Here is a 72089-nt window from a genome sequence, read left to right on the forward strand (position 1 = left end):
CCACCTGGAATTATGGAATCACGTATTTCCAGGTCATGCCAGGGATTTCAGATACACCTGTTTAATTCTGGTTTACTGCTAGACATTTCAGCATATCTCATGCTCAGATATATTTCTAGCAGAGATTATGAAAACATTCCATTTCAAAATATGATATTTCTGCATTTTGAATATGACTTGGTAACCTGAACCACATTGAAGTAGAACATACATTTTATACAGAATTTGGTTGTCATGTTTGTCTCAAGAAGAGTGAATACCCACACATCTTCTGAAATCTTTTCATGGACAATGAAGGAAATGGTTTTTCCAAACTGCAGGATGAAAAATGAGAAAAAAATATTAAATAAAAATAATAGAAAGGTCAAATTCAAGTGAATCTAAAAAGAAGTCAAAAGGAACTTTTAGCCATACATGGTTACTGAATGTAAGTGATAAAGATGGCAAAGCATAAGATACATTGGTAGATGCTAGAGAATAATTTCACTCTGTAACTACTCAGCTGTATGCAACAGGAATTACAATCTTTTCCTTATACAGCATCCTAAGCATCATCCTGAGTAGACAGCAAATACCTTCTAATGTTTTATCAAAACCATGCTATGTATTACCAAGGATTAAACATCTGGAAACATCTGCTGTCTCCCATATGCTAGATCACAAATTTTATTCCAGGAGCCTACAAAGCCCTGGAGAGGTCACCTGAGAGCTGAGCCAACATTTGCTGCAGGCAGATAAAGTATTTCAATGGACCTTAGTGGAGATCACATCTGCTTTCAAAGGAGCTACATTGCTCAGAAACCTGGTGGCTGAGGCATTCTGGAGATGGGAGCGGGGGCAAAGAAATACTGTTTGTAGCTTTATCTATAAATTGGAGCTAATGAGACATACTGAGACTCCCTATGAAGGATCTTGAAGACACATTGGCTGACAGTAGTAAAACAGTTGAAAAGGAAGGTGGTAACTAAAGTACAAGGCATTACTATATTGCCCAACTTCCAGAAAGTTTTACCGAGCTTCTGCAGTGGTTAAAAAACCCCTATTGTAGACCCAGGCAAAGGACTCCATTAGTGTTTGGAAAGAATATCTGTCCTTTGAATATGTTTTCATTTTGTTTGACAGATGTAATCCTCCTGCACTGTTTTGTTGTAATGCAAAAATGAAACTGGTGAAGCAGAAGGAGGCTCTTTTCATTAGGAAACATGGAAAAAATTTCAACTGAAAAAAATAGTCTTTCAGACAGTGTAGTCAAAACCCATATTCTAAGGACAAATAAAACGAAGAAACAGAAAAGGTTAAAAAGGAGTTAAAACCTAGCAGAAAAATTCAGCACCTCTACCTTTAGGGCATGTATTCAATACATACGATATTAAAATGTTTGGTTTGGTTTTTAACAGATAATACTATTTAACTGTATGTGGGAAAACATTTAGTATTTTTTTAGAGTGGAAGCATTTGTAAACAAAATCCCAGACTCAGCAAAAACATCCATCTGGATCCCATGCTGCACAAGGAAGAAGCTGGATGCCCGTGGTTCTGTAGGTTTACACAGAACAGAAGACAGTCCCAGACAGCAACTGCATTCCTGAACTGGCCTTCTCAAATTAGACATTTGCTTCTAATCACAATTGTCAAGCTGTAATAAAAGGAGAAAAATCAGAGCTTTTAAGCAATGCAGTATGGCCATGTAAAAATTTTCTTTTGCTTATAGAATCTTGCCCTCAAATTCTCCCAGGTAAGCAAAAGGAGCCAGGACACCTGGAGGTTTTAGCTGCCTCTCAGAGTAACCAACTCTGTAATTTTGCTGTCATGCAAGTCAGTTTTTAAATTGTGCCTCTGTTCCCCAAGCTGTAACATTCTCACATAACATTTGTGACAGATCTGATGAGTTTTGTTAGCTTTGTGTTCTCGTGTGCTGAAAAGTTTAGAGAGTTCGACTTGAACAGAGAAAAGTCACAAGAGCAACAAGTTCTATCCATGCTCAGCCAGAACAGGATGCAGCAGTAAATGGAGCTCTCTCACGGCCATGAAGAAGTACAGACCAATTAAAAAGAAATTATAACTTCAAGCTGAACTACAATTTTCTTTGCACATCTCTTGCAATGAAAAGAATGAGTGTAGTTTGGTGGATTCTTTCCGCCAGACACACGTCCTAGTACACGCAGCTTCTTACACTATCCTCACTGCAGCCATCTGGGGAATAAATAACAACTTACTTGAACATGGAACAATTGTAAATTAACATATAGTAGCCAAGCACAGCAGTAAGACTCATAGCTATCTGTTTCCCCGTGCCAGTTACTGAATTCCTGAGGGCAAGCAAAATAGCTTACAGCTGATGGAGGTCTGAAGGCTTCATGTGAATCATTCCCTGTCCCTTGAGCATCCTGAGTCATCTTCATTGTGAACAAAACAATGTTATTTATTTATTGCCCATCACTGTAGCATCTGGGTGCCATGCAGAGTTTAAAATCAGTATACTGGCAGGCAGAGCAGTACAGCGCAGGCTTTAGACTACATCAGAAGGTTGTTAGATGTCATGGTTGTTAGTACCAGCTTTTTGCTTTGCTTTGTCTTTTCCCTCTGCTGCTCTCCCTCTAGCAGTTGCATAAGTTGCTCAATTTGTCTTTGCTTTCCCATTGTCTGAGTTTCTGGATGAAGTCAGTGACTAGGCAGAGTTGAGAGGTCAGCCTTGAAAATAAGCAGAGAGCAAGAGTTGGAGAAAATTATATGGGATTTTTTGGCAACATAGCTCCAAATGCTGTTATGTTATCAGCTTCCATTTTTATGTCATCAAAGCCCATTTCTAGCTTCCTTTGTTTCTAGGTGTATCATTCACATGTATTTTAATGGTAACTGAGTTTTCAGACAGTTATTTCCATGCATTTACTTCTCACCAGATAATCCCGTTATGTATTTAGTCATTCACATGATTATGTGAGTAGTTAGAGAGCTGGTTTTTCTCTAAACAAATCCTTCTGCATTCCTTTTGGCAATGCTCCTCTGCTACGTAAACAAAGAAAACCAGGTAGACAATATTTTACTTACAAAAAAAGTCAACAAACCATACCAAGAATTGGTTTTGGGAATTTTTCCAAATTTGACATCTTAATTCTTATTTGTTGAATTTAAACTTCTCAGCCTTAAGCTTCTCTCAGACAGTTAAGATATATACTTGAAGGCAGAGATATATCTTAAAAAATGCACTATCTGCAAAAAAAAAACCAGGCAGCAAAAACAATAGGACAGTAACCTTTACAACATTTCTAACAGTTCTCGCTTCTAGCAAGTCTGAAACTTAATCTCACCAACTTTCAGTAGCTCACATACTTGGGGTATCTGAATTTTGGAGTGCTCTGCAGGAGTATTTATGATTTGTTTCCAGAACTGCTCGATCCTGCTGAGTTTAATGGAAATCTGTAAGTATTACATTCAAACATGTCAACAGATATCCCAGTTAATCACACATACACATATTAAAAAACACAATACACTCCAGACCGGAGGATAGTAAAAAAATTTGGATGTAAAGTCATCCAGTCCTCAGAAGAGCCACTGACAACCCACAAATATGAGGCCACTGGAAATGCTGTATACGCAAGTAATGATTTCCCACATAGAAAACGCAAGAAATCTTATGGACTATTCACTGTGATTTTGAAGCCTGGAAAGCAAGCAACTATTTAAAACCATTGAGCAAAACCAAAATTTCAGCAACAAAAGAAAGAATCCTGTGAAATTCACAACGTGGATTTTTTTGCATTTTTTCTTTTAATTTTCTTTTCTCCTTACCTCTTTGCATTAAAGAACATGGTCCCCACCCTCATGATTTATTGCAAAATCCTAAAAGCCAAAGTACTATCTTGGTTAAGAGCTTGGAAAGCGCACCCAGAAAAATCACAGCTGGAGAAGCCATGAGACTCCTGCAGAGGAATGGCAGCAACTGGGAAAGGGACTGCGATGGCAGATAGCTCCATTAAATCTCTAATTTCTGTTCCCCCATGAATACATCATTGTTTAACTTCTGTCACAGAGGGGACTACAGGACCCCAGTTGTGCAATTTTTTTCTAACAATGGCTTCTGTCTGCATTTAATTATGTCAGCATACAAAATATACTTTCACCTGAAGCAATTGTCATTCTATCTACTGATCCTAAAGACAACGTAGGGATAACTGGTTAGAAACAAATTTTTCTGTAACACGCTATTAGGCAAGGACATGAGAAATAAAGATTTCTCAAGAATACAGTTACATTATACAGTCTTTTCCATTCTTTCATCAGCGCATCTCACATGAAGGTAGAACAATACGTAGAGAGCACATCAAATGAATAGAATTTCAGAAGACCCTTCTGGTTTTTAACCACCTGTTTTGCACATCAAGTTCTCAGGCATCAAAGCAAGGGATATCACTGTGGCCTTAATGCCAGGTGTATGGGAATATACCGGAAGATTGGTGAGGAGGTTGGTTAAGAGTAAATACACTCAAGTGACTTGCAGCTGTCTGTAGAAAAAGCACATACATCACACTAATTGTTTTACTGACCTTGTGTGCTTGATGAGCAGAACCTCAGTGTTAGGTGACATAGGCCTGTGAGAAACTCCAGCCACCTTATCACTATGTCTGAGATTCCTGCTTTGTTGTGAGAAAGATCAGGAGGCTGCGCCTGCCTGAAGCCTTGAAATACAGTCAAGCTCAGCAGGCCCGGTGATCTTCTAACCAAGGCTGAATTTACCAGCGCCTGCGTCCTCATTTGTGTTACCTTATCCATGGGAGCTTAGGTGCTACTTTGGAGATTCCCCAGTAGAGAGGTAACTAAAATAAAACTTGCTATTTGCAATGCATTCATGGCCTCTGGTTCTTCTTGTAACATGTCTGCGTATGTGTTCACATCAGGTGAGTACTGTCAGCAAGGAAAGCTTTGCCCATATGTCAAAAATTAAGCCATTTGAACTTCCATTGGGGATGGGGGTGGAAAAATTCTCAGATCTCTTTGCTTCAGATGCAACCACTCCACATTTGTGCATTCCAAAGGTTGTCTAAGGAACTGCAGGAAATGGAAGAAGTTAGAAAGTATGGTAAAAGAGTATGTATGCAAAGAAAGAATAAACTACATTTTCCTTAATGATTCCCACCAAGTCTATCAGCATTCGCTTTCTAGACACAAAGAAGTTACCTGGTTTCAGAGATTTGTTCCTCTGCACATCTTCATCCATAAGCTACCTCCTTGCTATCCAGGTACTTGCAGCTGGGATCAGCAGTGTCCAACACAGTTCAAGGGCTTCTCTGCAGCTGGAGATCCAGTTTGCAGGAGGCTTCATGCATTGGTGCTTCCACACCATCCAGTTTCGCAGTTCGTTTAATGAGCTGTGCAGATGCAAAATCTCTAGGATATTCTCATTTATACTGCTGTCTGAAGTGGGTCTAAACCAATCCCCTGGTCAAAAAAAAAAAAAAAAAAAAAAAAGGAATCAAGCGTGCTTGGAGCCCCTCTGCAAAATAGCCACTTCACCTCCTTCAGCCTCTGTAGTGCTCCAGGGAAACATTATCCTTCAAATTAAAGCACATTACAGGACCCCACCAGGGGACTGTGCCCAGGCATGCACAGCTCCCCATGGCTATGCCTTGCTGCCCACCATACACACCAGTAGCACATACAACGCAGCTGTCGTAAGGTTTAGGGTCAGTCCTTTAAACCTGCCATGGAGACAGGATCCAAAAAGAGCCAGCAATCCTGGGCAAAATTCAGTGTCTCGCTGGTGGATCAACAGAGACGGTGGAAAAGCTCAGGATGAACACCCGGTATCTGAGAAGCATTAATTCCTAGATGACTTCTCATCCAGACCTCACTCTGCAAGGGCTGCCCTCTGTGCTCCTACAAAGCCAACCATCACCCAAAGTTCAAGCCAGAGGCAAGAATTTACACAGCCAAGTTCTTTGCAGCCTCTCAGCTATGATTCAATGCCTCCTAACTGAGGCAAATGCCCGATTTATGCCTTCTGCGTTGAACAAAAGAACAGGTGGCCAGGAAGTTTTGTTACCATAATTCATGGCCATCTTGTGATGGAAGTTTAAACTATAGCTGTGCTTGGCCCTCTTCAATAGGAAGAAGACTGAATTATCTCCCATTGAAGTCACTAGGAAAATTCAGATGAAATTTGACAGATTATGTATTACTTGCTGGAGTGTCACTTTTCTTCTCTTTAATACACCTTGATTTTTTTATTTACTGTTTCTACATAATATTTTGAGCATAAACCACCTACCACAGTACACAGAAAATAAGTTACAGGTATTGCAATTTACATTTATCTATGAAGTTACTACAGTTTCACAATTATTTCACTTTCTATTATGTACAAACAGTAGCAGACAAAAATTGAACCCAGTGATTCTCTGTAGTCTTCAACCACCAGTTCAAATTCAGCTCAATATAACTTACTATTAGAGATATCACAAAGTAAATGTTATTCTTTCTGAGAGAAGAACTTCCTGCACTCATTAATAATATGCCAAACCTCTGCTAACTCATATATCCTGTTCCTGCAGTTTGGGGAAATTGTTCCTTATAACCATTTAGTAATGTGTTTTATTTCAATTGTTGAATTATACTCGGAGGAATTGCATTTTGGTAATTTCAGTTCCCTGGTTTCTGGAGTAACTTCTTCTATGCCATTCCAAAGGAGAGGAAAAAATACTAATTTAAAAACAAACAAAAAACTCAAAACACACCATTACCTGACAGAAGTTAATGCATAGAAACAGGAAAAAATTGCTGCTGTGCACAAGTATAAGCGAACAAAACCAAAGGCACAGATGGTGAATTAAATGTAATGAGGCACTATTAAAAAGTCAGATCATCCTCAAGAGCTTAAAGACAGTGGGTGGCTGTTACTGATCTGAGGTGAAACTTCAAATGGAGGTTTATGGGGCAGTTTCTTGGTGAAAAACATCCAAGGGCCAGAGAAGGTAAAGCTTTTATGCTAAAGTATCCTACAAAGAGACAGAGAGGCAAAACAATTGTATTATTTTGCAGAAAAATATTTTAATGTTTTGGGTTGATCTAAAAGTTTCAGTTTCATTTTCATGTCTTTATACTTGGTAATAAATTCTACTCCTCTTAACTGACAAAAACAAATCTAAAATTTCCATTTCAATAATGTTTAAAAGGTAACAAGGGGCCACATTTCAAACTGTGAGCAGCACTGGATGTATAATTGACTGTAAATAAATGCAAAAATACCTCATTATCTGCATCTCTGAATAGAGTGTGCAGTTTCTGGAACTGCTAAACAGCTCTACAGTAGGATGCTCAATTACTCACTGGAAAAGTGTGATGTAAATTGGGCTGCATGAGCCACATGTACCAAGAGCTTGGCTCAGACCACATGTCCTGTTCAGGCACTGTTTGTACTGAAACATAATTAGTTCGTTATATTGTTCATCTTCTAAACACTGTGTCCGTGACAGTTATGCCCTCTACCTTCAATGTTCTTTTATCTGTTGTGCTCTTGTTCTTTATTACTGAGTCCTGAGCACTCTATTCCATCTGTCAACACCAAATATTATTTCTGTTATGTAAACCATAAAAGCAGGTTCAGTCCTTTCTGCATTCACTGTCTGTATTCATCTCACGACCTACTGATCCACTCAAAAGTGAATTACTACTGAATAGCTTAGTGGTTTGTGCTATAGCACCTGTGCTACCTTTCAGGGTCTCTGGATGGATATCTCAGTATGTAATTTGCAAACACACATTATAATAAATTACAGAAGATAAACACTTTTTTTGAAAAGGAAATTAAAGAAAGGGTATTCAAATTTTTAAGGAACTGAATATAAACCAGCTATTTATATTTTAGCCATTAGCAGACAAATTTAAAAAGTTAACATATGGTGCTGGAAGTGTTTTATACATAGAATTTTAGTATTTTACATAAAAAATCGTGTTATTATAGGGTATCACTTTAAATTGCTTAGCAAGTTTAAATATCTATTTTTTCAAAAAATCACTGAGTAATTTCAAAATTATTGTCCTTTGCTTTATTTTTCTATGAAACAGACAAGAAATTTGACATAGTAACACTTTAAAAACTTGATGGACAGCTTAGTAATGTGAAGGAAAGCATGTTTAGGAGTTTGTAATCCTTTATCTTCATTGGTATAGATCTGAAGGTGCCAGATCACCTAAAACAAAAGGTCAGGAAACAAAATAGAGTAGCAAGTATAGCAAAAAAAGCAATACGCCACATTTCCACTTGATTTATTCAGACCATCTTCAAGGTCACTTGACTTCCAGTTAACAATAATAGGCAGTATATGGTCACTTAATTGCATAGAAACTAAATAGATTAGCATTGGCAGTATTCAATTGTGAAAACAAGTCATGAAATAGAATTAGCCCTTGTTACGTGTTCTTAAAGAAGAACAGTGGAAAAACAGGTAGTTTAGCAACAATACAAATGCTGCCAGACAGAACCCAGAAAAGAATTTCCAGAGTGCATCATCAGCCTTTATAACACAAGGACTGTACTATCTGAGAAGAGTAGCTAGTAAGAACCAGTAAGTAAAGGTCTATATTCCTATAGCAGAGTGTTCTACAGCATCTGTTTATACATCTGCAAATAAAAGGCAAATAGTCTTGAAAAGCTGCTGCAAGGGTATTTATGAAGTTTGCCTGGAACTGGTTCCTCAGTAATTGAGGTGACAAAGGCAACTAAGAAAGCAATCGAAAAGGCAATGAATGCATTTAGAAAGTGTATCAAAATTAAAATGATTAAACACCTGAGGCTTCTCTTACATTTCCTAATTCAGAAGAATTCATAATAAAGGACAATTTCTATATTACCATTCCCTGGCAGTTAAAGGTTGCAAAAAACACTGTGATACAGTTGTCCATCCTCTGCTTCATCGTTTATTATCTTTCCAGTTTAATCACACAAGCCATTACTGTATGCATTTTAGAGACATAAATATTGAATCTGAATTTTAAGATAAATCTCTCTTTAATAGAAAAAAATCCATCTTCAGCTCTAGCAAACCACACTACGAAGGCCAGCTGTGCCACAGCACCCCCTCCAGCACTTCTTGGTCTTGCTTAAGACTGGGGGTTATCGGTTAAGCTTGGTTTTTCAATCTGATGAAAAGACTGCTCCAGCACTCAGCAGGCATCCCCCCAAACACCTTGCTGTTAAAAGAAAGGGACCGAGGTTTGCTTTTTGTGCTAATCTTCTTCCAGTGCTGTGTCACAGTGTCTGGGTTGCTCTAAGACCAGTGTGCACCAGTTTTCCCACTGACAGAGGCTGCTACACTGCACCACAACCCCTTCCTCAGGGCTGGTTCCACAAATCCTGACACTACCTTGGCACAAGTGAGTACAGCAAACGAGTGCTGACTACTGCTGTGGCCAGAGAATTAAACACCGCTGAGATGACTACACCTGATATGCCCGCAAAGGTAGCCAGATGCAGAAAATAATAAACTTACAGCTGAGAATCCATAGGAGGACCTGTACTAGCAGTGTTCTGTGACTCCCAGCACTACTGGGACCAGAACGGTGTATCTGACAGGATGCCTGCAGTATTATACTGCACTACCAACCACTCCCAAGCTATGCGGACTTCTTCCTCACAGGTACCAGCTCATGGCCAAACACTTCAATTTGGACAGACCTTAGAAAGAAATTAAATCCAGACACTATGCAGGATGAACAATTACAGATTCCTTGGCTGTTCACACTATTCTGTATCCAGGAATTCTCTGCAGGAATGGGTGATTTAAAAGAGTGTCTTCATGAGTAACACTGAACACAACAAGGAAGTGAAAACAAAACCACAAGATGGAGAGAAATCCTTTGCTAGCTTAAAAATGCATATGTTTCAGATTATTTACTTAAAGCTTCTTTTTCTTAGCTTCCGGTATATTTTTTTGTGTGTTATAAGTGGGACTGTCAGCAGGAGAAGCCAACCTCAGGTTCATTCTTTAATCAGTTTTGGGCAGAGTACATCTCTGTAGGAAGTTCTAACAGCTTAGAGTACAACTGGGTAAATGACAGGATGCTTGCTAATGAAAATTAATTTCATACTGGGTTCTATACTTAGAGCATCATTTTACTTGGAGAAGCTATTTTCAATTAGGATATCAACTTGTACAGAACCTATTTGAATACAACTTCAGAGGCTGCATTTCGGTGGTTTGTTATGGGCTTGAGTTTGAGGAGATATGAACTTTCCTAACTTTCAGTGCTGAACTATGGGACCTGCAATATTTCTCCAAGCGCTCAGGCCGCTTTTTCCAGAAAGGCATAACTTCAACCCAAATTGGCTAAGCCTAGTTTGGACACAACTTCACTCCAGAGGAGAAGCAGTGCAAATGCAGAGAACTGAGCAGTATAGTTGGGACTGCACCAAACCATTATAGAATCAGCCCAATGAAGAAGCTAAAGGTGGGATTATACTCTGTTTCAGATCCAGCCTGGCCAGTACGTGAAATAACTGCCCCAGCTGCCTGTTGGGGCATTGGGCTCTGCCGTGGGAGAGAAGCTTGTCTCCAGATGCTCCATGATGAGCATCAAGCAAAATCAGTAGCAGTTAAGAGTTATCTTGGCACGTTTACTTTAATAAGACAAGACAGCAACTACATTACCTGCTCAACTGGCAGAGAAGTTGAATGAAGAATGAAGAGTTAGGGGCCAGAAAGTTCTTTTATTGGCACAGCTGGACTGAGACAATCGGCTTATGGAAGAGCAGAGACACCCTTGATCCCTTCAGCGTTTGTTCCTGTTGAGTTAGATCATAAATCTCCTTTAAACTTAACATTTACAACTTTCCCACTATTCAAACTAAGTCTTAAACCCACTGCCTGAAGACAAGTAGTGTGCTGCACATCTATCACAAGGGGAACTGAGATTCAATAAGCAGGTGATGCTGTGTCAGCCCTGGAAATTGTATTTGTTCTACCTGTTGCAAATATGGAACTAGTGAAGTAGCAATGGACAACCCAACTATGCACAAATGTATTTATAATATATGTAAACATATTAGAAATAGTTATGTGTGCACAGATATTATTTTAATAACACATTTTATGACCATAAAGATCCTTTTATGAAAAAGCCTTTTTGGCCAACTTTCAAATTAAGTTGTATGGTAAATAATACATTGTTTATTCTTATCAATCATTTTAATTTTAATTTATTTTTATAAATTAATGCACTACTCTTAATGAACTACTAATCCACTGCTTAGCCGATAATAAGAGAAGACTGTGTCCTGTAGTCCTGTCCCACAGAGTAAAATGAACTTCAAATATTAAAAAATAGTTGAAAATTATGGATCCAAGCCAATAAAAGTATTGCTATTGAGAGAAATACAGGCTTACCATTTTGCTTTTTAAAATCCTTTTTCTCAAACTTAAAATATACTGAAAAAGGGAATCTGCTAAACTGATCAAGAATTCACAATGAGAGACCAAAGGAAAGAACCAAGTCTGTCTATTCACAGAAGTGACTGGGTGTGAGACGAAACTGGATGTAGAAAGAAATTTAGGTGGTATATAAAGCAGTAGAACTGATAAGCACTTTAAAAATTTGGGGGTAGACTGTATTTTCAAAAGTGGAAAGAACAATTATCTTCTCATTCGTTCTTTGCTAAGACTTAATGTAATCAGAGTAAAAACTACACATTTTTAGTACAAACAAAGAATAAGTATTGTGTGCTAAAGGAAGAAGATCCTGGAGATTTCTCTACCACAAGTGACAGCATTAAAAAAAATGCCCAAGCCTGTGGTTGCAAAGCAAACTTCCAAAATGCAAATAATAATGTGGACCTGAAACAGTGATCCAGGACCAGTATCTCGTAGCAGCCTCAACAAAGAAATTATTGCTTTCTTACATAAGCATATATAAATTCAGTTAGTGACTGGTGCCTTTTATCACATCAAGTGAGTGTCTGTCTTAGCTTGAAACTTCAAGTGATTAACAGTTTTAAGCGTATTTCAAAATGGCAAGAATAAGATGGAATGCTATGATGATTACGGAAAAAAGCCACTGACTTGATCTTCAATCGCACATTATAGCAAAAATGCACATCACACAATCATTCCAATATATTAGCATAAAACCCACACAGCAATGAAATATAATTCAAGCCATGTGAAATGACAGGAACAAACCACAATAAAATACACACCATATTAAAAAATTCAAACCATTCTATTGGCTTCACCACTACTCAGAAAAACGTAGCTGGCTTTCTTAGAATTGCTTAATCTAACTGTCACATCTCTGAAGATGTAGTCACAGACTGTGCTGGCAACTTCTAGACAATGTAAGCTCTCCAAGAGTATTGCATCCATAACCTTGGTACTGACACATGGCAAAACATGGGTTACCACATGTCTGCCCTTGTTTTGTAAGCTGTGATAAATAGATGAAACCACTTCGTGTATACAAAGCCTTTTTACCTCACACCATTGTTTTACTGGCTAGACAGCTTCTCGGACTGATTATCTGTGGTTACACCGCCTGAAACAGTCACACCATCGGGTGGTCCTTCGTTTTTGCCTGCAACAGACCCCAGGTATATCCTGATACTAGTAGCATTGCCCCTGCCAACAGCCACAAGGAAGACAGCATTTGTGGGATAAGGACAGTGGGAAATGACCAAGTTCCTTACCGTTGTATCTTAACAAGGACTTCATGGCTCCATTTTGGTTGTAACAAAAGAGAATTGCCTGATCCAAACCTGAGATGTCACTATTTTACTTTATGCACAAGCTGTGGACACCAACAAATCAAAAAGGTTTGCAGACTCCAACCAGAACCATCAGAGCAAGTCCTTTGGGACAACTTCACAACACTTGGCACAAAGACAATAAAATATAAGAATTTTACATGACACATTTTGGTCATATTAATGAGCCTTTTAAATAATAGATTCAGTTTCCACCTGCAAATGATATTCTGGAAATGGAACAGGTGTAGTTCTACCAGTTTACAATGCCTTTGGAAGAAGGATGATAATAGAGACATTTGCTTTGCACAGATGCCACCTCCCATAACAGAAGGACAATGATGGGATGGTAATCACTAGGCTAATACATGTTCCGTGAGGTCTATTAACAACTGAACAGCTACCAGCGCAGGCATCTTTAAACTTTGCACTGGTTCTGGAATGAGCCCAAATGTCCACACCTAGCTTTATTACAAATGGAGCTACACGTAAACCGTGGAGTGAATTCAACAACAGAGAACTCCATACTCAGAGTAACTAGAAATGTTATATATGTCAGCTTTCTAGCAATATTATTCCGCATTTCTTATTCTTTCGTCACCTTCGTAATTGGTTCTTTTAATCTCTGGACAATTTGTCTGTCTAGGTGCAAAACAGATTACATCTCTGCTGCCTCATCAGGTTCCTATCCCCTATTTGAAGGCAACTATTCATCTCTAATTTGAAAATACAAATATTTATTTTAGCATTTTAAACTTTTAGAGAGATATCTGCCTTTGATGCCTGAAAATTCATGTCATATAACACAGTGCCCAACTTTTCCAAACAAAGATGAAGTTGTTCTCTGAAAAGAACTCTAATATCAACTTCTGCAGCTACTGGGTCAATGAGTTGCAGAAAAACAATGATTGCTTAAGGTCATAAACAATGCCAGCAATTACCCTGGAAGGCACTGACTCAGAGATGCTCCCATGACTCAGATCACCTCCTTGGCTTCCGCTCACTCAGACATGTGGCCATTTGCTTGTAGCCCATCCCTATCATCTTGCATTTTTTCAGCTTTTTGGTCAGTGAATGGACAGACAAGGGTCAACTCAGCTCACATCCTTGAAAGGCAGCCGTGTTCTTCAGCCCACACATTGTCACATTATAAAGATTTAATAATATTAATACTAAAACTTATCAAGACCACACCAAATTTAACAAGGTTGTAGTTATTGGTTTATCTGGATCTTGGGTACAACTCCAAGGTGTGTGAAACTCCCCAGTACAATAACTCAGGACTACTTGTGGGAGAATATAAAGTCAGTGCAATTACTGCTGTGTCCAGTAATCAATGAGTAAGTCTTTTCAGGAGGGAGCAACACTATGGGAGGCATTCCACAACCCAGGGTGGGATTGGTTCAGGAAGGCTGATAAAAGTTAAACACTGAAAACCCCAGTTATTAAAGTAAGTGTCTGTGACTGGGAATGTTCACAGCAAGTAGAAAAATTATGCATCCTTTCCACACAGATACTTTTCAAACCAGATTAAAACTTAAGGAGTCCATACTCTTTCTACTTCTACTGTTACACAGCAGTACTCCACAATACTTTCCCATGTCTGGGAAAATCCACACCTACTATAGCAATAGAGACATATCTTGTGATTCTTGCTACCCTCATACATTTTCTTTCTTCTATCTCTGGCAAAATGCCTTTTTTTGACCAATGTGAATGATGACTTAAGTTGTCCAGTCAGTTGATTTGCCACCATTCCAACTTCTTTGCTCATACCAGTGAACGAGAATTGGTTTTGTTCTTTTTCAGAGGTTTATAAAACTTTTGAGTTTACCTGTGTAGGTAAGGCAGGAGGTTATGTGACACAAATTTGTGTTTCAGAAGTACAATTTTCAACACAAAGATTTGAAAATACAAGATAAGGACACCAGATCAAACTACAAGTTACTACATGGCTTTAGTGAGCTGTACACAGTTTAGATCTGTACACAGCAAACTATTAAGTAATTTGAAACTGACTCCAGATTAATTTCCCTATTTTGTAAGCCTAGATCTTTTCAACAGTTGTGGAAAAAAACCAATACAAACCAGAAAACAGTCCACCTTCTTGCTTCATTAAAAACATTTTGCACAGCTGTTCATACTAAAATATAAATTAGATTCTCATGGTATATTAGACATTCAAGCCAGCATTAAAGTCTCCAACCAAAATCTCTACATTCCCAATGGATTAAACTGCATTATGTTCAAAGCCTTTGTGATGAAATTGTACTGAATAATTCTACTGTTCGCCAGTTATCAACATTTAATACAAATATGCTGTTTGTGTCTACTGAAACTACCGCAGTGTAGACCATATCCTGTAGTCAGGCATCTCCACCTGAAATTCCAATTAAAAAAAAGTAATACAAAATTTAAAAGAGTTTACAGATCTGGATTCTGACAGAGTGAGGACAGAAGCTGTGAGGACTCTATGGAAATTTTTCAACCCGCTGCTTTCTTTCTCAGACCAAGGAAGTTCCAAACCTCCATTTGCTGGTGTTAGTGGATCATTCCTGCCATTATTTCAATTAACGTGTCCTACATGACTACTGGAAATACTGTATGCCAGGTTTTCTTAGTAATTCCTGAAGACTTATTCTCACTTCTTCCTCAGTCCCTACCTTTTCTCTACACAGTAAGGGAAGTGCTTAGCCTCTTTTGGATTATGATTTATGTTTAGATTATTGCATACTGCTATAACTTTGTTTTTTCTTTTTTACTAAGTATAACAGCTCCTTGAAGCCATAGTAAAAATATACCCCATCACTACTATAAAGCATTCCCCACAAAAGCGAAGTGTGGTCTCTCATGGTCTCTCACAACTTCCTACTATTTCTTCATTTTGTCATCAAGTTCATTAATGATTCAACAACGATTCCTGTGGCACTCTTTGAGTTACATCCTCTCCCTTCTTTTCTTCTTCTAAATGTCTCAATCTATGCAAATTTTAGAGGCTCTACATTTCCCCCTCCTTGACACACTTGATGTTGTGGGCAATGGAAATAATCCTTTATGGAAGGTTTGTTTTATTTCATAGCTCAATTTCCTCCTGCTTCTTCTCCTCCTTTTCTTCCATCAGTTCCTCTTTCCATAGATCTTTCGTATTTCAGAGACTTTGATTTGACATCTTGGCAAATCATTCAAACTCCAAACTGCTATCTTCCTGCCTCCTGTCCCACTTCCACCCCAATTCTGCACTAACAATAATAGCAGAATAAAGCAACCAGGTAACACACTGATGTTAAGAATATAATTAAAAGGCATTAAGAGGTTTCAGTTGGCTTTCTTCCCAGTTTTCAACAATAGAATCAGTACATTTTAATTATGAAAATAATATACTAGCTATTTTTAAGATAAGTGCTTAGCTAAAATAAAACCATAGCCAAAAGGTATGAACACAATTTGACTACGTATAACATATTAGTTATTCACAAAATTTGCATATAATAAAAAATGCAGTAGCTTAATAATACAAGAAATTGTAATATTTTCTATGTGGTAACACAGGTACTGAGAATTATTTGATCATTATGTATAATAAAAGTATAATATATACACATTTTTGTTTTTCTTTCTAATGATTTTTTTTTTTCTCAGAACTGTTGGAAAACTGACTTAGATTGGAAAATGAAGACCAGCATCACGTTCGGTTGAAAGCACAGATCCTTCTTAGTTGTATTAATACTATTTATCTTATGACATTGCCTTGAAACTTCAATTTTGGCAGAGCCCTCTGACTTCTTCAACACCAATAAATAAAAAGAATCAGGGAGGAGTCACCCACAAACAAGCATACTGTTTAATTCCTAGCATACCCTTGGCACAGCTTTGACCTTCACAAATTAACACCTTCCCAGACAGCTCATGAACACAAAACCAGCCATAGCCCATGTTGGAGACCATTCCCAATATGCAGTTTGGATGTCACCACTCTGCTTCAAGAAGGCAATCAAATCAAACACGACATGATCTGTGCCACTCCACTTGGTCTTAGAGAATGGCCTAATTTTACTTCTCGAAAAGACAGTCTGTTGCAGTAGGTGAGATACATGCACAGACCAAGAGATCACTAGGAGAGTTTACAACTTAAATGCGGAAACCTGAGAATTAATTCGAAAGAAGCATCATAACCCTCCCTTGTAATGGTCTCCTAATTTCCGGGCCGATGTTTTAATGGCAGAACCGTATTCTTTGATTTGTGCGATACCTTCCATTGCTTGCAACTCTACCAATGTACAAGATTTTCTAATTTCTATGTTTGATTCAGGCTTTTATATTGTTTATTCATATCTACCTGCCTATACACACAAAAGCACATATTTCTGTTATATGTAATGTATTAGTGCTTGACCCTACCAAGCACAAATCAAAAACCAATTCATGAAATCGTCATTGCAAAACATCGTTGAAATAAAGAAAGATACGATATCTAGAACTAAATCTCATACTTGATGGACAGTAGGTTCAGCTGTGAGGGTTTGATTTTGTTTTCTGTGCTACTGGAATGTAAAGAAAACAACAAGCTGGAAATAACTTCATCGTGTTAGATTGGATCTGTCATTAACACATTATTTAGCTTTTAACACTTTTCAACATTTTTGAACACTAATGAGGACATCTTGGGTAAAAAAAAACAGGGAATACATAATCAGAAGGCTCAATAGCTCCCCTCATGTAAGATAAGCTGTAATTAAATAATGTTTTATATTAAATTGAACTAAATTTAAAGAGCAATATTCTAGTGCCAAGACTTCGATATACAAGGTATGGCTCTGAATTTGCAATCAGATCTTACCTTGCTTATCTGCACAAGGAGAAACTCAGCTATTGAAACTTATTTGATCTGGTTTTGTAGGAAATTATTAAAATATTTATTTTCCTGGTTTTTAATCCATTCTAGGATATACCATTCTTTAGATACGGCCCAGTTATTACCATGCCTGCATGACAGCATTCTTTTATATGTAATTTTTAAGTACACCCACCTTATATCATAGAATTATTTTAACATGTGGTATTATTGTGGAAATCTTGCCAGGAAAAATAACTATAATAGAACTGCCTGCTTCTGCATCCACAGAGGGAAATACAATTAGCAGAAGCCATGACTTTTAAAAATAAATGCATAGCAATGGATACTTAAAAACCTAATTATTAATTATTTAGCAACACAGGACTAAAAAGCTGAGTATGCAAATTTACACTATATTAATAGAGAATTATCGAGGTTTCAAATTTAGCAAGCAAAGCTATGAAAATAACTGAGTTTTTTGTTCACTGGTTAAAGCAAAGAGAATAAAGCTATTTTTCAAAATCAGTCTGATGATAAAACCAAACTATTTTTAGGTTAATCAAAACATTTAAATCTATTCAAAGTGTTTATTTTTGTGTGTTTAAGCCACTATTAAACTTTGCAATTTTTCAAATAGAATGTTTTCAAAACGAATAAATACCGAAACATTTTAACACATCTTAGCTAGGGTTTCTTCCCACACATACTCTGAAGAAAACTATTCATAACATTCAATCCCAAACCATAAATAACCGTGAATCTTACAAAACTGTGGCAATTCAAAGAATCTGAGAAATTCCTGATAGGGCTGGAAAGTTAAATGATGACATGAGTTTATTAAGAGTGCAGAGTTTCTGAGAGAAACTTCTAAACTGAAGGATGTAGAGAAACTTTTCGGAGCAGTGACCTGTGCCCATGTCTCCCACTACCAGGTGGTACTTTAACAACTAAACTATAATTTATGCTTCTTTGCTACATGAATCACATTTTTTTTTTCCTCTCAGGAAGCAGATGATCTTTATAGAAAAACTAAATTTCTTAGAACTTTTTCCTGGGAAGCTGTTAATTCAATTCCCTTTAGTCAAGACAAAGAACTAAATCTAGGCTTCTTATATTTTTATTAGTTGTTTGGTGCTGTACTAAAGTACATTTTCAGTATCAGCAGTAGTGGGATGCATATATACATACTCAGAAGAGGCAAGTCAGTAATTCATATAGCACTTGCATACTGTTTTTAAGTAGCTGGCACCATAGAACAGCACTCTGTTGCAATGATGCATGATCTTTTCACGCAAGGTATTTTCAAAGAAAAATTGTTATTAAGAAAGCCTCAGAAATTATACTAGCTTTCATCAGTTGAGAACTTCACCTATACAGCTAGTTCATCTTGCATGATGTAATAATAATCTAAGTAAAGTTAGAAGCAGGTTAAATAGAAACATTAGACTGTACATGGAATATTGACAGAATATATTTATTACCACAGACTGGAAGTCTAGACAGCAGTAAAGATAGATTAAAATAGTACCTCTCAAAGAATAAAAGTGACAGTGTGGTCGTAAAACCTATGCAAGCAAGGAACAAGTATCTTTGAATGAGTTACACAAGGTAGCAATCCATGAATTTCACGGGAACTGCAAAAAAGAACAAGATTTCAAACCACTATAATCACTAAAAGTAATGAAATAAAGAATTGCAACTATATTCCCTTCTCAAGCAAAATTGCCACTTAAATCAGTGAAAACTTTATCTAGGGAAAAACATGAAGTACTGGAACAAATTGAGTACACATTTTTGAAAAGCTTGGTGAGAAAGCATGAAGAAAGTATTTGGTATCCTCCAGGTAGCCAAAAAATCCTTACACAAAATCATTTTGAAGGCTTTGAATTATTTTTCACAGTTTGCATAAGGACTTAGCAAAACAAAGGCCACAATGACTAATCAAGTGAAGACGGAAGAATAAACACAAGCCTCCAAAACACTTTATTCCCCAGTCTAAATAATATTTTAAGACAAGGACTTATATCTGAGTTCAAGTGTTGTTAAGGTAAAGTGAGAGCATTTCCTTGAAGCTGAGCTTTAAAATAAATTTGGCCCTGAAAAAGGTCACAAAAGTAGATTGAGTACTTGTGTGGAATCAAGGCTGCAGGGACACGTCTCCAGCTCTACATCCAAGTCAGTCCTATGGCTCAGTAGCCTCAGATCTCATGTTTTCTAGGCAGAGGCAAACCAAAGGTTTCCACTCATCTTTCGAGGGAAGTGACTGCTATCAAGCTGTGCCACAAGTCGAGAATTAACTATAGTCGGTTACATACTCACCTCTACTTTAAGCTGCTTTCACAGCTAGGCCTGCAGCAGGAGATCCCATCCCATCTTGTCCCCAGGCCAGCCAGCTGTTCTTCTTTCAATCTCCGTGCTGGAAATTTCAAGTTGTTAAGCTCTGCAGACTATAAAAAGCAAAATGCTTGTGATATATGGCTAAGGAGGTCTATAGAAAGGAACACTCTCCTCCTTTTTTTCTCGATTCACAGGCAACTCCAGTAATGAGTAACACCGTTATTTAGATTCTGTCCTGAAGAGTACTGTTATTTACATTGAGCTTTATCCATTCACTCCAACAATAGTAATGGTAGAACTCCTACTTTAATACAGGCAGACAATTGCCCTGCATGTTGTCATCTTCCTTTATGGCTTGACCTTCAAGAGAATCACTAGGGTCTTAAGACGGCAAAAAGACAGGCCAGCACAATAATTTGTTGTTAATAGTTTTGTTTCAAATTCCTGTTCTTGACACAAAGCAGCAAAATTAAATCTAGATGCCTGGCATTGATTTTCTCTTGAATACTCAGGAAATCTAGCAAGGAAAAATTTAATTCTCTAGTATCTTGCTGACTTTTCCATGGGTCTTCTCCAAGACTGAACCATTATCACAAATCTAGGTAAGTCCAAAGCTAAATGACTGCAACCAATAATAAATTCAAGGAATTAAAGTGGACTATTCCTCTCAATTCAACACATAAGTGTAAATCTCCTGTTTTCTTATCTATATATATATTAAAGAAAAAGCAAAAGTGAAAAACCTGCAAGAATAAATCAAGGTGGTTAGAGTGGGTAATGCAGACAATCCACCTCTAACTTGCTGCTACTCATAACCTCAAAATGAGCTCCAACTTTTATTTTACACATGGCACAGTTATCTTGTGTCACTGACCTCTGCAAGGCATCATAAATACAAAGAGATGAGCAAGGCACACCAGTACTTCAGTAAGGTACACGAAGTAAAAGTTTCAAGAACAGCCACTGCCCAATATAATAAAAAAAATTCAAAGTTGTTACTAAGTCTTCAAGGCATACCTTGAATGACATGTCCAATGTACAGCACTTGACTCTTAGAGGATCTCAGTGTGATGAAACCACAACTCCTCATCTGCTTCAGTAAGTCATTTTTTTATTGAATTATTTTCTACTTTTCCATTAAAATCCCCATGGAAAAGAACTGTAAAAGCGTTTACGACTCGCTTATCTTCCAGCCATTAAAATCAGTTCCTTATATGCCCGAGGTTAAACCTGTCCAAAATATTTGCCAAATTGGGGATTTAGAGAACTGCTGGATAGCTATAAAAAATGTTTTAGTACTTAGTGAAAAAATGAGCTTTAACAACAAGGTGAAAAGGAACATTCTAGATAATGGCTTGCTTTTTTTGAAATAAGAGACAATAATTCCCACTATTATGAGGCAACAATCTGATTTTTGAGAGCATGGACCTGACATTCTAAATCTGCATCATGAAATCTCACTGCTACGGCTGAGAATTTGCTTTCACTTCTTTTCCATTCCCCTGTCTTTCAAAAGAAAAGATTCTTACTTTAGCCAAATGACTACAATATAAAACCAAAAATGTTTAGCTATTAAACCATGTTACCAGCAAATCATTTTTATCTTTTCTTTTTTCCATAGACCTGCAGTTTGATGGATGCAAAATTTTTCTTCTGGGACATTTCAGAAGTATCAGGGGAAAGAACTACTGGATTCTTCATGGTCTTAATAAACACTTCATGAACTCGGTTTTCGAATGATCACCTAACCAAGCCATTTGCTTCAGCTGAGACAAATGACATCTTGATTTAGCTATGAGTGTTCAAAATTACATTTGAACTCAATTTTAATAATCCAATATTTGAGCTGTAAAATTAATACTCGCATCCTCATTACTTACCAGGAATAAATCTTCCATCAATTCATTACATTAAATGGATACAGCTCACACATGGAGACATTTTAATCACAGTTCTGAAACAACATGCACAGTACACAAGTCTATAAATGAATAAAAGGTATTTGTACCAGCTTTTAAAAATTAAATATCTGACAGCTTTGTAGAGACATGTACATTACACAAGTATAGCTACAATTAAAACATACTTCTGTAGCCAATGCTCAAAACAGGAAAGAAAAATAAAAACTCAACAATAATTTTTAAAAAAAAAAATCAAATAAATAAATAAAAACCACCAACCACACCACAGTCAAGTATCTGTTTATGAAGCCAGTTAAAACAATTGAGGATCTTGCCCCAAGCTAGTCTCTAGCACCTCCCAACCTGCAAGAGTAGGTTGGGTGAGCATTTCTTATCTGCTTCCCTGCAAAGACACCACACCCTAAACAACCTTCAGCTGAACTTTGAAGGCTGATGAAGGGAAATTTAAGCAAAGCCAAGTAAATTTCCACAGTAACAGGTGAGAAGCTTTCACACAATCCCTTTGCTTTTTCAAGATCAAATTAACTTTTAATAGCAGGAAGCTTTTTCTCAGAACTGCAAATCGCGATTATATTCATAGGAGCATGTTGCAGCGTCATTCCACTCCTCCTGCATGTTTGCAATATCAGATGGAGATCTACTGGAGATGAAGGGTTAGGGAAAGTGAGGGACAAGCTAAAGAGAAAGCAGGGAAAATTCAGTACTATTTTTAATGCTGATAACACAGCTGCAGGCAGAACAGTTTATGGTAGACAACAGTGTATAAGAAAAAGTAGAATACAGTAGAAAAATAGGTAATATGTTTCTCCGCATAACAGCTTTGTTGTTGAAAAGAAACAAAGTGTTTCAGAAGAATGTTTCTCCACAATGGAATTGAATTTAAACTTCCAGAATGCACAACCACAGCTGCAGGCCTGATCCAGCCAGAAATACACATTTAGTCATCCCAATAATAATTGTATCATTCAATCTCCTTTACAGAGTTCCAAAAACTGGGGTCTGATAATATTTTACATTATGCTGGTAATAAAACTCCTGCCTCATTAGTATTAACCACAGGCTAACTTTTCTCCTTACTCAACCATATAGCCCAGATTCATGTTTCCCAGTCTCTCAATTTAATAAAAACTACTGGCTAATACTCTCGCTGATAGCAGTTGGACCTCTGACATCTTGCTGCCTATCCCAGCATTGTGGATCTCTCACCATTTTACACTCAGCACCTGTGATACTCGAGCTGCCTCCTGTGTCCACAGAGGTATAGGAAGGCAGGGGATAGGTGGCTCAATGTGTGTGCAGAACATCCCTCAACACAGCAGCAGAAGCAACAAAACAGTAGGAACTCAAACCTGGGAAATAAACACAGCAGATGGGGGGACCAAACCAGGTCTTACCATAGCTAATACGTGCTTTCATGGCGCTTTCTCCATCAAAGCATCAAGTACGTATTCGTTTGCAGATAGGGTCAAAAGTAATCATGATGCTTTGCTGAATTAAGTTCATAGTACACAAAACAAGACTTCAGGACATGGCCTCTTAAGTTATCTGTCAAAGCTCTTCACACCATCATGGAAAGAATTAGGCCCATCACAGTGGATACAGAACTACCAGCAAACTGTGAAACTGGCTTCTTGTGTAGCCAGGAGGAGTTCCAGGAATAGCAAAGTCAAAGGAAATAGCCTCCGGAAAACTTGCCCACACATGAGCTGGATAGTAAAATCCAACCAAAGCAAAGAAATCCCAAGGAACTCTTTGTATCAAGGGCTCAGAAACTCAGCCCTTTAAACAGAAAAATAAGATGCAAACAGATCCATCTCGTTTCAGAACACCCCTTTCTCTCCTACACCACTGCCCATGAGAACAAGACACAAGCAGGAGGGCTGAATCAGGGCTTTGTGCAGGCAGTGACCATGAAGGAGCAAGTTGTGTTGAGAAAGCAGAGACTGCTGCACACTAAGGAGCACAAGAGGAACAGGAGGTGAAGGCAGAGGTGACTTCTGCTCTGAGGAGAACAGCACACGGGCTGCATACTCTTTTACACAACCTCAGTTTTCTCTCAGACATCAGCTTTGGTAAATTCTCCCAGAAGCTGCCCTAAATCAAATTCCAGGACACATCAGTAATGTCCTGCACTTGATGCAGCCAAGGTCCCTTGGAACCATGCCCTGAAGTTGCTCCACATGTTATCTATTGAGTTTTGTATCCTGAAGTAGAAACAGTGCTACTTTTTCTGTGGCTAATCAAATAAATTGGTTTCAGAAACAATGGTCACCAGAAATGGATCTGGAACAGGGTGGCCAATGCCTCCTGACTAATCCATGAACCTGTGAAAAGAGGAAATTAAAAGATGCAGGTATAAACATCTGCAGGGTTCTGAAGTAGACACCTAGATTTCACCTCAGTCCTATTTTAGCAAGACAAACCTCTCAGGGGACTCATCTGTATTCCTTAACAGATCATAAAATATACATGATATTCCCCAGCACCAGCTGGCTCAGTAGGAATGTTCAGTGACAAAAACCAGCCATCCTCTTTTGGCAGCATGAAAACAGTGAACACATTTGTGCAGGGAGTCTTTCCTCCAAATTGGTACAGGGTGTTTCAAAAAGTTGGGCCCAATTTCAAATGGAAATTACTTTGAAATTTGGTCCATCTTTTTGAAACACCCTGTACACTGCAGACCCATGTAGTACATGAGCCTTGTCCAAATGTGTGAAAACGTTAGGTATTTGACATAACATCATTGCATTTCTGCATCCTAAGCAGTGCTTTACAAAACCACTGGGGTTTTTTACATTTTCTTTCAGTAGATCTTAGATATCAGCTGTACTACAGCAGGACAACATGCATACTAACTTGTGACTGATTTCCACGAAATTACCAGGAATAGTATTTTTCACTTCAAAGAAAGTGAAATAATGGTCACAAACCACTATTTTAAACTGAAAGGCTCTGGGCGAAATCTTTGCAGAAATGCTTTACCGAACCTTAAGATTTTAATGTGCAGACACACACACTGCTTGTACCACGGGCCAGTTACATCTTGGAGCTGAACCCAGGCTCCCTCAGGCACCAGAGCACAATGGCTCTTGGACTAGATCAAGTTCCAGCTGTGCTGAGCTTCTCTGATTACAACATGGTGGCTAAGAAAATGCATCACTGTACCTTGTTCCAGGAACTCAGGGGTTGCCCCATTTAACTACTCAACATTTTACGGCTCTTCCCCAGACCACTTTAATCTTTCCCTGCCACTCAGATGTATTTATCACCTAAGATAACATCTGGGTTTTACAGAAGGAATGTTGACACATCACTGAGGTCACAGCTGATACAAACCCCTGCTTGTTCATTGAAGTTCTCCATGCTGGCTGCAAACAGAGTGTAAGTCCAGAAATGTATTTCAGTTATGACTTTAAAAAATTTTTAAAATGCAGAGGTTATTCTGAGAAGCTAAATCTCAATAATAACTTGTCTACCTGCATTCAGAAATGTGTTTGTTTCTAAAGCAGATTTCAAGATTAAAGAAGCAATGCAGGAAAATCCAGTTGGGGGGAAGCAGGTTTTACTAAGTTTCTTGCTAAGATCTGAATAATAAATAAATGGAAAAACTCTCCTCACAGTAATTTCAATTTACCTACTCGGAGATACTGACAGAGACCAGCCTCATCAGTTTTAACTAAATCATTTGTTGTGTGAAGTTTACTACTCAATGACATCAAAATGGTATTTAAAAACTGTTCTGATAATGCAGTGGTAGAGAGCCACTACACACATTCTTTTATTTATCTCATTGTTAGACTTTGAACTTTATAATGTTCTCTGTTTGCTGCTGTCTTAATTAGCTCAGCTGAACTAATCTCATATTCACTTGATAGAAATTCATTACTACTTATCTAACACATTTGTCACTGCAAATTGCCCCTGTCCTTTATGAGAATGCTGCAGCATGGCCATTCTTTCATTTTCAATGCACAGTTATGTTTTGATCTGAGCATTTAACATGAGCTTAATTTTCATATTTTATTAAGACATTCACAAGGCAATTATCATGCTTACCTAATCACAGCTTGATATCTAAGAAGTTGGATCAGTTCTTTGGATAAAACATTTTTTAACTGCACAAAATGAGGATGACTTAGAGCAATCATGGCTCCCCAGGCTAAGAGGTGAAGAAGTTTCGGATGTGGAACACTGAAAGTCACCGAAAAACTTTCTTAGCAAAATCCTCGATCAAGCTGGAAGACAATAGCATAGATCTGCTATTTATGAGCACCCGAATTTGCACATTCCTGTAGGGTAGCTATAATGTAGCTATCATTCACTGCGCTAATGTAAAAGATAAGCACAAAGACGTTTTATAAGTATGGCTTGCATTTTGAACAGAAAGTATCAGTTTCTCTTTGGTAATTGTACAGATGTTTCTCCTTAACTGCTGGAGATGAAGGATTGGCACCATTGTTTTTCAGAAGCATCTTCAGATCTTTAATTAACTCTGTTGTGTAAAGATTTTGCCATTCTAAATCTGAGCCAAAACAACAGGATCTCAAGTAGTCCTGCACTTCCTAATATCCTTCTGCTATAGCAACTGAACCGTATGAAACAAAGCAAAGCTGCCATTTACACCACAGGAAACATCACTTCCTGCAAGACTACTCTTCAAAGCATTTCATTTCACCTCAAGACCATTTAAATTTTGAGCTTTGGCTTAATCACAGTTCATGACAAAAGGATAAAACATAAATCCTAACAAAAAAAGCAGGCTGAAGTCCTGGAGGATTAGTAGATGCTTTTTTCAAAATCAGCTGATTAATTAGATGTAGTTTCACATGGACACTACAAGTCTTTTAAGCGATATATTGTTCTTTCTGTACTGAGGAAAAAGCAGCCCACCATGTTTAACAATATCACTCCAAAAAATTCAAACTGTTGAACCACAGAGGGCTGGCACTTAGAAAACCAGATGGAAATCCAAATATGTGTTTTGCAGAGCAGCTTTGCAGCACTAACCACTCACTAAGGGGTGAGCAAGCCTTGCTTTTTTTCCCTCTGAAATGCAAACATTCTTTTCCTTTAAAGACAGACACACACAAACACCTCTTCATTTTAAAAATATCCTTTTCTTATCAGCAGTATGTCAGCACTAGTTAGCTTTTGCTAGCTGTCATAGACTGCCTTTGAAATAGGTAGCTCCTCTCATGACGATTTGAAAAATATCGAAACAGAATCCTAAATGTAAAACCCAACAAGAATATATAGAAAACCAGAGGTAGCAGAATACTTGTCTACTGTATTTTTCTTCAAGAAAAAAAGTTATATTTGTATGACTAGAGAAATAGAAGAGCTCTGTCTTCCACTGTTCGCTAAACAGACAGAAAGTCTCTTTGCTACAGAGACTCTGGAGAATTAAAGGAATAATCCACCTATGGAGCTACAGCACTGACTTCAGCTCAGCTCTGCTGATCCCCCCCAGCTCCTGCTCACCCACAGGGAGGACCTTTCCGAAATGCTGGACGCTGACACACCTGAGCATGAACACCTGAAAGCCTTTAGGTTGTCTGGATGCAGCCTAGGTCCCCAGAGAATAGGAGGAAACTATTTCCCTTGTGATTACACTTCCTGCAAATTGTTATCTTGCTGAAAAATCTGAAGCTGAAAATATACCTCTTTTTTCATTCCCAGACCGCCTCACATATACAACTTCATGAAAACACCAACAACATACTACGTTTCACATTTCTCATCTGTTTTTTCTTAAAGCAAGTAAAAGGCACATACTGTGGCTTTCAGGAACAAAGGAAGCTGTCAGTAATAGCCATGCACCATATTATATCCAAGGATTAGTCTATTTGAGGCTTTATCAGGAAACTACACGATAATTAATTGGCCACAACGCCGAGTTTTGAAACAGAGGTTGGGTCATGTTACAAGAAGGAAAGCAGAGTTAGTTACTGCTCCAGAGAGCTCTTAAGTCAGTAGGAGACTTTAGATCCTTATTCCTTTAACATAAAACTGATTTCCCACAAGTTGTATATTAAGACTCTTCTGTGAAATTAGTGGTCAGACAGCATTTATATGTCACACTGATATTTTCCAGATGTAGAGCCTGATATTCCCAAGTTAAAAAAAAAAAAAAAAAAAACAGCTAATTTGGGGGATCCTCAAAGTAAACCCCAGTGCTGTTTATTTTCTAACATCATATTGCTTTTGGCAACGCTAACTGAAACTCATAAACAATAGGGCTGTATCCCAGAGAATGCAGCGTGCCCTCAACCACAACTGAAAGCAATAGGAGCAGAGCGTGCTGAGCACCTGGCAGGAAAACTCCTTAATTAGCACCATTTGGAAAGCCATAGTATGAGATCACTCATTCTTGGCTCTTAAGAAAGAATATGAGGTGGTCCAGAACGGAAAATGTACCCAAATCAAAACCATGTGTTGACATATACCGTAACCCTGATGATTTAAATAAAAAGGGTAAGAATTTATTCTTTAAACCATTCTAGAATTGTCCTGTATTTTAGGTATAATGCATGTGTACCCATTAGCACAGATGCTGTGCGAACTACTTGTGTTTGGTTGTATGGATTAGAACCATGACAAAAATTGGTAACTGTGTCTCATTCTCAAAAAGTCATACTTAATTTGACATAGCTGTCCTTTTAAAGTTAATGGCACTGTTTATACTTGTATGCAAATAGCAGCAAGAAATGCAGAATCATTTGCAGAGTCACTCTTTGCATAAATGAATTGACCCTTTCTTGTTAAAAAGAGAAAAATAATTTGACAGGAAGAAACAGTGTGACGTAAACCATAAACAGATAACGTGTAGAATCTCTTCCTTGTAATCAGTTTGTAATAGAAAACTTCACAAACATGACAGGCTGCCTATATTCTGAAGAAACCTTTCTCCTCTCTAGTGCATGGTACATAATTCAGTGAAAGAAAGTACCTTTGAGAGTCTCAGACCCTCTCTTCTACCATGTCATCTTTGATTGTATTTTATTTGCATTGAGTAACCACTTTCCATCCTTTGGCTGAGACCATTTATCTCTACTTTTAGTCAGAGCTCAACTTCTTCCTCACAAATGCAGCACAGCACAGAAGTTCTTTTCAAATGTTGATCATGCCAGTTTAAGTGTCCAGTGTTCAGTTCTAGCTGGGAGATTCCTACATTTCATTCAATTTACAAATGCATCTATATTATCTGAAAAACGCTTAATATTTTTTCAAGGCTAAGAAAACTTATGCAATTCTAAAATCATGCAACAGAAACAAAATATGCTGTGTTTGCCTATGGCTTTTAAAAAATAGACCTGCAGTGCCTGTAATTAGTATCACTTCTCACTGGAGAAGCAAGGACACACTGTATTCACTGGATCTCTTCCACAGGAAGAGTATGTAGAAAACAGTAAGCAACTGGTTTGTAAGAATGCTTCACATTACACTCGAAATAAAAAAATGTGACTAGTGGAAGAGCTATGAATGGTAGAGAAATTTTACATGTTACAGTTATGCTGCTGGATAACCTTGACTCATCCAGGATCCTCCAGGCTATTTACTGAGCAATCCATTAACTGCTGCTAATTTTCATCTCGCAAATAAATGTATGTAAAGCAGGGAGGCAATTGTGCTTAACACTGGAAAGACTAACACACACAGCAGTTGGCTCCATTAGTGTTTTAATTATGTGATCCACAAGATCCTGACATTACTGTCATGGTAGAGCTCTATCTCCTATACAAGGACCTCCCCAGATTGTTTCCACCGTCGCACGCATAGTATTCCACTCTAAGTCATTGCAACAGGGCCTTTCCCAGTATGAGAAGGGAGAATTATCGCACCATGAGATCATGGTAGCACAGCCACAAAGAAATGCCAGCACTCCTCCACTGTTCTGACATCTTAGGCTGGGATGGATGTTTCAGATTTCAGAACTATGGGCACACAAGTCAACTGGCCAGATGTTTCATTATTCCTTTTGGATAAGCTCCCAGATCAAACCTAAGCAGTCCAAAAGAAGAAACATTTTGGCTTTTTGTTTGGTTGGTTTTGATTTTTTTTTTTGCAAAGGCAAAACTCTAAAATAAGATTAAAAGGGTCATAAGAGACAATACCTCAGATAACAGAGGATGAGCTTTTCTCTTAACTGAATGTAACATGCACTGAAACATGTAGATAGATGTAGATCAGGCAATCCTTGTCTCCAAAGCAAAAAACAAGCAGATGGGAACCAAAAACCCCTGCAGAGTTTTACTCGAAAGGCAGCAGGAACATATCTTGAATTTTCTGTTTCATTCAAATGATCTTTTATTTTGTTTGAGAGAAAACACATCAGATATTTAACATAACAGGAATAAACAGAATACTATTGCATGAAACCTAGAGAGGAGAAAAGATTCAAAGAGCAAGTTCAAATTAAATAGCAAAAATTATAATCTTCAAACCTTCTTTCACTTAGTTTTTTTTATATGTTTTTTCACCTAATTACAAAGAGGCAAATTTGTTACAGAGGTAGAAATCAAACAATTGCATCTTTTAGTACATTCATTACAGTTTGAAAACCACTTGCTTTGAACAGAGGAAATTTTTATCAGGAGCTGCCAGGTAAGCCAGAAGTTATAACAAACAGCACCAGCAACAAATATCCATAACCTAAGTGGAAAAGAAGATAATGCTTTTAGATGCTAAAGTGTGAAACAATTCTGTGATTTCATATTTAATTTCCATCTGCTGACCTTTTCCTATGAAGGGATTACAACCCAGTTTCTCTTTATCGCAAGAACTATCTCCAGACACTCTATTTTTATCATTTGTCTTGTAGGCATCTTTTCCTATTGGAATAATTTCATTAGAGAGGACATTCTGCTTATAGCCAGGAAACCAAGACACTTAACTTCAGTTTAGTCTTTGGCAAATAATGAAAACTTGACGGCTTCAGTTATCCAGCTGTAAAATAAAAATAATTTTTTGAGTCCTTAGAGGAGAATTGCAAGACATTGATTGTATATATTGATTTATATCAGCTAAAAATAGGGTTAGAATCTCTCCATTGAGCAAAATAGTTTGTTTCTGCCACCTATTGAAGGGACCATTACCTTCTCTCCGTCAAGTACCTCTCTGACTCTTTTACTTCTTCGGCATCTGAAGGACTCATCCTTTCTTAGTTTTGTTCATTGTTCTGCCCTCCTTTCTGTGACAGTGAACAATGACCATGACAATGTTTGTCTCTTCCAATGAGGAGCAAAGGAAGGCTCTTGCTGGGAATAATCTAGTCCTTACCTGAATGAGTAGTAGCTCTGCCCTCAGTTTTCATTTGAAAATGATTTTGTCTGAAAACTCAGTCATCTTCCACAGGTGTGGCAGAAACGAGTATTTCCAGGCTTCACCCACCTGTAAAGTTCATGGTACTCAAACACCTTTGCAAGCAGTGAAGCATAGCAATTGATACAAAAGGAAAATTAATCTCCACCACTGTTAATAATGTTGTATCTTTGTTGCTATGGTTTTAATGCCTTAATAATGATGCCTTCTCACCCTCTCTAGTAATGATTTGCCGTTATGTATAGTAAAGCACTTATAGTTGCGAGTACGGACCACATGATTCCTCCAAAGAAACAAACGTGATTTCCATACAGAAGTTAGAGCTGCTGTCTGACCTGTGCTGCAGCTCTGAGCTGGTATCCTGTGCAACGCAAAGCTTTCTTCCCAGGCATCCTACCACCATATCAACTCTTCCAAACTCATTGTATTAAGCTTTACAATACTGCCTATCAAATTTCTGCATATCTGAATAGCAGAAAAACAATGTAATGGCCTCAATAAAATTTCCATTGTTTTTAGAGAGCAAGAGACTGTGCATGTTAGACAGAATAAGCATGTTTACAATAACATGTTAAACTATACGGTGTATTTCAGAATAGGAATGAAAATACGTATCAGCCAATAAGCCGCAAAACCACCACAGACAGAAGAAATTTTCTAAAGTCAGGATTAATAATAATTCTAATACCCAGTATTTAGAAAACTTCTCTCAAGATTTGAGAGCATTTTAAAACAAGAATTTAGCTTCATTACATATTATTATTCCTAAGTGGCAGAGAAATAGGCACCGTATAGATTATCAAATAGGATATAATTGGCAGAGCTAGAAACCTAGTTCCATGCCTCAAAACCAAGTTCAGTGGAAACAGTTCATATAAAATTAAGTTTCTTCCCATAATCAAAACCACATTTTACTTCTAACTCCTAGGAAAGTTAAGTTTATTTCTGAGTATTTTTATTTTCTTCAGCCCTACCAACAGAGACTCTGTTATCCTTGCTGTAAACAGCCAATAACATAACATAATCCTATTCATAAATTCAAATTCTGATCCCCATATTCCTGCTCTGGAACCTCAAACAATGTCTTGTTGTTGATTACTTACCTCCCACTATCCCTGTACCCAGGAGGAGGTTTCAACCACCTCTTCCTGCATGGATTTTTAAAAACTCTGTTTCAGCTTTTCTCCCATTCTGGAACTGAAACTCTTCTAAACCACTGCAATCACAGAATAGTTTGGGCTGGAAGGGACCTTCAAAACTCATCTAGTCCAACCCTGTGCAACGAGCAGGGACATCTTCAACTCCATCAGGTTGCCCAGAGCCCCATCCAGCCTGGCCTTGAATGTCTCCAGAGATGGGGCATCTGCCACCCCTCTGGGCAACCTGGGCCAGTGTTTTAGCTCCCTCGTTGTAAAAAATTTCTTCTTCATGTCTAGCCTTGAACAGAACAGTCATATCCCCACTTCATCCTGACTTGCTATCTAAACAACTTGAAGTTTTGTACTATAACTCATTAAATATTATCTCTATTCCTGTAATCCAGTTCCAGTTTGAATTAATCTTTCTTAAGCGACAATTATAAAAGCAGTAGACACCATTATTGTGGATTAACTGACATGTACAACAACTTGACTATTTCCTTGCATTCACCAGTAATACTTCCCTTGATATTTCCCAGAAAGACTTCTGCTTTTCATGGCTGTTTTACATTCCTGGTTGAGCAACTTTGTGAGTGAGGAATAGTCAAGTTTTCCTTTTTCTGTGCCATGACTGTGTCTGGCTATTCCCACTTTATGGAGAACAATCAAGTACACACACATGCTTTGCTCTGTTAGATTTCTTCCTGTCTATTCTTCTAGACTATACGCTGTGTCTTTGCTGTATTTTAGCTCTAGTTCAGCAGATAGATTGGACAACCAGCAGATGTGTGCTTTAGCGTGATAGTTTTTCCTGTGTACTGGGGAAAAGATGGAACCACTATGCCTTTCCTATAGATGAGACTAAGGTTAGGGAGAAGGAAAGTATTCAGTTAGAAAGTACAACTCAAAGCAAACTAAGGGATGATGCTGCAGTTTCCTCTGAGCAGAATGTGGTCCCTGGTTTAGAGTTCAGGCTGAAAAAAAACGATCATCGAGAGCTACTTTTGTAACTGGGGATGGAAATGTGCTGTGAAATGAAACTGAGCTGCAAAAGTAATTCTGCAAAGAGAGACTATCTGTTCCCTTTGAATGAATTAGCTCTGTACATTAAATTTATACCTCACTTCCAACTGCAGCAGGATCTGTACTCTTATATTGTCTTTCTCAACAACCACATTCACCCTTTCAGCAGGGCTAACACAACTAGCTCATTTTTATGAATTATGACCGTGCCTAAGTATTCAGTGCCTTGGTCACATACTAAATGGATTCAAACAATGCAATTTACTTGGGCATAAAACCATCACTGTTAGCAGATTGTTGCTATTACAGGACACTGGAGCTGGTCTCCTCAACAACTGAAGCAATAGCAACCTATTCTTCACAATATACACTCATTTGTCATGGAATAGAGAGACAAATTCTAGACTTGAGCTCTCCTACTCCAGGCAGTCAGTCTCTCAAAATAGCACAATTAAAAGATCACCAAACATCTTTGAAAAGGTGTTTGAAAACCGTTACTCCAGCTTCTCATTGTAAGACATTCCTGAGAAATAGATGGCCCTTTCCTAAGGGAACTGAAAGCTGTCACAAACCTTATCATTCCTTACTTCAGTGCAAATTATACATCTCCAACTCACATTCTCTACAAACATACTCAGCAAAATTATATTAAAAAAACTATAGATATCATATCTTAAGGGGATGGTAGCAGAGAAAGAAAAAATCCTATACAACAGCTTAGTCATCTCATTTAACAGGCTACTAGTATTTGGTTAGAGTGGTAGACATCTGATTAGTTACGCAGCTAAAAAGAGTCACTGCTGTTCCTCAAAATAGCATAGCCAAATTTAAGTGGATATGCACAAAATTAGCTTCATATTTTTTGAACTACAACGGTGCAGTCCAATTCCTTTAAAGCCAATGGAAATGCTCCCACTCACTTTAGTCAACTTGTCCCTGGACTTACACAGTTTGTAAGCAAGTGGAAAAGAAAAATAGATTGATACAAATCACATGGTTGTACTAAGTAGAGTTCCAAGTTAAAATAAAAAGCTCTCTGTAATTAAAGAAAAGCAACGAATAAACTTTTTTGCAGTCTGGAGGAGGACAAAAATGCCTGGGGCACTAGAGAAAGAACAGCCTAAACAAACTTAGGGAAACTCTTCTTTCTGGACCAAAAATGCTAGACAGAGTTTATAAACCTGTCCAAGTCATTTTCTCATAGGACTACTGGTGCAGGCTAGGAGTTTTAGTTCCATTTTGGTTTTGAACTGTAGGCAGATTAAGAAAAAGCTTTCTCTCACTGTGTTTAATTGAAGAAAAATTAAACAGTTCTTAACACACTAGATTATGGCATTTCCGAAGCAAATGAGTAATTTTAGAAATAAAATGGGAAATCTTAGTTCCTATTACAAAAGTGCAGAGTAATAAAGCTGAGCAGATGTTCTGAGATATGGTCTTTGTGAAGCCACTTGCTTTCAGAAGCAGCTCATCCACAGTGATGTGCAGAATCAATTCTTGTCTCTGGACATGATCTTTCATGACATAGGTTAAAGCCACCCCTTGTCCTAGCCCACTGCCCCTTCTTGTACTTCCATGTGTGATGTTACAAATACAGCTACAAAACAACTCAGGCAAGGCAGTGCCCCGACGTTACATTTGGATTAGGCAAAGGTAAGGTCTGAAAGTTTCACATATCATGCAGGTTCTCCATTGGTATTCACATAAACCTTAACTTAAAAATGGATACATATCAACTTATCCAACTGAGAATTCAGACCTTTTAGTTTGCATTTAATATTCAAAACACATTAGTTAACAGGAACATCAAGACAGAAATTAGCCGAGAGCATTGGAAAGAACTCGACAAACATGAAAATGTTACGGTATAAATGTGAAAGATGACAATATAAGCACAAGTATTTCATGCTGGATGTTACTGTAACTTAGTTCTTGACTTCAGTTAGATTTACTGGAAAGAACCCTGAACTTCACTGAGGACAAACATCTGTCGTACCATAATTATCTCCCTTGTTAGGTGACAACAGTAGATGAGTTACATACAGAGAAAAAACAGTATTATTGAGATTGCAAATCCAAACTCTCAAAAGTTCAGAAATGCCAAATTTAAGGTTGCCTAATGCAGCTTCTGTACTATGATACAAGCTTTGACTTACACAATTGCATGTTTTTTCCCAGACCTCATGCACTGCACGGGATGGATACTTCTTCTGTCAGAATTTCTTCAGTATTATGTTTTACACATATTTTTCCGACATCTTTCCTCATGACTTTACTAGATTATAAGGCCTTCAAATGTTTCATGAAATAACCTTTACTGCAGTCTAAAAAGAGACGTCATTTTACAATGACAGACACACTGCAAAACGAAAACAGAAAGGTTAAACAACAAGAGACAAAACCGCAAATTGATTTCACTCATTTAAATAAAAAGGAATTTAACCAGGTAAAGTAGACAACTCAAAATTGAATTAAGAAATTAATTGTTAAAAAAAAAAAAAAAAAGAGTATTTGAGGACTTAAAGTTGGAATCTATGCTGTTACTTAAGGTGATTCATTCTAGCACATTTCTGGAAGAGAAATCATGTTATCTTGTTTTTAAAAGAGACATATAAGAGCTGCCTTCCCAGTATGATTCAGTTCACAGAAGAAACATCATTAGTTTTTGTCTGCAGCCTGCTTCTGAGGGCTACTTCTCTGCTGTTTTGTGATAAAAGTGACAGCTCTGAAGTACCAGGCAAGCTTATTAAGTGTTTTTCAGGCAGACTAAATGGCCCTGCGACAGAATAGAAACCATGCTGCTTTTTAGTTGAGATTTTTGAATTTCCTTCCTTTTTTCCCATGGTCCAGTGTAGCCATATCTTGAAAAAGCTTTGTACCTTCGACATTTAAATCTCTGTAGCCTTTAAAGACAAAGCCCATTGAGGCAGGAAGGAGTCAATATTAGCCATTAGTTGACCCAGTGCTTGTGGCTGAGCTGATCAAACACTGCAGAAAGTGGAGCCAGAGTGAGCGAGGATGAAGCAGAAATGTATTTATCTCCTGAAGAACCACACTAGACCCTGTCTCCATCCATCATCTTGATATGCATCTTACTTTCGCTTAAAAAAGCTTAGCAGAAGCAATTAGCTACTACTACGTTAAGCACTTAGAGTGAAAAAATAAGCCTTCAGGAAGTTAAGCCGTCTGCCAAGTTCTGATCTTTACACTGGTCATGCAAGGTGAAGCAAGGAAAAAAGTTGATGTTCTTGGAAGGTAAACAGCTCGCTTGCCTTTTGCAATAGAGGCTCCCAAGGTAACCGCACTCCATTTTTTACTTTCAGTTCTAAAAGCTTTATATCCTATTAATAAATCAAGGGAGTGGAATAAAGCAAGAAAATATAACTGGGAAAAGTATAACTTGGGACCATACCAGCCAATAGTTTGTGGGTATGCTCTGCTCTTGCAGGAATAAAATCAGAGGTAGTTCTGCCATTGCAGTACTGCATGCAGGGAGGAGGTGAGGGGGTCAGAAAACAGTCAGCAGCTCTATCGGTTACCAATCTGACATTGACTGATCAGTCCATTGACTGTGAGAGCCAAATGGGGCTGGAGGAATCCTGCAGCACCATGCCTGCACATGGCAAGCGATGTACTTTCCAGTCAAGAGGTCACAGTGTAGGACAGGAGTCTCTTCACAGCTTTTTCCAAGGTCTGAAGTGTGGTGGGTTGTAATGACCACAGCTCCAGATGGAAGGAAAGAGATCCACCAAGGCTGGGGGATATTAAACAACCATTATACAAAGCACTCAGGTCCCACCATTTCTACCAAGATACTGAGATTTTTCATCTGGACTGTGACCAGTCTGGATGGCAGAGGTCACTCTTCTTTCTGAACATTGTCATATACAAGTGATAGTAAAGTAAGATTTTTTTCTTCAGCCTAACATTAACTGTAGTACTAAGCACCACAGCAAAAAGCAATGCTGTTCCAGCCTTCATTGTGCAGAAGTCCTCCTAGTCCATGCAAGCATGCTCGGCACCTTCTCAAGTTCAGCAACAAATTCCGCAATGTCTCTCAACTGCCTTGTGCTGAAGAACTGGAAGAGAATTTCCTGAGGGTAATATCTGTGTGGCTAAAGACAGATATGAAAAAAATAGCCTGCCAAACCACGCTTACACAGACAATATCGCTTGCCAGTTCATACTGTTTAGAGGGCTAAATATGACAGCCATTTAGCTTGACTAATTAGCAATGAGATCTTACCTAAGTACCGAGCTGGTGATTTACATGGCCTTGTGGTTTCTTGGAAAAGTTTCAAAGCCATATCTACATAAAATGAGATGATAACCACCAGTGCAAAGACAATGCTTCTCATTTTTTCTGGTAGCAAAAGTAATTTAAAACCAATGAAGCAACAATAAGCAAAATAATGGGGCTTTGCCAAGCCTCAGATAAAAAATAAAAAACCCACTGATAAAACTTCCATTGAATTAAAGCCCATGTAGTGAAAGCAAGAAAGGCTCACAGACCTATAAAAAAAATAAAATAATATTTTAAATTTTATTCTTTAATTTATATCCCTTCATTTAGAGGTGCCCTGCCTGCTAATCATAGCAAGTCAGCCTATCCACTTCTCCGTGTCACTTTAATTATTCGTATTATAAATAATCCTTTTCTTTGCTCTGCAGATAAGTAAAGTATATTTGCACATCTGACTAAACAGGGAGGTCTGATTTATTGACTTTGTTGCTATGTGAATGCGTAGCACCATTAGAAGATGAACTAAGAAAGTTAAGAAAAGAAGAGCTATAATAAGACCAAGGAAGTTTCAGAGATATAAGCAAGGTAATTTCCTTTATACTAGCAAATTTTGTGCTGTATTTAAGGGATGTGATATTATGATTCAATATCATTGCCAAATTGGAATGATTATGCCTGTGATTCACCCATTTCAAAACATAATTCCTGCATACCTTGAAATGGAAAGAATGGAAAATCTAAACAAATAAGTGCATGTGGTTTCCTGGTATTTTTCCATAACATGCAATGCATTGCCAATCAAAGACACGACAAAGCCCATGAACACAGAATTCAACACTAAGAGAAATACATTTCAAACAGTTATGGAAGGTGCAGAGTCTGTCAGCTACAACCTCTCAGGAGAATTCGTGTCCTTAACACAAAGCCTCTGGGACCTCAGTACCACAGGATAACAACAAACTATAAGAAAACCCACTTGCCCTGCAAGAGAATGAACTGTTGTCCAGAGGGAAGGAAAGGCTGTTGGTTACGTTGCTCATAAGAGATGGACCAACAGCTGGTAGAGGACTATTTAAATACAACACCACTACACATGTTGTAAGAATTCTGGAAGTCACTGTGAGACTGTGTCTGGGTTTGCTCAGCAGAGCAAAAATGTTGCTCAGCTTAGTGCCAAAAAACATTTCCACAGCAGAAGTGGTTGGTTCATCAGACATTTCCTCTGATTCTGGTTGGATGTTTTTTAATAATTATTTTATCTATCTACTGGATGTCCAATTTGAAATTTATAAATAGTCCTAAGAGATAAGCCAGGACTCCTAGTTTTCCCTTGTCAACATCCCTAATCACCAGCTAGACCTTCCTTTTTTCTTCCTTAAAAGCTGAGAAAAAAACTAATTCAACAATTTGTTCTTCATAAAATAACTCACCTTCTAATATTAAAAAAAAATCTTCAGAAAAATAATCCACTCAAAACATACATTAAGAGACTCTGCTTCATTTTTTAAAGACCAATTTCTTCATCTCCTTCACCCAGATGAGCCATTTCATCCTTTTCCAAGTTTTTTTACAAGGGTAATTTTCCATAAATTAACTTTGTGTCCACTTGAAAATTCATTTTCAGTGCTTTCAGAAAATTGAAAATCAAAACTGGTTTTTGTTTGTTGGTTCATTTGATTGTTGTTGGTGGGTTTTGGTTGATTGGTTTTGATTTTGCTTTTTTAAAAGAACTCTAAGAAATCAAATGTATGGTGCCAGAAGGGAAATCTGCCAAAAACATTTATCAAACAAAAGTTTTTAAAATATACAAAAGTTATTTCCATTTCTGCTAAATCTAAGCACAGCTGTACAGGGGGGCAACATGAAGATAAGTGGAAGTCAATAGCGGTAGATGCAAAGAGCTGTAGGTGAGGAGGAACTTTCCCAATTACTTCTGCATGTTATTGAGTTCTACACTGATCATAAGTGCCGAGGCAGAAATGAGGTTGTCACTGCGCACAGATTAAAGTATCTGCTCAGCTTGTACCAGGTATAGAAAGCAAAAAAAATAGTAGGGCATATACAAAATGAAATAGCATACACTGTTTTTTATATAATAGTGTTGTTATATAAACCCTTTATATTCATTATTTACATTGCTGTGTGCAATATTTGGAGGCATGGTCATAGAGCACCTAAGCTGGGTTGCTCAAATTAGAAGATCAGGTTCTCTAAGTAAGTTCTCTGTTTGAACCAGCTCTTAATAAGGTCTGGAAAGAATAGATGTTTACCAAGAACACAGAAACATACAGAGTAATATAAGACAGGATGGAAAACAGAAAAGACAACAATCCCTCACATCTCATTCAAATTGCAGTGAAATTAATGAACCAAGTTCTTTTATTTCAGTGACTTTGTGACCAAGACACGGATGAGTGACCACAAATTGACAGGGGACAAGAAGAAACTCCCTGGCTTCCCCCAGCCCTGCCCAAAACCAAAGCCACTATTGGTTTCTTGTACAAGACTTACGCATAGCTTTTAAAAAGCAAATACATGGCAAACTATGGTATTTATCTGATCTGGTAAACCAATACTGTGTTTCAGGTGACAGGTTCCATCTACTAATAAATAAATGCTTCAACCCACATTGAAGAATAACGATTTGTGGTTAAGTAAGCACATTTTTCAGTCAGTTCCTATGTCACGAGTCTACCCAGAAATAAGCTACAGAAATGCTGTAATAAAGATTATTCACATTGATTATCTTTAAATCTCATTGATGTAAAATGCAATGGTCTAAAGAAAACAAACAAGCAAAAAGCAAAAACTGAATATGCAACTCTGACATAAGCAGCAATAACAAAAGACTTCAAACTAGTCTTTTCTGTTCTGGATATTATCTGATTGCAGATTGAAACAGTGGTTCAGTACTGTATAAATCTGCAATGAAAATCATGCAGCTTTCTTCACCTTTTTTTCTATCAGAGGTATGAAGATTGAAAAGGATCAATATGCAGAATGGAAATATTGTCATTTTCTGGCCTTCTCCATCTAGAAAAAATGAGAAAGCCCCAAATTTTTCAAATTAAATCTCTACTCCAATTTAAAAAAAGAAAAATCTTTAAGAAACAGAAATTTAATTCCACATTCCTTGACAATGTGTGAACAAAACACTGGAAACAATTTTACTGAACTCTTTCCGCTTCCTATTATTTCTTTTGTTTGTTTTAATATATTTTATTAAATTCACCTCTAACTGCTGTGCTTTTCATGATAGCATTTTTTTCACTTGGAGCTAGCTTAAATGAAATCAACAGTTCAGGTTTTCTAACCCAACCGTGTATACCACAATGACAGTTCCCAAATAACAGATCCTGCAGTCTAGAACCATTAAAACAGTGACTCAGACATGCTGATTCAGTCTATTTCCGGAACATTTTGCTGTCTATAATTAGTGATGTCCAATCCACATTTCAGGTTGTATGCCTTCTTAGTGAGTTGAGGCGTTTTTATTGAGTATAAAACTCACTCAAAGAGGCAAGGAATTGCTTTTTTTCTTCCTATTGCCACATAATCACCTTAAGATCTACGTGCAACATTAAAAACCATTTTTATCCATTGGATTTATTAACTAAATCACATGAGGCGCAATTAAAACAAATTGAATATATTTATAGAAAACTAAGCCAGATTTCTGCTGCTCTTAATTGTGAAAGCTAGAGTCACAGTTTGAAGGTTTAAAAGATCCATATTAAAGCTCACATGCCTTATGTCTGCTAAATAAACTACTTTGTAAGAACTACCAGAGACCAGCTGCGAAGTAACCCCTATAAAGGGATAAGAAGATGTCTCTGCACTTATTCTTGTTTGACCTAGAATATTTCTTCTAAAACATTGGTTTTAAAATCCAATCTTGATTTTTAAATGTAAAAGGGAAAATCCACATATGTTTTTATGTCGTAACTGGTTAATTAACCTCAAAACTGCCAAGATACATTTTCCTTTGAATCTGAATTGACTTTGAATAACTTTATTCTTCTCTTGCCAAAAATGTTTATGTATGTTTTGTCAAAACTAGAGCAGTAAATCTCTGTCTTCTTTGTGATCAGATTAAAGGGAATTCACTTCCTCTTTAAACAGAGAAATAGAAAAAAGATGTTCTCAGATATTTGGCAATTTCTATTATAAAAATAATATATAATCTTTACTATTAAATAAATCTCTATTAAAAAATAAAGAGTATTGAGAAAAGTAAACATGTAGTCCATGAATAATTTAACATCTATTTTCAAAAGGAGCTAAACATTACTTACATAGAAATAAATTACTCAATGAAAAGATTCTTATTGCCAGCAATTGCAAATATTGAAACCTACAGTACATGCATGAATTTGGTTCTCAGAAAACCTGTGAACTTATGGTAACATGAACAGTTATGCCCAAACAGGTAGCATTATCCTAAACTCATAAAAAACAAACCTCTCCACGCATCCACGCTCTGTAGTCCTTACAGGTCATGGATTTACAAGGAACCAGAAAAACACTGATCTAAGAAATCTGTGTGCTTTTCACAGCAGATAAAACAGAAACAGCCAGATCAGTATCATATTTTGAGTGATTCCAATGTACACAGTCATTGCTTCTGCTGCTGAACTAGGACAGACAAAATGTAAGGGGCAGTGGGTGCTCCAGCATCAACAGAGGACAACCGGAGGACCTACGCAGTTTCAATGTTACACTAGACTGGACCGGACTTAACCAAACACAATAGGATTCATCTTTCAACCTAGTTCAAGAAAGTGAAACTAAGAGATGCTGGATGAAAAGTTAGTGATGAGGACAGTCGCACAACCAGATCTAGGTATGCCAGCAGGGTTAGCAGCCTGCCTCTTTATCAAGGGAGGACAGGCTCCCAGCTTTGGTGTGTACCAAGATTAGCTATGGAAAGAGGGACAGTCAAGCCAGTGGCCCCATAAGGAGCAGTTATGGAACAGCTGAACTGTTTTACAGTCACGTCTGAAATTATTTGTATATTCTTTACAAGATATTTGTGTTTAGGTCTAAATAAATGTTACAAAAGAAAAAGGACAAGTGAAGAAGGTACCTAACCAAGGACAAGCTTGCAGGCAGGAATAACAGGACATCTAGTTGCAATAAACCAGAAAGCAGCAGTATTTCCAGGAGCTGCACAAAAAAGTTATCTTCACCTGAAGGAATTCAAGGGTGCAGAGAAGACAACAGTCTTCTGTTACTAAAACTGCAAAACAGCGTGCAGGAAGGAAATCGTTTTCTTGGGGGAAAAATGAAGAGAATTCCTCTAGTTGTGAAATATCTGTATCATGCACACTGAAACAGGTCTAATGTAGAAAATCTAGGAATATGCAAATGAGTGAGAGTGATTAAGATTAAATATTCATTATTAGGGCAACATGGGATAATGCTATTCTTTAAGAATTGTGCTATAGTATACTTGGAGTATCTAACGGAAAATATTGCAAGTAATTGTAGTGTGTAATTTTAACCATGAATTAACCTGTTCTAAATTACATTTCTCCAATTAAATTGGTTTTAACATGTATATAGCATAACTGTCTTTTCCAAATTTGCCGTGGAACGTAGCTTGCCACAGGAAGAGCTCACAGACAGCAGTTACCATTATTCAGAAATCAGCTCTATGAAGCCACATTTGCATTGCCTCGAGTCAAAAGTGCAATAATACCACTGACGTGGATTTTTAAAATTGCAGAATGAATCTAGTAACTGCCTTTTTCATTATTGCCTCATACTGGGTCAAGATATATGAGCAATGTTGAACACATTATCAGCTCTTAGATTTATTAACCAATTCAATGTAATAAAAACAAAAGACTTAAGGACACCATTCCTTTTAGTACAAAAGCTAGAATAACAAAAGAAGACTTGAGAGCTCTCTGTTAAATTTATATGCTTTGAGTCTGATAAAGAAATAATCCTTCCACATGACGAAAGTGCACAGACCAACCACTGAGCAATTTTTTGCACAATAGAGGGATAGAATGGATCATTACAATCCTCCAGTCTGACCTCCTGAATAAATTAGGCCATAAGACTTTCATGTATTAATCTTGTTTGAATTGGAGCGTTTCCTTCAGAAAGCCATCCAGTTCAGATTTTAAAATGTTCAGTAAGACGGAATTTATTACAATCTTTATTAAATCATTTCACTGGCAAATCACTCACACTCTTTAAGATGTGCCTGCTTGGAATCTAAATCGCCTAGGCTTAAATTTAATTGCATGGATCTCATTATACCTCTACCAGCCAGACAGGAGAGCCGCTGTTACCAAATCTTTGCTTCACATATAGTCAAGCTGCTCCTTTGTCTTCTCCCTAATAAACTGCTGGATCCCACTGCAAAGAAAGGTTTCCAAATCTCAGAGTTCCTCTCTTTAGATCTCCCTGGTTAATAAACTTCCACACCTGCATGTGATACTCCAGTTACCATTGTGCTGTGCGTAATCATACGTTGAACAGTTTCCTATTCCTCTGTTCAGACAGCAAAAAAATCACCTTTATAATTTTGTACCTGGAGCTCCTTCTCCCCATCGAGTCCTTTTCTGAATCACTCCCAAGAGCCTTTCCTCATAGAAAAAACACTTCTCCGATTTCTTTCCAGCAGCACAATTCTAGCTCTAGCTGTATTGTTTGGTTAAACCCAATGCAAAATGCAATCATTGTGGCTGTGAGGGCCTGGCTGTACAGTCACATACATGTTACCGTCTATGTGGGATCACACATTGCGTCGTGCTTTGGGGAAGCTTCTCAGAGAGCCCATGCAAGGATATATTCGTGTCACCAAACAGCCCAGTCACCCACCTCTTCAGTACGCACGGTACTTTCAGTCTTTGTGTAACCTCTATTCATCATTTGTAATGTTTTTTACCTAACCACCCCTGACAGAACCGAGGACTAAGAAGCATTTGCTTTGGACTCGCACAGCCGCTTGCTGCAGTAGCCCACCACCAAGCACACACTGCGAGCAACCAGCAGCTCCGCAGCTCCCAGTCCCTGCTGTGCTGGTTTGCTTTCTGCTCCTGAGGAACGGCTGACTATTACACCAATTAGTTTTCCCTTGATCAGATACGGAGATGTAATCTGCTGCACAAGAAGAGCAAGGAATACGCCAAAAAATGACTTGAGAGGCATGTCTTCTGTTCGCTAATCCCACTGTGCGTCAGCCCTGTAGACTTAAATCCCTGCACCCAGGGCCCAGCAGTGAACTCAGGGAACTGGGGAGCTGCTGGGGAGCAGGGGGAGCCGGGAAGGCAGCAGCCTTAGACAGCTTGTGGCTGTGGAAAACACGCTTCTCCCGGTCCTTTCCCTGAGCTTTGGTTTAACCCTGGTATAAGGGAAAGTTCATAGGAATGGAAATCTGTCTGATGAGCATCATGAGCATGACAGGTGTAATTCGTGGCTGGAAGCAGTGATCTTGTACAATTCTTGTGTCTTATACTACGCTTCTTAAGCAGAAGTTACTGTGCTGACAATGTTATGCTCATACAAGATGATTTGGAAACAGCTGCACAGCATTTTTTACAGATGAAGCCCAAACAAACAATTGACTAAAACACGAGCTCACTGAGTTTTGTCTTCACAATAACAATCTTTAAAATGTAGTAGTTAACTGAAATGCATTTCTGCAAATAGGGGAAAATTTATGGAGCTGTGAGAGAAAGAATTGGGAAGGAAATTGAAATATCTGCATTACAATCTGGCTGGCATTTCTGTTAATTACTTACTAAATCTCAAGTTAATTATTTCAGACTTTCAAATGTATTCTGATTCTGATAAATGAAATAGCATGTATTTATGAAACAGCTAAATACCCACTCTTCCCATATAATTAATGGTCAGTATACTCACTGTTAAAGGTAAAGCTCATTGCCTGTCAATGTATTTATATGTAGTTTTGGCTATTAGCATATCTTTAAAACATATCCCTCCTTTATGTCTAACTCTTCAGAGACATAAATGCCATCTTTACAGAGAAATGTATTGACTAGTGAATTTAAACAAAGAAGATCTTGACATATTCAAGGTAAACCTCTATTTGGCAGCCACGCCTGAATCAGGAGCTTCTTCTAAGTATTACTTGGCTGTTTCTCTTCTGACTTCTTTTACTCAGATTTGGATTGCTTTCAGCAGTTCATCTGATCTTGTTTTATTTAAACAAGATCAGGAACAAAGGCATAATGTAACCATCACAAATGTAGTCAGAAATGTTCAATGTACATGTTCTGCTGAAAGTACATGCAGTTATACTTCTGGGATACAGGAATGGGTACACCTAAATGTAAGGCACCAAAATAGAAGCATCATGAAACACCCACCTGTGTAGGAAGATCAAACTGGGGAAGACATTTCTCGTAATAGAAAGAGCCATAAGGAAGCTTATGGTTGGGTCAAGAAACGGCACTTTTGTTGCTTGAGGTTTGTTTTGGTTTTATGTGTTTGCGAGTTTTTTTGTTTAGTTGGTTGGTTTTTGGTGTGTTGTTGGTTGGTTGGGTTGGGGTTTTTGTTTCTTTTTTTGTTGTTTTTGTTTTAACTGAATTGACTCATTAGAGCACCTTACCTGGCAACACAGTATATCTTTCCTCTCCTTAAGCCCTGTATGTCACTATCCACACTTTCCAGAGACATGCTAAGAGCTCAAAGAGAAATTATGAGATGGACGCAGAAACTATCAGATCAGTACAAAGGTGCTATGCAAGAGGCTAGAATTGCCCAACTTTAAAAATGACTGAAAGTAATTTTATTGCTCTGACTGGATCCTCGATAGTATTTCTGCTAAGTCGGCACATTCAGCGAACCAAATTGGAAAAACTTATTATTTTTTTTTTCCATTTATTTTTCCTTTACATTTTTGCAAGCACTCTGCTCTAATAAAAAACACACCTTTTAACAAACATTTCTCCCTCAGAGGCTAATACAGATTACTCTGTATGGCAGTTGTACAATTTATCCAGCCCTGTTATTAAATTTGTATGTGGTTGACTTTCGCACATTTGGCAGATTGCCCTTTTTCCGGGCCATATTTTTCTAATATTCCTTTGTGCTTTTCATGTTTCATATCTTTCTAATCTTTCTCCTATTTTCCTTTTCCTTTGTCAATGGTTTGGGTCCCAGACTCTGGTTGCAGTATGTTCCCAAAGCTGTTTCTCGGAAGATATCCCAATATACTCCTGGGCTTTTGCCCATGTAGTCTTCTGGGTATGAAACTGTGTCCAAAAAGCAGAGAACGAAAATCTAAATTTTAATAGTATTTCTACTCTAAACTGAAACAGGCCCAAGATCTTATAAGGGAGACAATCATATATTCTACCAACTTGCTGGGTAGGATTTGTTGGGGATATAACCAACCTGCTTCCAGAGTCTCTCTTCCATGATTATGATTAGGGAACTGAACCTCATTTTTCCACTTCGGTTAAGGGCACATCCTAAGTCATCAGGCCTTCTAGGTAGCTTGAGCTATTCTTCTTCTTATGAGTAATGAAATATCTATTTCATCAGCTTGACTGTGCATCTTGCAATGAAATGACTGGCTGTTCTCTGACTGAAGGACTGTATAACTCCCTGTATAAACAGAGTATCTTCAGCTGTCAAGCCGAATCAAATGGGTTTAGAAAAAGTTTTTATTTTGAAAGATCAGGTCTTTCAGCTTTAAAGAAAAAAAGGTCTATCAGACCATATTTACCAAAATTAAAAACCTAGCTTATCTGTAATCATCGTAAGCATTACCATTTTTGATGGGGTGTACTGCATGTTTCAGATATCTTCCTAAATAGGCACTGCCACTTAAGAATATGGGCAATTTCACTTACAGTACACAGTAGTTATCTGCATGCATTTTAAATGTTCTGATGTCTTCAAATTTATAATCCATTTATAAGTAATTTTGTTTTCCTTTTTCTGGTAATATATTAATAATTTGGCAGTAAAAATTCATGTGTAGAGTGAAAACGGCTTTGCCTCTAATTCACTCTGATTGCCTCAGCTGCATGATGTGTAGAATAATGATAGTGCATGGCAAGATTTACTATAGAAAATGACCTGAGAATTTAATAGAGAAAACATTTCAGAGGGCAAATTGTATGTGGTACAAATTTACGTAACCCACTGTTAAATGATGTGTTTGTATACAGTGTGTAAAATATTTGATTGCTACTGCATTCACTTGATAAAAGAGGTAGATGAGAGAGCATTCCTCACCACAACAAAAAATGATTCTTTGAACCTGATTTGAAAAATCCTGTCCTCTACTGCCTCAAGGCACTGCTGGGAAGCAGAATGCACCAGAAAAGATTAATGTGAAGAAGATAGGGAGTACCTCAGCCTTTCCCGCATCCTCCATCAGCAGGGACCCCCCCAGCCCTGCCCTCCCTCAGGAGCAGTGCTAGGTGTGCAAGCCAGACACCCCGTGGCACAAGGTACCATCCTTTGGAGCTCACTCACCATCTCCATCCCCATCCTGAGGCAGTTGGTCCCATAGTGGGATCCCAGACATCCCGTATGCTTCTTCACATCAGCTGCTGTGCTAGCTGCCTAGTCCCTGTGTGCACGCCCTGGGCACAGCTCTCTGGTGAGTGGTGAGCAGGACATGAGGCTCCACTCTACCAGTCCCACACCCTGACTGCCTTCCCAGCTGGCTCCTAGTTCCCAGAGGCAACAGCCTCACCACACAGACAGTAGTTTGGCTCCTTGGTCCTGTGCCGTGCTCCAAGCAGGAAACCAGGCAGCAGTCCCACATGGATGCAGAAGCCCGACATCCACCCTGTTTTTGCCACATTAACATTTTTAAAAATAATCTAAGAGAATCAAATACATTAAATATTTTTATCAGAAGATGGCCCTTCTTGCCGCTCCTCTAAGACCACTGCAAGCCAGACAGCTTGAATTCACAGAATCCCAGAATGTCAGGGATTGAAAGGGACCTGGAAAGCTCATCCAGTGCAATCCCCCCATGGAGCAGGAACACCCAGATGAGGTTACGCAGGAAGGTGTCCAGGCGGGTTGGAATGTCTGCACAGAAGGAGACTCCACAGCCTCCCTGGGCAGCCTGGGCCAGGCTCTGCCACCCTCACCGGGAACAAGTTTCTTCTCAAGTTTAAGTGGAACCTCTTGTGTTCCAGTTTGAACCCATTACCCCTTGTCCTATCATTGGTTGTCACTGAGAAGAGCCTGGCTCCATCCTCCTGACACTCACCCTTTATATATTTTATTTCCCTTCAATAATGTTGTTTTATTCCTTTGCTCTGCTTGGAAGCAAGACAGATATTCCACTGGGGGAAAAAAAAGGACATTAAAAAAAAGCAAAAGAGGTGAGATACCAGATCGAGGTTAAAATAAATGAGGCCCAGCAATGCCAGTGGAGATATTAGCCAACTGATAACTGCAGATCAGCTCTAATGAGATGAGATTTTTTTCCTGCAGGGTATGAGTTACTCTGTGAGTCAAAGGAATATTTTCAAGTGACAAATAAAATGCCACAGAGGAATTAATTGTTGTATTGTTAACTACTGATTACTCATACATATCACAATATGTGGCTTAGTGATGTCATGTTTTAAACTCCCATCTCAAATGAACATAATGAGGAGGCAATTACAAGAAGCTGGCTGGAAGTAATCTGAGCAAAGAGGCACAAAGCAGAAACTGCTGAAAAGGTGGTTTTAATCTTCACAGAGAAAATGTCTTTCCACGTTTTCCATGAGAAATTATCTTACCTGCATCTCCATTAACTCTGTCAAAGCAGAGCTCATTTCTTTGTTCCCATATGTTTGTAAGCAAATATGACACTTTGTTTTTTCTTGTAAATAATACTGACTAAGAGTTGATCACACAGAACTGAGGGAAAACAGAGTCCAGCAGAAAAACCACTCGGGGTGAGGGCAGATCTGAGTTGTGCAGCTCGGTCTGTCCAACATGTTCTGTGTGACGTGAGCAAGATGTTGAAAATTCTCCTTCCCTGAGGCATTTGGAAAGAATCTACTGTTAACTCTAGTTTTCAGTTCCCCAGTTATTTTGCATTATGCTTTCATCTATACATAGCTAGTCTTGTCTTAGATTATATGCTTTTCAGCACAGCTGCTTGAGAGTAGATTCATGTACTTCCTCAGACAGCGGAAACCTGATATCAGAGTCCAGGTTTACTACACTACAAACAATGAAAAAGAATTATCTTGCCAGATTAAGTAAATGCATTCCTATTCCATAAATTGAAGTGTTTAAATAGAAATATTTTTTCTGCTTACTTAACCCTGTCATCAATCATCACTTACTTATAAATAATTCATGATGATGCGCTGCAGAAAACAAACATCTCAAATTCTTATAATTTGCATTGTCTGTCCACTTAAATGTACAACAGGACCTGTTTCGAATCTGCACGGTGACAGTATCAGGTTCAAATAGTTCCAGTTTGGTTTTGAATACTTCTGGCCAGTTACCATGGATTCTAAAGTACTTTCTGTGATGAGTTTTGAGGTTAATGTTTTGAGAACTATTTATGACAGATGAGGATCTCTTGCAAAATTCAACACCTCAGTCTAGCTTAATTTTTTTCTACATTATGAGAGTTCAGAAGATAACAATCTCAGAAGATACACAAAGAAACAGTATGCAATCCTAATTAATTATAATAAATGAATTTCTATTACCCACCTCTGTTTCTATGTAAACTAACAAGCACAAATTTGGTAAATGGGAAAACCAAGGGATCTTGGATGTGAGACTGCAGGAGATGGAATGGCACTGGTAAGAAAGAAAATCACAATCCTGCTGTCAAGTTCACAGTCCAAATGATTCAAGGTTATTCATTATTATATCCATTCATTTATTCAAGTGTTCTCAATAACAGAAATTCAATTATTTCTGCAGTAAAACAATTCAATAAAAGTAGCTTAGTGGTAAGAGTAAAATGACTGAATTACACACATAAGACTGCCTGTCTCATACTAATCCCAGCTGGCTTTTTTGTTATTAGGCCTTATTACTTACTCTGGGTATGGGAATGAAGGTTTAATAAAACACTTCCCAAACTTCTGCTTACCTTACAGCTGAAGCAGATAATATAGCAGGATGGTAATTATTATTTTTTTTAGTCAGCCCACTCCCATACTCCAACATCAAGTTGACTTTTGCCATTGCATTTGTTATGGCAGAAATATTAATAGATAATAGGGAGTTCATAGTTCACATGCAAGTAACAATGTCTGTAAAAATAGTGTGGTAAGAATTGGCAGGAACAGTAAGGCCCCAAATACAAGATATGGCTGGAAAGAATAGTTAAAATGAGCTGTAGTACAAAGTCTGACAACAGCTAAGCTGGGTGGACAAAGTGACTCCCTTATTGTTCAGTGTTGTTTGGCAAGCTCAGGGCCACAAAGGAGAAGAATGGAAGCTGAAAGCAAATGAAACTGTCAAAGACATGGTTCTGACATGGAGCAAAGATGAACAAAACAAAGCATGTTGGAGAAAGCAGTTTGGAAACGATGAGCAAAGCAAATATCCCCATCCTCAAACCATCAAAATAAAGCAGGAATTTACACACTTCACTCATGCCATAAACTTTTCTCTTAAAAACAATGCAGCAAAGCTGTAAATACGCATTCAGGACCTTCTGTGAACATTAACCACCTTCTTAGTAAAACCAGCAGTGACTACAGGCTTGTTCATTCAAGCTTATAAAGCCATACTTTTATGCAATGAAAATTGTCGTCATTAAGAAATACTGCAAAGTGGTCAGGCTGATTTTCACACATTCCACCTGCAAATAATAAAGCAGCATGCCTGCAACTCCACACTCACATTTCCTAATGCCAGACAAATAAGATATAATAACGATGTGCAACAAATCTTGAAAAATATTCTCTTCCCTATAAATACTATCGAGACAGGCTATTTTCTTGCATATGTATTAATGCATTTAATTGAAAACCCAGGGCAGCTGTTACACTGCTATTCATTTTATTATAGCTATAAAAATAATGGATATTCAACACAGAACTGAATATAGATTACAGCCAAAGCTTTCTACTAATTACTTTTCCCCTGATCATTCAGGAGGCTAACCACAAATCTGAAAGGCCTGAAATACAAGGGGGAAAGACACTGCAGTGAGTTTAGCAAGGTACAAAACTTGGACATTTTTGTATTTACTAGGGGCTAAAAATCTAGAGAACAGAGAAAATAGTGTCCCAAGCAACACTCTGCAGCATAACCAACAGACACTATGTCATTTGCACCCTTTCTTCATTCAAACACAGCTGGAAGCTAAGCAGAACTAGATCTTCCCCCTCATACGTGCTGGGCAATTCAATGCCTTCACCTGAATATTGCTGAAGACCAGAACTTCTCTCAGCTGTTCCTGGGGATAGGATGAAACCTTGTCTGACTCCTTCTCCCCATTCAGAAGTTGTAGTGTTGGCTTTAAGCATAGGCCCAGGACAGGAAAATTACTGTGGTGGACCAAATCCATACAAAAATCAGAATTAGCTGCTACCACCAGAGGAAAAGTCAACAGGAGCAGTAGCTCTTGGTGGAAGCGAGCATCCCAAGCCCCCGCAGGAGTACTAACCTTAACTTTCCAAAGGCATCTCCTTCCCTGACACCACTCCTTTTGGCACACAGTAAGAAAGCTTTGGTTTAGCCATCTCCCCTCATGCCTTCAGAGCAGCAAAATCCAAAATCACCCACCCTGCTGGAAGACCTCAAGTGGACTTTGGCATTGCATTTCAATGAAAAAGGCAAGTTCCTTCACTCCAGTCTTAAAAGACTCTCTGTAATCCCACCTGCCTTTTCCAAACCTGTCCACATTTAAGTTTGGGAAAGTTTGAAACACCTGGTAATTCAACAGAGCCAAAGAAATTCTTGGGACTGTAAGGAAACTACCAAGGGATCACATCTTCTTCACTGGTACTCCAGCAACTGTCTCATATAACCTCTCTTCACAAAGGTTAAAGTTCTGCCCTAAAACCAATCTGGTTTTTGTCCCCATTCTCTTCCATTATACTGTTCCATTTGTGGTTAGAAATATCCCTTAGTGTTTCCAGATGGAAGGCAATTCATGGCCAAGTAATACACATCTGTATTTTCTGGCAATGTGGTAGTTATCTTGAAGAACTCTTTTCAAGATTTTTGCTATCCTAGCACACTTTTTTGTTATTTATTTTTACTGTGCCAAAGAATGCAGGTTCTTCAGCTTGATCTTTAAAGATTCTTCTGACCACCTTATTAGGCCTTTTTTATCTAAATTTGTGCAATGTCTAAGCAAACAGAGGAAGCCTGCACTGAGCACATTGTTGGGGACAAAAATCTCACCGTTGTCCCGGATAAGAACATTACCTTCCAGCTTATCCTGGATTGCCTCCCACAGTCATTTTTTCCCTGGATGCAGCCCTCTGGTGGCTTACAGTCATCCTGTGAATGGATAGTGCATCAGGGTATTTTTTTATCTATCATCTCAAATGAAGAACTTCCCTCATTTATTAGTCCCTGAAGTTATGACCTTTCATTTTAAATTATTAGAATTCTATTAGTCAAGTTTTAAAGGCCATTTTCTTGGATAATATTCTACTATTCTGTTTAGTCCTGTTCTCTTTCCCAGTTTGTGTCATCAGCAATTTCATTAACCTAAGTCTATTCTTTGTGCAAAGGACTTTTTTTTTTTAATTAAAAGAAAAATATCAGTCCAAAGATCTTTTATTGGGAAAATCTTCTGATAAACTCTCTAGCTCTATAGTTTGACCATTAGCACAACTCAAGAGAAGAATTGTTTCTCTCTCAGGCAATGCTTTAACTGCCCTGGACCTTATGGACCAAACCACCAGAGCTGAGTTTCATGAATCTTCCCTTAGAGCCAATTCACTGCAGCCAAGAACCTTACCAAGAAAGTTGCCCATTCAATAGATAGTACACAGTTCACTATATTTGAATAGATAAGTAACATTAAAGTTATATTCGTTTCTTTGTGATATTGAAAGGGAAGTATTACTTTATCCTTTACCAAATACGAAAACATTTATATTGGTATCATGTTTACCGAGAGCTTCAGCTCAAACCGCAATGCATCTGGTCCTGGAAGGGATTAGACTTGTAGCCTTATAACATTTGTTTTTATCGTAGTTGGTCCCTTTATTTCCTGGTTCACTTCTTAAATAACGAAAACATATCAACCACGAAACAACATGCTACTTTGTTTCATTAACACAGAAAGGACAAGGTAAACCTCTGTTTTTGTAGTCCTACAATTAGAATTTGTTCACTACCAACTTTGTTCACCTTAATAACAAACATCGATTGGGCATTTCAGGTATTCTTACCAAGAGAGCTGAAATTCATGTCATTCTGTTGATCAGTTTCTGTATCTAATAATTAAAAACTTGCCTTACCAAGAGAAACTTCAAAAAAGGCTTACTGGTTTCAAAACTTAAGCTCAGCAATTAAAATTATCTGTAAGAATCATCATTGGAAACAAAGACCACACTGTGAAAATAAAGATGTTTGAAAAGGATGTGGGAAGGGTTTCGATAGAGATTTCAAAATTATGAATGCCTGAAGAATATGGCTTGCAACGGATTTATCATGCTTTCTTTCCCATTTTAAGCCAGAGAGAGTTCATATGTATGAAGTATAAATTTGTGCCTTTACTGGAAGAGTTGTCAGTTGAAAGGATGAGACAAATAGTTGTTAGATCATCTGTGTTACAAGCACAACTTGTAACTGTAAGTCTGCCATTAAAAGCTTTTTCCACTAAACTAAAAGCTTTCCTCCCTAGCTATTCACCATCCTGTAAACTTATTTCCTTATTAAAAGGACAAAGAAAAAGATTTAGAATACCTAATAAATCAATCTTTTCAGTAAGCAGCAACTTGCATTCTTAGATATTGCCATGTATTGTGGTGCAATATCTTTCTCCAATTAGAGCTCATCTGAAATTCAAATACCTTATTATTTTTACATAGTTAATTAATGCAGTTCATGCTCCAAAAAGGAAAATTAATAATAAAATATTTAACTATTCATCCCAGAAGAAGACAGGAAAAACAAGTCAATATAAAGCATATTTAGTAATAAAAGCTTGAAAATTTTATTTCATTGCCTCTGGCTCCATGAAGAATTCAGACATGCAATGGCTAGACAAACCCAACAGAAAAGCTTTGGGGACTGTTGTTTGTAACCTTTAGGTTCAGACAAACCCATCTCCCTCCAAAGAAAAAAAAATACAGTTAATTTCTGAGATAAAACACCCAGCCTTACCAAAGTCTATAGGCATTAATTTATAGGCTACATTCATGGGCCTATGTTCCTAGTAAACATTAACAAGGCAGGTGAGTGGTTGGACATTGGAAAGCAGTCAAGGAACCACAGAAGCAGGTCTGCTGACCAAAAGCACTGCGGCCAAATACCCAACATCCCCACTAATCCTGTGTCAGGGATTTACTTTGAACCAGCTCCAGCCTGACCCACAGACTCAACCCGCCTGAGCAGCTGGAAAAGTTACAAACTAAAGTATCCAGCCAGTGCTCTCCCATCTTTGCTCATTCATTTATACATTATATGTTAGCAAACAGGGGTGAAGAAAGATAGGACCAGTTCCTCACGTGTGCCAACAGATGATCATCCTCATAACTGCATCGGCACAGCACTTTGTCCCATGCGAAGAAGCTCACTTTCCTTTTCTGATCTACTACTTTTGGGAAGAAGGTCTGGATTTGTTCCCGCGTTCAGTCATGTTCTTCATCTGAGCTCTTGGAGAGCTTCTACTTTATGCTACAAGCTGGGGTTACCTCTTGAGCTTTAAAGAGCAGTTACTCTCTTTTCCACAGTGATGGTTTCCTAATAATTTACAAAGCATACTTACTACGTGGTGATTGTTATGGCATGATTATCTGACAAAGGATTTTACCAGATATCATCTACTCTGTTACTCTTCAGCATCTTCAGCATCCTACACACAGGTCGCAGCAGCAGAAGTACTGCAGTAATTACTCTAAAAACTGGAACTGCCAGATGCTCTTTCATATCAAAGAAAAGTAGACATATATTTCTCCCTGATTTTTTCCTTCTTCAAATACTATACAGTAAAATTAGGTCTCTGACAACTTGAAAAACTGCATTAGTTCTCAGGGAACTGGGAGAACCACACAGACTAGTGATTCAGCTACAAAACCAACAGGTACATTTTTCAGAAAGAGCTCTGATATAGCAATAGAGATGTAGGTAAGGACTGCCACTATTTAAAGAAAATTGCAAAAGCTCTTTCACAACCTGTTTACAGCAACAAGGGTTGAGAGATAGGGCAGCCTAAACACATCAGGAGGTTGCTTCTGTTCAATCTACAGACCCCGAGTTCTTCTATTTAAAGCCAGTGCACGTGTTTCAGTAAAAAAGATGTATTTTCTTTACATTTGCTTCTTTTTAGCTGTCATTCCCTGAATCTCACACACTTTCTGAGAACAAAATCTGTACTGCAGGCTGCACATTTTTTAATCAAATACTGTTACTATTTACAAATATATTCAAGAATGCTGAGAATTTTCCCTATCTTTGATTTCCAAGGCTGTAAATTTGTTCATATTTTCAAAAATTAAATCACAGATCTTTCGACTTATGAAAAACATCTAAAGGCAAAATGCCTTACAAACATAGGGAGTCAGAGAATTGGCAAATAATACAATACTGAATATAAATTTCAGATTAAGCTCTTATTGCTACAGTTAAGTTCTAAAGTTCACGGCAAACACGCACTTTGTTTCAAAAGAGCAAATAGTCAACACCACAACTTCTAATTGTTCTGAAATGTCTCCTGGCAGAAAGAAAACTAAGAGTAATATATCATTTACTACAATAATCAGACTTTGGAATAGAAATTCTCAGAGTGGTTTCATAAAAAACAATCTGCAATTTGATAATAGCATAAGTTCACATTAAAAAGCAGAAAATAGGCTAGAGTTTGGGTTTTCTTTGTCATCACAGGCAGCACTTTAAAAACTTTATACCTTTCTTTACATCTTGTCTGATAGCTTTTTCTTAACAACTATATTACAAATTAGCTTTACTTGAAGATTAATATTTCACTCTCAAATAACAAGATTTTCAAAGCTTTGTGTTACTTTTATCTCAAAAAAAATAAAGAGGCAGGACAAATTGGGAAGAAAATATTGTAAAGACGTAAGAACACACGCATAATTTAAATCAAGATGCGAATCTGAATAGCAGATGAGATTTTCCCATAGACACTGATTATATTATTAGCTATTTGAATAACAACTGTATTATGAATAAGGCTGTATAAAATCAAATCTGACTGAAGCAACATCTGGCATACTAAAGGTGTCACAAAAGATATATCTGTCATTTGCAAAATTAGGTCCTTTGAAAGTGTGAAATATTCATCGCTCCTCATATTTTCAAGATTATGAGCTCAGAACTTTGTGAACACCAGATTTCATTAAATCCCCTTGTTGTATCAAAAGACTATTGCTTACAGAGAAAAATATGGCTTTATTTTCCATTCTAGTGAATACACCAGGAAGGCTGGAAGTGAAGGCGCAAACAATTGCATATATCTGCCAGCTCCCTGCAAACAGTGCACCAAATTACAAGAATGAGGAATCGGTTACTTTTAGAACAGCATTCAGGCTGAGTTACTACCTTGTCTCATTTCCCCTCAGATTTGGAGAGGACTATTCACCAACATCCACCCACAACACACACTAGTAATGAGATGTTACTATCAGTCATGCTCTGATCAGCACTTATACTAACTAAAACTAGTACTTAAATGCACTCTGGACATTTTTGTAGTGACATTTAATGACATTTGCACCCTACAAAGCATGTAAATGCTTTAGTGTTGTTATTGACCAGGTTTTAAAGGAATCTACAGTCTTTATTTCATTAGTAAAACAACATGAATTTACTACACAAATCATTACAAAGAATGAGAAGGATTTATCACATTAATACTTTATAAGGTAGTGTGGTTTTTATGTGACAACTTATTTATGAATAGCAGAAAAATGCAGACAATCTACTTAGCTGGATACTGTCTTACGTGCTAGAAACATCATTGCAGTAAAGTCTAGGAAAGTGCCATCACTATTTAAATCCTAGTTCTGAAATAAACTCCACAAAGACAGGTCACTATGACAAGAGACAGCTCTGTGCAGAATTAGAGCTTCAGAGATTATCGGTATCTCACTATTTATCAGTGTAATGCAACAAATTATCCTATGAGGATAAACTGATTGAACATTCATTTCTCAAAATAAAATGAACAGCCAAAACACATGAAAGGTTACCTGTTACAGGTAACATTTTATGTATTATTTTATAATATGACTCTTCCTTAGTATATTACTTTTGCTGTTTAAGAACAAATTTTTAACTTTAATTGATTTTATAATAAGTGACGTGTTGGTTACTAACATTAGCGTATATAAACATTTCCACAAAATATGCCATATGAGTTTTATATAAAACTATTTAAAACTTAGAGGGAATTATCCACATTTCATTTTTCCTTTTCACCTAAAAGAAGTTTAAACAAGAAATTATGTGGCCCACAATATTTTAACCTTAACTATCAAGAGCCCTGTGCAAGACATTGTGCTCAACTGCAACAGAAAATTGGGGGCTCAGACTTGCAATCTTTAAATACAGAGAATTACTATCCACCTTGTGCTCTCCATCCTAAAATTACACTCCTTTCTCAGAATAATGCACCCTCATAGCCCCCCAGATGAGCAATGTGATATATCAAATTTAACCACCTTCTTAAATAGTTTTTCAATTTTATTTTGAATTTTGTCTAAAACTCAAATTTTCTTGTCAAATTATATATTTTTACTTCTCATACCTTGAGAACAGCCTTTTTGTGTCTATATGTATTTTTACATCTATAAATTTATAATTATCACACCCGTTTGAGCATACATACACATTTCATCATACACTGGTGATATCAGGCACTAGTACAATGAAGAGAAATTCTGACACTTTTGAACTTCTTGGATACAATAAAATATGTGACCTCCATACTACTCTGTACTACTCATGTCATAAAAAGGAATATCTATATTATGTGAAAGCTTTTCCTTAAATTTTAAATTTAAGACCAAAATATTCACAACAGTATTTATAAAATTGGAATGGAAGACCATTGAACTGTATTTATAAGACTCCACGCAATATTTCATAACTAGAAAAAATATTCACTTATTTTAACATGTGTGAAAGACTGGAGATCACCAGCCCTCCTAAGTAACATAGTAAATGAAATAGGATCTGTTGAGGTGTCATTGTTATAGACAAAAAAAATCATTGACATAGACTATGTAAAATTGTTGGCATAGTCTTTATTTTAAAGAGATCTCTGCAAGACAGTGAAAGACATTTTCCTCAGAAGAAATGTCACTAGGTAGTGATTTAGAAAACACTTTCATAATGCCTATTATTTTACATGCTTATGCAAACATAAAAAGCACTGAGAAGCTATGACACCTTCCCACTTCAGACCCCACAGTTTTGTTTTCAAGGACATTCTTGACATGTTATTTGGCTATAATAAGCACTTGAAAGTAGCATTTTCTAAGCAAATGAACAATTATCTTCCTTAATTAAGACCAAGCATAGCAAAAGATGAAAAAGAATCTCATCACGAGTAAAAAACCAAAACTTATTGCATTGTTTTTTATTAAATACAGAGTGAAGAGGAGGGTAAACGTAGGCATAGCAGATGTGTTAAGAGAGACAGCTCATTTTTAATAATCTGAGGTTTATTAGTAAAATATTATCAGTTAAAGTTTATGTGTAATATAATTGCAATCCTAACATCTAAAATTAGTTTAATGTATTTTTCAGGGTTTAGGCATGCATTTTCATCCAAACTGCGATCGTCTGGTACTTTACAATAATATCTTCTAGTTCAAACACATTCAATGCCCCTCTTATGTTGTCATGTTGAAAATAACCAGAGATAATACTTACTCATCTCAGTAATACCCAGACAGTGTGTACTATGACTCAAATGCAAGCAAGTTTTTTTCATTCAAAGATCTTAGTTCTCATGTTATAGAGGAATATTTCTTTTTCCTCAACTCAGGTTCTTCAGAAACAGGGTAGAATGTAGGATCAGTTACATTTATACAGTCCTAAAATTACATTCAGCCCTTGGAAGGCAACGGCGAGGCTGATGTGGTCCCAGTGAAAATGAGTTTGACACCCCTGCTTTAGGTTTTCCACAGCTCTTCGTGTATGTGAATACATAAGGAGAACAAAAGATCAAGGAACTGCGGTGTGTAGCTAGGTAGATTTTCAACAAGTTTATAAACCTTTCTAAAGAAGAGATAAAAAACCCCAAACTCTCTGTTGCATATGTCTAATACTCTTCGTAATATTGATATCAAAGTGTACATACAATAAAAAACACCTAATTTTCATAAAATGTCTATATAAATATATCTCCTTTACACAGTCCTCACAGTGATTTCTACATGTAAATTAAACGTTTGTTTTAAATGTGCAGTTGTCAGAACTTTGGGTTTATCTTCATATTTCTATTAGAAACCTTCCTTCGCCAAAGAAAGTCTCAGATAAGAATATTTACACAGAAGTATTCTATATTCATTCCATATTCCCCCTGGATTCGTGTCAATAAACTTATTAAAATTCTGTTGTATGTATTTGAAAATAATTTTGTATTTTCAAATAGGGACTGATAAACTGCACAGTTCTCATTCCAGTCGTCCTTGCTTAGCATCACCTATTGCTCCCCATACATCAAAGACAAACTCATCTGGAAATGCAAAGTCTCCAAGAGTTTCATCCAATGCCACTGCAAATTCATCCGGGTTTTTCTTGTCTCTTCCAGCTTCCACCATTGTTGCAGCTAAAAAGTAACAAAACAAAATAATGTAATTATCATGAAAGTGACAGCTACCATAGGGGCAGAATGGTTTTTGAATGTCTATTTTCAAAACTAGGTAGCATCATTTTAGGGAGATGTAAAACTTACCTACTGAATTTAGGACTTGATAGGAATTATGTACTTAAATGCCCCACACTCACTAAATTCCACTCTGATAAACAAGAGAGATTCTTTGGAGTGTTCATTATATATTCTTCTGTTTGTTTGGCTAAGGTTAGATTTTTAATTCAACAAACCTTCATTTTAATCTTATTTAATGATATCCTGTATTCATTACTGAAGGCACATGAAGCATGGGTCTATAAACAAGGTGTAACAAGACCCGTGCCAGTTCATCACTAACTTCAGTGAGTTTGATATGAGTTTGCAGACCTAAGCCAGAAGATGAAAAGGCAAACCCAAATATTTTTCTCCTCTAAACAACAAAAAAAAAAATCTCAGCAAATCCAAGTTTAAAGTGGCCAAGGTTTTTCACAGAAAGCCAAAAGGCATGGGGTTTGAACATGGAAAACAACACACAGCCTGCATAATAGATACATGCAACCAAGCCAGTATGGGTTTGCTAGCGACAACATATTTTATGAGTTTAAATGTTTAAATGTCGAGTATGACCTGCATTTAGAAAGGACTAATGATAAATAGGCCTACAGAAAAAAACTGAATAACCTATTTTAGGAAACAAGAATTCAAATATTAGGCCAACAAACGTGTTGTGTAAAATACAGAGAAAATTAAAATCTGGTTTGTTAGGTAGTGGACACAGTATGTTTGCAACTGCCTGAAAGAAGTCGTGCTCTCGAGGAATTATCATATGACCTCAAAGAGATCTGCGTAATTTTTCAGTTTGATTTTATCTAATTTTACTTATCTTTAGCTTAATTTTTTTAACCCCAAAACCACCTCTTGTAGTAAAGAGACCGAAGCATTTATTGTGAGCCACATTATTCTTCTGCTTGGGTCTACAGTTTTTTCCGTACCATTCAAACTAAGGAGTAACTAATTTTAGTGAATGAGTTTGCTTCAATTATTATTACGTCCAGCTCTGAAAAGCAAACCTGTAACTGATAGCACCCTCAAGGCTGGGAAAGTTTGTGCTTATTCCACCAGAAAGTGAAAAAGATCCAAGTTACTTCTGGAAGTCTCAGCCAGATGGTTCAAATGGTGCAAAAGCAAGGGCAAGGCCTTGCTGCTGTGCACAATAAACCAGAGCCACTAAAGACTAAGAACATCTTAACACCTAGGAAAGTTAAAACAGAGATGTCTGGTACAACAGAGGTGGACTGTGATATCTTGTACATCCATGCTGTCCAGCATTTTCTTTTATTTAATACCCAAGTATCAGATTTTATCAAGTTTTAGACTTTAATTTGGAAATGGCTACAGTGGGGTCGCTGCTTAAGACTCAGTCCTTAGCTGCTGTGCTCATCCCTCACCACTAGCTGCTGCACAGTCTCTCAGATTCTAGGACGAATCACAAGTCTATCCCAAACAACACTGGATGCTGGCAACCCAGAGTTATTAGAGCAAATAAAAACTGTGAGGGCTCAAACCTCTCTCGGTCATGGTACCCACACCTCCCTGAAGGATGAAAAGTGTCAGCACAAGAGTTCCTCCTGGTTAAGCCAGGCCAGAAGAACTACTGGCAGCAGGCTATCATGGTTTGAGGGATGCAGAAGATTCTGTAAAACTGACTTAGCACAAACACCACTGCTGAATGCAGTTTGTTTTCTGAGCTGTATCTCTGCTCCACAGCATCTGTTCATATTCACAAGAAATTACGGTATTGTACAATAGATGAAACCCTCAAAGTCTGCTTCGTTTTGTGACTAATTTGCACACCTGCCTTAAACTGCAAGATGTCCTCCATCTTTTGTTATGCATCAAGTAGCCACCAGTTTCTTCATGAGCATATCAAATTCAGGTGTCACACTGAAGAATTTGATAGCTTCTTTGACTGAGAGAACTGGGTCTATTCAGCCTGGAGAAGAGAATGCTGAGAGAGGATCTTAAAAATGCTTATAAATATCTCAAGGGTGGGCATCAAGATGACGGACCAGACTCTTTTTCAGAGGTGCCCAATGACAGGATGAGGGGCAATGGGCACCAACTGAAACATAGGGAGTTCCACCTGAATATGACAAGAAACTTCTTTACTTTGAAGGTGCCAGAGCCCTGGAACAGGCTGCCCAGAGAGGTTTTGGAGTCTCCTCTGGAGACATTCAAAACCTGCCTGGACACCTTCCTGTGTGATGTGCTCTGGGTGAACCTGCTTTAGCAGGTGGGTTGGACTAGATCTCCCTTCCAACCCCAACCATTCTGTGATTCGGTGATTCTAGCCTTTTTTCAGAGGGACATTCAAGTGGAAAATATGTGTTACGGTGCCTGAGAAAGGGAAAGAAATTCTGAAGCCACAAAAGGCCACCTGCACTGGGACCATCTGCTGTCTACAGCATGCACCATTGTTGTATCACATGGCAAAATCTCTCTGATAGAAAGGAAAAGAAACCACCCCTTTTCTGAAGTTTTGTTAAATGTATTTAATATTAATTTGTTGACCTGAATCTCAGCTCAAGTTTATTGACAGTTAGGAACTTCTGGCAAACAGTTTGCTGTTATGCAAACTTGCAACAAGCTGTGAGCAAACTTGAGCCATGTTCCACATTGTAGATGTCAACAACAGTCATTCTGAAGAAATTTGACGTTTTGGTTTTAACTACGTTCAGAAGTGAGGCTCCAAAGAGAATCGCAGTGTGCCAAACTACACAAAGCACTCCAAGGAAAATTTACGTAAATCTTGACAAACAAACCACTGTGATCAAGACGGTTCAAGTGTAACTCAACTTCCTGGGCACCACTAGTGGTTCTCAAGGACTCTCAGGACCTGCTTCCCTGCCAGAAGAAACTCTATCCCTGTTGTACTGCTTCTTTCTGTGTCCCCTGTGTCCTGGGACACTGACTCAGAGGAGTCTGGATAGGGAACAGGCGTTAAACAAAGGACTCTGTTCCTGACAAGCAGAAGACAAATATTTGTCCTATCAATGCCACCCTATATCCCCTGACACCACGGCCTAAGAAGGTATTTGCTGAGGAGCAATCTTGAAGGTAATGAGGTGAAGGTTGTAACTTAAACTTCACAGATTTCTGCATATGAAGCAGGATATGAAATTACTCTGTAGAGACACTGGGAAAGGGTTGGTAGGAGAAGAGCTGTGCAAGATGACGAGCAAACATAAGCAAATAAGAAAAAAAAAAAGGGAGTTTATGACCTTTGAAAGAAGGGCAGGCAACTCAGAAGGACCACATGGATGCCATGAGGTTATGCAGGGAGAAAATTAGAGGAGCCAAAGCCCGACTAGATCTTAACCTGGCTACTGCCATAACAGACAATAAAAATGTTTCTATAAATAGATTAGCAACAAAAGGAGGGCTAAGGAGAATCTCCATCCTTTATTGGATATGGGCACAAACATAGTGACAGAGGACGAGGAAAAGGCTGAGGTACTTAATGACTTCTTTGCCTCAGTCTTTAATAGTAAGACCGGTTGTCCTCTGGGTACCCAGCCCCCTAAGCTGGAAGACAAGTGCTAGGGAATACCTCTCTCAAGTAACAAGTGATAGGAAAAGAGGAAACAGCCTCAACTGGCACCAGAGGAGGTTCAGATTGAACATTAGGAAAAATTTCTTCACAGAAAGGGTTGTCAGGCATTGGAACAGGCTGCCCAAGGAAGTGGTGGATTCACTATCCCTAGAGGTGTTTAAAAGACATGTAAATATGGTGCTGAGGGACACATGTAGCGGTGGACCTGGCAGTGCTAGGTAACGGTTAGACTTGATTATCATAAAGGTCTTTCCCAAGCTAAACTACTCTATGATTCCACATCTCGAAACAGTTACTTATCAACAGAGCGAGGATCTAGACAAGTGTTCCAGCAGAAAGAGTGAAAGCCAGGAATTTAGCCAGTTTTGAGATAAATTGGTCAGGATACATGAAAGAGCTATATGACAGACAGCAGCGATGAAACCAGGTAACACAGCACTATATTACAGTCCAGATGCCCTAGTTGAAAACTCAGAATTACACAGTAACCAACTCTGTCATTAAAAGAAAACGTTGCTTCAAACACGATTTTCTTTAAAGGCTGAGCTTCCCAAATTGTAAAACAGAATCTTAAAAATAATTTATTAGAGATTTACAAAACTTGAAAACAAAATCCACTAAACACAGGCAATCAAGACAATTTTCAACCCAGACAAGCAAGAGTCAGAATGTCACTGCCGCCAGACAGCAGCAGCCTCAAACAAGTGTTTTTATCTGTATTAGGCAACCGTAATCAGCGCTACCAGGATATATTTAATGTACTGTGTTTATTAAAGCACATTCCCCTTCTCAGATTCACCTGATGTAATGAAATACAGCTCTGTGGAAGGATGTCTGTGCAGAGTGTCGGTGCTGATCCCTACGTCATTAGTTCCACGCATAAAGAAACACCACAGCTGACCAGTCTTCTCTATCATCCACTGTCCCTATTCCCATTTCCCTGAGCGTTGAACATGGACACGGATGGGATGGCATCCCCAGCCGCACAGCTGTGCAGAACGTGACTGTTTACACAGTGACATTTGCAACGCCTGATTCCCAAGGCAAATCAGAAACAACTGATTGCCAAGGCATTTAGCAGATACTTGCCAACTTGAAGAAAACTTTACTGGTTCTCAGAGGGCGACAGTGCTGTGCCAAATCGCCTCCACTCCCCTCCCTTTCCCCCGCTGCTTCTTGTAACAGCTGCACAGTAAGTGATTACAGGAATTTTATTCCAATGGAATATTTTTCCACACTCTAAATAGTCCCAATTGTTTTCAGATTTTTTTTTTTTTAATCTCACTTCAGGCAATGGTCATACCTGAGAAATTTTTACATAAAATGTGAGAAGTTCAGCACACTTAAAAGTGATGAAAGAAATTAGAAGATTTCTCACCTTTAAAGGAGAAGCTCAATATCAGGCTTCTCCAAATATGAACAAAGTAGTATGTTGGCTTGTTAAACCTACTCCCTTTAAAATAATTTCAAAGATTTTTCACAAAATCCTTATTTTCACTTTTGATAGACACATGCAGCACAAGCCATGAAAGCTACAATCTGCCGGCCATTGTTATTATCTGCCTTACATAGCGGTTTTGCTATCTAGAGCCTATCTTGTACATTCTAAAAACCTTTTTCAGAAGTCTCAACAAGAACTTCAGTGTTTATTTAGCTGTAATACTACCAGAAGCTTTTGATTTCGTCAAAATGCAACAAATATTATGATTCTGTCCTTATATTTTAAAAGAGCTAAAACTCACATTCAGTTCCCTTACAACGTGCGAGAAAATGAGGTGTGTCATTGCATTACTTGGGTTTAATTTAATGATAAACGTTGTCAGATCTGGCGCTCAAGGAACCATCAGAAAAACAATTTCTTTTTGTTTCTTTACATTAAGTATTATTTCTTCTTGAAGTGGATAAGTTTTCTTGTTTAACCAGACCTGCTACTTTTTCCTTTTTCACCAAACTCCCATTATTCTCTCAGAGTAAGTGAACAGTCATAAACAACATACCCCAGAGTGTATACAATAAAACCCTTTGGGAAAGGAAGTTTGGTGACAGAAGGAGCAGAAAACAAGAGACCTGGGGTGACTATCGCTTCAGTCAAACCATTTCAAGATAAAAACAACTATCCAATAATGCTGGATGAAGAAGCCTGGGTGACAAAAAGTTTTTAGGACATTTTGACTAGCCAGTAAGTTTGATAAATGAAGTCAAGAGTGCAGAAGTGGATTTGAAATTCTTTTAAATAGAAATGGAGAATATGCAAAGATATGTAATGTCTGACAATATCATAGGGAACAACAAAAAGGCAATAATCATCCAAAAGCATAATACCAGAACAAAATATGAGTGGATGAAGAGCTAGCCAAAAGATGCTGAAACAGAAAGTTGGATGTGAAGCCCTTTTTGCCATCATTTTTCCATCAGTAGCATTCTGAGGTTGGATCCCATAGATTCAGGCTTCCTCGTGCTCAAGTACAGTCCGTAACAATTCAAGCCCCACTGATTAAAAAAAATAAATGCCACCAGTATTTTTCACTAAGACTGTTTCCCGAGTCCCTCCCATTAATCAACTGTTCATGTTCCTTTACCGGAAAGTACTGACAGGATTTAAAATAACCTGAATTATCTCCTGATGGCACATTTATGTTTTAAAGAAGGCTGAAGTCAAGCCTTGGCCCAGTTTCTAACGTGTCCATAAAATGGCTGAGTAATAAATTTCAAGAGCCAAGTGTCCCTTCTGCAGATTAAGTCCAGTTTTCAGTAAAATGAAGAGGTAAAAAGGTAAAAGTGCATTCAAAAGGCAGGTATGTAAATCTCAATGGCATTTAGATCTCTGCAACCCAAAACCTGTGCCAAAAACCAAAAAGTGCATGCCTGTCGTTAAATTATTTCCAAGCATTTAGCTCCAGCTTCAGGATTTGTGTGTGGATTTAGTCAGCCATTCTGGAAACTGTCAAGATACTTAACAATGCAAAAATTAAGGGCTTTATCTCATCTTTAATTCTGTCTGTAATTTTACATTATTTTTTCTTTCCTTTCTTTCTGGCTTCTGGCTTAAAACTGGGGCACTTCTTTAGAATTCAATCACGCCATGGAACTGTCATTTTAATGGAGATGAAAGAGCAATATTAACTGACATTCAAAGCTTCTGACAAACAGAACTGCATGGGAGTGAGCAATGATTGAGATCTTAATCACTTGTCGGCTGTCGCATTGTGATGACTTGCATTTTCAACTAATCCGCCTTGAGTAATGAGTGAAATTTCTAGCTGAGTGGTGATTGGCGTTCCTGAATGAATCCTTTCCTCATATTTCATTTTCATGGGTGGCTGATCACATCCAGCATATGAAAAACTGACATATGTTAATTGAAAAGATTTGTGACAGGTGATTAGCTCTCCTTTCCTGAAGAGTCCTAGAGTTGTTCAATTGCTTTCAATTGATCAAACTGTTTTTTGTCATCACCCTTGGCCCTCAACTCTGAGATCCGAATCTTCTGAAATTACTTCAAAGGTGTGAACTAAAGCTACATGAACCCTGTAGTCTTTGATTCCTGTGAGTTTCTCTTTGTTTCACTGCCTGTTTGGGAGGAAGAGAAGGAAGAGATGAAGGGCAAAACAACCTTGTTGGGAAGAAGAGAGTATCTTTGAGGACGAAGACCTCTTCCTTCTTTGAGCATTCTCTTAAGGCATTCTTTGCAACTTTCTAAACTACATACTGAAAGATGAAGGATATTAGATCTTTTGGAAAAAATAAAAATCAAGGAATTCACAGGAAAATTCCGCCAGGTGCTTGGCAGTCAGCTCAGCCATATGTCCTGAAAGCTGAACTCCCCAGTCAACTATACAAGAGTGATCCTGTTACGGTACAGAGAGCCAAAAACACAGGGAACACCTTGTGTTCCTTCACTTCCTTGTTCCAGAGCAGAGAACACCTCAGCATCCCAAGAAACTGTGCCCTAGCCTAGGATCAAAGGGTTCTGGGCTGCAGACATCAAAACCAGAACACCTTTAGCCACTTATGCCTGTAGGGCGCAGGGACCTTGGAGGTAACCTGCAAGGACAGAGCAACAGGCAACAGCTGCGGGACAGAAACAGCTCCCAGAGGAACGGCTGGCACGAGACTCCAGAGCTTTGAAGCCTGAGCCAGAGACCGACCAAGCAGCAGAGGCTGCAGGAGAGGGACAGGCCGTGGGATCCTCCCAAAGCTAAACAGAGGGTCAGCACCACACGTGGCTCCTGGGAGCATATTTCACAGCAGGGGCAACACGTATTGTGGTTGTTAGGAACAGAATTTTGGAGAATTTTTAGTTTTCTGGGAATTTCAAAGTTTAGATATTAGCTACAAAACAGAATTTGTAAGTTTTCGGCAGCTCCGCTCTCTCTTCTGTGCCAGGAAGCCCACCTCTACCTTAGGCAGTGGGACAAATAATATTTTACCTACAATTTTTCCTGTGAGAAAACTAGTAGAAGCTGCTGATGAGATGCTTGCTTGTTAGAGCAGTCAAGGCCAGGGAGGATTTTCACAGAATCGCAGAATGTCAGGGGTTGGAAGGGACCTGGAAAGCTCATCCAGTGCAATCCCCCCATGGAGCAGGAACACCCAGATGAGGTTACACAGGAAGGTGTCCAGGCGGGTTGGAATGTCTGCACAGAAGGAGACTCCACAACCTCCCTGGGCAGCCTGGGCCAGGCTCTGCCACCCTCACAGGGAAGAAGTTTCTTCTCACATTTAAGTGGAGCCTCTTGTGTTCCAGTTTGAACCCATTACCCCTTGTCCTACCATTGGTTGTCACCGAGAAGAGCCTGGCTCCATCCTCTTGACACTCACCCTTTATATATCTGTAAACATTAATGAGTCACCCCTCAGTCTCCTCCAAACTAAAGAGACCCAGCTCCCTCAGCCTTTTGGCTATTCAGATAATCTATTTTTCTCATTTCTTGGTGCTGCCTGTCCAACCCTCCTGCTTTGCCCTTAGCTTCTTGCCAGACCCATTTTCTCTTCTCCTTTGCCTCCCCAACTTCTCTCTCATAAGAGGTTTCTTTTCAAGATCACTTTCCATTTAGCTTATCCTTTCCTAATTCTTGGATGACTTTTTCAGATATTACCATAACAATAAATACCTCCTTCTTTGCCTGAGTATTAGCAGCTCCACAAGATCGTATGAGGACTACACCTGGTCACAGCTGCTACAGCGGCACTTCTTACCCAGCCAGACTGCGGCTCCTTCCCAAACAGAAGTTGCTATTTAGTTGTTGTCAGATTAACAGAGAGAAACAACAGCTGCAAGGACGTTTGGTGCAGTTTTAAGGAAATGATGACACTGGGGTTGAATAGTTTCTTTCACTATAAATTGCTGATTGTGATAGCTAGTAAATATTCTGCGAAATTTCCCATGTTCTTCAGAACACAGACTTTAGAGAATTTGATAAATTTGTACAATTACTCCATCAGTCCCCTTGCTAAATAGTTGCCCTTTCACTGATGAAAATCTTGGATTCAAACTTTAGTGATCAGCTTCGATGTGTCTAAGCCAAGTGGCAAAAGAGCAAAAGAGTAAATAGACACGCTTACCCTTAACAATCTTTAAATGTGGTACATACAAGCTCCGCTACAAAATACACGCCCGAAAAAATACAGTAATGACAGTTAATGGCAAACAACTAAATAATTCACGCAATAGTGTATAGATAATGTGCAGGAAGAATAGAGGATTAATTAATCACATTATAAGGTTTGTAGTGAGGGATTCTTTTATCAGAGACATACATTTGCAGAAATACAGGCAAGTTTTTGAGACTGCATGCTGGACAAATTTTGCTTTGCTTACATCTGGAAACAAAGGTACTCAATAGATTTTAGACTATAGAAAATGAGAAATTATTTAATCTTGTAGTAACGTAGCTGTTAAAAACTCACCTAATTCAATATCTCTTATCCCCATGTACGTTTCAAGAAGCTCATCCACTTTTTTAATGGCTTTTTCTTCAATTTCAGTTGGCTTTGTTGAAATAAAGGGAGAAAAAGAGCAAAAGTATGATTATATCCATGCAGATACTAAAATAACCAGCAATTCACCACTGATTATCCCTGCTCCCATCCTACCTAGACTTGCAAAACCTGCAAGTAAAACACCCTATTCCACTTTTTTCACCTCTTATCAAAAACTTGAGCCTTCCTCCACACAGCTCTCATATTCAAACTGAACAGGAGCCTTACATCTCCTGACAGATGCTCATCAAATCGTCATCATTTTTAGAGGAACTCAGAATAAATAACAATTCTTCTTCCAAACCCTAATCCTGGTTTTACAACTCTTAAACCAGCCCAGTGCACTTTGCAGTGTCAGAAACAGAACCAGCTCTTCAACTGTCGCCCAGCTTTTTTCCCTGTTTCCCTCTTTTCCACACTCCTTGGTGTAATCTATCTTAAATTCATCCATATGATTCATGACATCTAAGCACAGGCTCTCTGTTGGGGCTCTCAGCCCCATCCTATCCCTGCAAGTCTTCAACTTCATAGAAGCATTTCTGCAAAAGGCAGTTTTCTTCTTAAGTCCCGTGAGTTTTGTAACATCTAGATTTTTCCTTCCTACTTTACCTTATCAACCATGGGGAAGGATAAATCAGGTACTAGATGATTAAACTATGGAAGGGCCCAAACATAACCATACCATTTCCTCCACAGTAGCAGGGCCCTTGGTTCTCAACCGAAGTGTTTCTCTCCCTCTGGAGATTTTAGCTTCTGGCAGAGTTCCACCTTTGGACCTTGGTTCCAGCTTTTCTAAAGACAAAACAAAGGACAACAAAAAGAAAATCAAACAAAACTAAGTATATGCTACATCAGAATATGATGTATCTGCTTTGGTTATCACAGTATCACAGTATATTTGGGATTGGAAGGGACCTCAAAAGATCATCCAGTCCAATCCCCCTGCTTTGGTTATCACAGTATCACAGTATATTTGGGATTGGAAAGGACCTCAAAAGATCATCCAGTCCAATCCCACTGCTGGAGCAGGAACCCCTAGGTGAGGTCGCACAGGAACATGTCCAGGCAGGTTTTGAATGTCTCCAGAGAAGGAGACTCCACAACCTCCCCGGGCAGCCTGGTCCAGGCTCTGCCACCCTCACTGAGAAGAAGTTTCTTCTCAAATTTAAGTGGAACCTCTTGTGTTCCAGCTTGATCCCATTACCCCTTGTCCTATCATTGTTTGCCGCCAAGAAGAGCCTGGCTCCACAGGCGCTTTGTATAATTTTATTTCCCTATTCTACAGGAAAGTAGAAGTATTTATTACTTACTATTAGATATCAGCTGAAGTCATCAGCCAAATGTTGATTTATCCTGGTCTTTACGGGCAGATTACGTAGCAGGGTTAGCACTGCAACATTTCACTGGTGAGGCGGTGCAGACACCACTGCAGCGCAGGTGGTGATGGGCCACATTGAGCTGAGCCAGCAGCTGGATACCAGCTGTTACACAGGCAAAATGTCCTTGAGTAGGCCTGCAGGAGTTTCTCCCCTGGTTTCACCCACGTCATGATTTCACACTTGATAAATCACTACCAAGAATATCTGGATTTAGCCAAAGTCTTCTTTACCTCAATTCAAGCTTTCCTTCTTTAACCCTGGGCAAGGGCACCCTAGTTAGTAAAAGTACTATGGAAACATTTAAGATTTGGCTGTCTTTTTCTAGGACATAATTTTACATTCAAGAGCCTTGCTTTAATTTACTTACTGTCATGGGAGTTACATAGTTAATTTGGAAAGTGCTAGAAGAGAGGAGATAATTTGCAGAACTGTTTTAAACTGTGCTGTTTTCACGACCAGATTATTCCCCCTCTTAACAGCAGGCCTTTCTAATAAAATGTCCTTGAAAGCAAGGCTTTAACATGCTATCTTCATTTTACCCAGGTAGATTTACGCTCATAATTCTTCCACAAGGAGTCAAAAGCTCAGATTATTTTGCTGAACAAGTCTTGAAAAATAAGTTTTGAT

At 38.1% G+C, this 72089-nt stretch overlaps 1 protein-coding gene and 1 long non-coding RNA gene across 7 annotated transcripts in view; both read right to left on the bottom strand.

Moving 5' to 3' along the window:
- Positions 1 to 6267: 6267 nt before the first annotated feature.
- LOC110362950 (uncharacterized) lies at positions 6268 to 22408 on the bottom strand. Of its 5 annotated transcripts, none has more exons than XR_010474155.1 (6): positions 21991 to 22408; positions 21785 to 21858; positions 19887 to 20014; positions 19096 to 19201; positions 10647 to 10780; positions 6268 to 8189 (listed from the first exon to the last, which is right to left on the bottom strand). It is a non-coding gene; the product is annotated as an uncharacterized LOC110362950 (long non-coding RNA). The 5 variants fall into 5 exon arrangements; XR_010474157.1 differs by having other exon boundaries at positions 19887 to 19983; positions 22085 to 22407; XR_010474153.1 differs by having other exon boundaries at positions 22085 to 22406.
- A 36500-nt stretch (positions 22409 to 58908) lies between these two features.
- The window catches only part of GIPC2 (GIPC PDZ domain containing family member 2), a 26684-nt gene continuing 13503 nt past the window's right edge, over positions 58909 to 72089 (bottom strand). For both annotated transcript variants that reach the window (XM_065071316.1, XM_065071317.1), the window contains exons 4-6: positions 70766 to 70875; positions 70012 to 70093; positions 58909 to 60464 (exon numbers count right to left, since the gene is read on the bottom strand). In XM_065071316.1, coding sequence (XP_064927388.1) covers positions 60310 to 60464; positions 70012 to 70093; positions 70766 to 70875 — 347 coding nt within the window. In that variant the 3' untranslated portion in view covers positions 58909 to 60309. The remainder of the gene's footprint in view (positions 60465 to 70011; positions 70094 to 70765; positions 70876 to 72089) is intronic.

The sequence above is a fragment of the Columba livia genome, chromosome 8 (genome assembly GCF_036013475.1).
Source record: "Columba livia isolate bColLiv1 breed racing homer chromosome 8, bColLiv1.pat.W.v2, whole genome shotgun sequence".
Lineage (NCBI taxonomy): Eukaryota > Metazoa > Chordata > Aves > Columbiformes > Columbidae > Columba > Columba livia.